This window comes from Tympanuchus pallidicinctus, unplaced genomic scaffold (assembly GCF_026119805.1).
Source record: "Tympanuchus pallidicinctus isolate F22 unplaced genomic scaffold, pur_lepc_1.0 scaffold1, whole genome shotgun sequence".
Lineage (NCBI taxonomy): Eukaryota > Metazoa > Chordata > Aves > Galliformes > Phasianidae > Tympanuchus > Tympanuchus pallidicinctus.
Genome location: NW_026294618.1, coordinates 70,098,933 through 70,171,021, shown reverse-complemented (window position 1 = coordinate 70,171,021; position 72,089 = coordinate 70,098,933). Strand labels below are relative to the sequence as shown.

At 44.4% G+C, this 72,089-nt stretch overlaps 1 long non-coding RNA gene across 1 annotated transcript; it reads left to right on the top strand.

Annotated features, from left to right (window-relative positions):
- Positions 1 to 19,144: 19,144 nt before the first annotated feature.
- LOC128081445 (uncharacterized) lies at positions 19,145 to 34,104 on the top strand. Its single transcript, XR_008207190.1, has 3 exons — positions 19,145 to 19,309; positions 33,204 to 33,417; positions 33,500 to 34,104. It is a non-coding gene; the product is annotated as an uncharacterized LOC128081445 (long non-coding RNA).
- The last annotated feature ends 37,985 nt before the right edge of the window (positions 34,105 to 72,089 follow it).

Below are 72,089 nucleotides of genomic sequence, written 5' to 3'. Positions count from 1 at the left end.
GGCTGCCTCTGCCCCAGGAGCCTCGTTATTCAAATATAAAACAAGAGGCAGCAGACGGTCAGAGACAGGTGGACACGAGCAAACACTGTCTCACACTCAGCACACCAGACCCACGGTCCTTCAGCCCACAGTCGTGCCACAGTGCTGTGCTTGAATTTAGCATAGAAATGACTCAGAAGGCTGTGCCACAACAACAGAAAGCAGTGGGGGAGCACACAGCAAGGATGAGTGTATCATCTCAACCTGGAAGAAAATAAACAGTCTCAGGGCAGTTTCACAGCTGTTGATGGATTCCAAAGTAACGAGAGGACCTCCGATCCCTGCCCCAAGCCCCAAGGAGGGATGTGCATCTGCAGGAGCTATGTGCTGCTGCCTGAAGGGCAGGGAGACTTCATGGAGAGATGGGGAAAAATGGGCAGAAAAGTCTGGGAAGAGGGGAGTCTTCGTTTGTAAGAGAGAGTGGCTACAGGTGCAGAGGAGCTGTGCACTTGTGACTGAAGAATCAGTGTCCATTATTATTATTTATGATTAAATGTCCATCTGTCAAATTAAAATGCCTTCTTTTGAAGTTATACATAGCAGAAGAATAACAGCAAAGCCACAGACACCCCTGTACAATGTTTTTTTGTCCATCACTCTCTGAAGCTTATTGAAGCAGAAAGCACATTTGCATTACAAAGGACACAGCGTCTTTGTTTCTTCTCAGACCTGAGCAACCTTCTTTTATAATGATGGGCAAGTAAAAATCCCATCCAAATTAATCTATGGTGCAACTTCTGTTAATTCAGAAGAGTTGCAGCCTGAACAAAGGCACCCCACTAATCTCTTCCTTATGAGTGCTGCCTGTTGCAAACAGTTAGATGCAGAGACACCCTGCCAGAATCCCCAAGGACCCGATTCTTCTCATTCTCCTTACAGTGTCAGTTGGGATGGGCACAAATCAGCTGATTAAGATCAGAGATGAGCAAAATCATGCAGTTTATGAACACTGAATCCACCACCAGGATGCTGAACTGGAGGTTGGAGTTGTGCTTGTGTGCTGTCCCAGCTTTCAAAAATCAAAGAAATGTGGTATCTTCAGCCATCGTCTTCTTTTTCCTAAAGAAAAAGTTTTCAACAGATGAGATGTTTTCCAAAACTCTGCATGACCCCTTCAAAGGCATGTCAGAGATTTGTAACACTGCTTTGGTTTTCTCACTTTTGCATTTGTCCTCAGAGGCCACACAGCATCTATAAGGCTGCTCTGCCCTGCTCTTGTTTTGCCAGTTGGGATCTTGCTGCTTTCCCATTAAGAAGTGCTCTCCTCTCCCCTGCCTCCTGCTGCACAGAGCCCAGTGAAAAGGCCTCCCTGCATAGGGAGCACAAAGCTACAAGCATCTGCATGGATGCCACTGAGTGAGCAAGCAATTAAAGTGCTCCTCGACAGAAAAGAGCTTCTGCAGACTATGCCTGACTGCAGACCTGGTTCTTGACAGCAGCAGCTGAAGAACAATGCCCCCATTCAGCCCCTGCAGGTCCACGGTGCTCACAGGACATGCCAGCCTTCGGCTTAATTCAGTGTGTAATGGAGAAATCACACAGAGACTTTGCTCCCTGCGCTCCCCAAACAGCACTGCACAAGGGAGAGTCTCGGCAGCCTGTGCCATCTTACTCCCCGAGGCTTTAGGGAGGCCATTTCCCCAGCCACTGCTGTGCAGTGCTTTCCTTGGTGTTTTGAGCCCTTTTTGCACTGGTTTGATCAGGTTTCCTTGTTTTCTGCTCTGTTTCTGAGTGCAAGTCTGAAGATGAAGGAAGGGATCCTGTTGAGCAAGCACCATTACCGTGCTCTCCCTCTCCCCCTTCTCTAGCATGGGACACGATCTGTTGTTGGTGAAATACTGACTGCCCCAACATCCTTGATGCCCGTGGGTATAGGGTCCTGGGGCACTGCTGGTGGGATGGTGCCTTTGGAGCTTCCTGCTCCAAGCTCTGGCTCAAGGCAGGGCCAAAGTGACCAGCATGCTTAGGGCTGTCCATGTGGGTTTTAGACACCTGCAAGGATGCAGATTGCTCATCCTCTCTGCAAACCTGCTCTCATGCTTAACCGCATGCATAGCGAAGAAATTTTTCCAAATTTCCTTTGGCTCATAGAATAATTTAGGTCATGATGACTAACATAATCTCTTGACAAGAGAGGCATCTTTTCTTTGATATGCATGCACTTGTACATGCAGCGATATCAGCTTAATGGCTTGCGCCTTCAGAGGAGAAAGAGGGGCTCTGGGTATGTGATACAGGCTGTCTGAAAAATGCCAGCAACAGTGGTAGTGTGAGGAATAAAAGCCATGCTCCAGAAGCTTGAGCTCGTTAAGTTTGAAACCTCATCAGTGAATGACGCTTCGTGTATGGTTTTAGATAGAAATCAAATAAAACTGCAGAATTCTGGCTAAGGAAAAAGCTGAGGATTAATGGCTTGTAGAATTTTAAAATAGCTATATCCTTTTAATTAGTTTGAGAGTCCTTTGGTGGTCCTGCATTCTAAAAGCTGCCAGGAACTGCTGCAAGTCTCTGGGACCTCTGAATATCTGTTTGGCAGAGGATTACCTCTCATCCAGCTGTGCTCTTGAGGTTTCTTCATACCCCCTCAGCTGATTAAGAGCAAGCATCTCCCCACCATCCAACCCTGAGCCAACTCTCCATCGGTGCTGTATGCCTTTTATTCAGCTGAGCCTTGATGGTACTGAGTGGCCAGGTCACCCTGGCTCTCTGCACCGCACCACTGCACAATTAATGTGTAAATATCAGGTTGGAACAGATCGTGGGCACAGCCCCTGCACTGGGGAAACGCAAGCAAGCAAGGGGCAGCACGGGCAGCAAACAATGCTGCTGCATATGGGACGGGTCAGTGGCCTTCCATATGCTGGCTCCCTCAGCGCTCCGCTGCTTAATCCCCACTTTTAATATTGTTATCAGTGCTGCTGCTCACCCCCTCTGCAAAAAGGTGGTGGATGTGCTGCCATTTGATGCCTTCTGATTTTTCAAGTCTGAGAGGACTTTTGCTTTGTTGTATCCTTATTAAGATCAGGGAGAGATTAACCGGGAAAGGTTAGCTCCCTGATGGCTCCACACATGAGTGCCCAGCCAGCCCAGGAAAAGCATGAAATTCATCTTTTCTTAGCTAAAGGCTCGTGAAGTTTCATTTGGTGCATTCACTCTGTGAAGCAGCGGGTCTATGGGGAATGAGCACAGAAAGGGCTTTGTTCATGCTTCCTTGGCTTGATTTATACGAGGAAGGCGTTCTCGCTCAGCATAATATTTCATCTCTGTTCGAGGTTATAGTACTGATGGAGCATGAAATTCCCCAGGGATCAGATATGAGTTCTCCACCCCACTCATGCTGGTGCCCCCCATAAGCACCCACTCCACACTGTGTGCTCCTTCAGCCTTGCAGGACATTGCACTTTGACAGCTGACCTGTAGATATATAGGGACAGGAAGCAGTGAGACAGTGCTGGCCAGGCTGGGGGTCACGCTGCACCAAGCATCGAGATCCAGCTCTTCAGGGCTTCGGTTTTGAAGAACATTTTGGGAATATGGCTGAGGTTGCTGGCTCATACACACTCACTGAAGACAGTTATGGGTCTCAAAAATGCTTTTTTTGGGTTAGATTGCTCCTTGGGGAGGTATAACACAAAGGCAGAAAAACTGTCCGCCTTTCTCTGGAAGTGAGAATCCAAGCAAGAGCGCTACGGTAGGTTAATTAGTAGGTGACGCCTGGGAATCTGATGAGCTGCTGCTTAAAATTACAGCCTGCCTCTCTGCCTGTGGGACAGCTGAGCAGTGCTTTACAAAACATGAATTCATTTGGGTATCTTAAATTATCAAATAGATTCTGTTAAAGAATGAGGTGCTGCTGTAACCCTGGACACGTATTTCAGTTCAGGCAGGACTGAACCACCCATAGAACTACAGATCCTCCCAGTTGTAGTGGGTACAGCCTGTGTACCGATACGGCAGCTGTCAAAACTCGAGGCAATCAGATCTGACCAGGGAAAGGGGGATTTGAACTACTCAAAATAGGTTTTGAGCAGAAATGTCGCTTTCATCCACCACTAATCCTTAGTAATCCTTAATATCTTTATTTCTCCCTGTGATGAATTGATGCCAGTGGCTAATGGAGAAAGGAACCTGGGAACAGGGAGCCTTTGTATGACGTATGTGCATGCCTAATATCATGTGGGCCTGACAGGGAAATTACATAAGCAAAGCTCAAATGGTTTGTGATGGTATCAGATGCCCTAGGACGACCTGACTCATCTGTTTTGTCATTTATTTGCTACAGATTTTGTAACACTAATGCTTTAACCACAAAAATTCTCTTCCATTTGCTTATTTGCCACCTATATCACAGTAGCTACTGCCACATCTGTCAGCTGAAGATGCTCCCATCACACAGAACTTGCCCAATAGGTAGGAGATAGCAGAAAACACTGAAACACTCATAACGCCTTTGTGGCAGGGTTCCTGCTACCTACCCACAGCTACAGTACACCCCAGTTTCTAAAACACTGCCACCTGACATCTCCATAACACCCCCCAAGCCTGGTGCCTCCCCCAGGGGACTGCTCTCAGAGAGTGACATCCCAACAGGACATTTTGTTACAAACTAAGATGCAGGAAAGGCACTCCTCAGCCAAGTGCTAGAGCAAATGGAAACGCTGCCACCACCACTTGTTCATTCCTGCACAAAATGCCACTGATAGTGATGGGCTGCACAAGGCTGGTGGCCTACAGGATTGCAGAACTCACATGAGCTGCATAGCTGTACTGAGCTGGAGCATTGCACCACTGTGGCAATAGCCTCTGTGATGAGATTTTTACTCGGATCGTTGAGATATTTCTCTGACGTTGGATTCCTGAGGTGCATATCTCATGTCTTTGATTGAAGCCTAGAGACAGAGTCTAATAAAATCCACTCCATCTCCTTCTCAGTTATCCGAGCGTGGAAAATCAGCATCTGTGTGCTGTGATGGCAAGGTCTAGCAGAGGTGCCATGGGGAGAAGATTACCACTTGTCATGAAAGGACCCATTACACTGTAAGTGCCAGTGGGTAGGTGGGGGTGGATGTTGCTGTAGGAACCCTCCTATCAGTGTATTAAGCTCATATGATAGGATCTCAGGCTTACCTAGGGATTAACATTGGGGGGTTGTTAAGCAGTCAGGGTTGTGTCACATATATTCCGGTGTTTATCTTCTGTTTTTGAAAGCTGTCATTAAAGAACTACGGAAAGCGAGTATAGTACTCAGCAGTCACAGCACAGGCATTGGAGCATCTGACTGAAATCTTACATGGCTGCTTATTCAGATCCATCTACTGGCTCTCATTTAGATCCACTTTTCCTTATGCTTGCTTGTGGTGTCCTGTGAGCAGCGTAGATAGGACAGCATAGAGGCCATGAAAGGTTACTGCTTGTTAGCTAATTAGCTAAGCTGGTCTTGCCTAGGTTTGAAGATCAGGTTCAGAAGTGGGAGAAGTACAGGGTCTTTGCTGCAGGTGTAGGGTCAGGTCAGTGTGTAGTGCCTGTGGGAGGTGGCAAGGGGATTTTGAGGAGGGATGGGAGTGGTTGGAGGTGGAGTCACATCTGCCTGGTATGGCTGGAGTTGGTGGTGGCCTCTGTGCAGCTAGCTTGGTCCTGGTGGTCTGGTCTAGTGCTCTGCTTTTGTGGATTTGCTGGTTCATTTGGTGTTTGAGATGTGAAATCATTCTGAGGGCTCTGCTTTGCTGGAGGCACTCGTAGATACAAGCCCTGTGTGGGAATATAGGTTATGATGAAGAGGGAGACTTATAGCACAGCTTAGAGTGCAAGCTTTTGCTCTGACTTTACAGACCTATTTCATGACTTCACTGAGTATATATTCTGTACTGTTTTGTATTGTTGTGAGTGTAAACTGAGCTCTACTGCAAACTGAGTTAATCCAGCTATCAAAGCCCTGCTGCTGTAGGGGATCTAGTGGGTAGGATGGGGAGAGAAGCCTAGAGTCCAGGCTAGTGCAGTATGAGGGGCTGCACTTGTGGATGCTTATGGAGACCTGAGATGTGCTCTGAGAAGTGGCAGAGTCACAGTCCCTGGAGGCGTTCAAGAACTGTGTAGGTGTGGCACTGAGAGACGTGGTTTTGTGGGCATGGTGGTGATGGGCCGGTGTTTGGGCTAGGTTACCTAAGAGGTCTTTTCCAGTCCTTATGATTCTAACGTGTAAAATTTTCAGTGTGGCTTTGTAACAGAACAAGACTAGGTTTTGTTTTTCTTGAGAACTTCCAAGCAAAAATCTATCGTTGTTTTTTGGTTTGAGTCTAAAAGTCCAAGTGACAAGTAAAAGCATTACTACCAATATGACACACTTTCAAGGTAAGGGAAATTTCCATGAGCAGCCCTAGAAATGAAGACAAGAAAGCCTTGTGGAGTCTTACAGAGTGAGAGTAAAATGGTGATGAGTTCACTTAATAGAATTCTTCCTCTGTTAATCTGTGACAGATAAGGTCTTTTTACCATTTCATGAGGTGGATGAAGTGTCCCAAAATGAAAGCAAATTAAAATATTCCCTCCACATAGAGGTTCACTGAATCATAGAATCATTAAGGTTGGAAACATCTTCTAATCCAACCATCAACCCATCACATTTCTTAGTGATTTAAATGAAAAAGTGAACCAGAAATAGGTTCCTAAGTTTAGGCCCTTCACCTCATGCCACATTTGTAGGAGTCTGCTGCAGCTGTGAAGGTGTGTGCTGCAAAGTGGGCTGGGACAGTGTTGTGCACTACTTTTGGGTTTTCTGAGGCTCCCAGATGTGTGGTGATTTTCAGCAATGTGGTGGGATTCCATGGTGAATTTTGGAGAAATGTTCATAGGGGCATGTGTTAAGTTATATATCTATTAACTTTTGCACTGAAGTCTCCTTTCTGTGTGTGGGAAAACCTGCTGTATTCATTCCTTTAAAATCTTTCTGAGTAGAAAAAGGGTGGGGAGTGGGATATGTGTATGTGTTCATAATTATTGGCTTCTTTATTTTGAATAAAATGCTTTAGCTTTCCATTTTTTTCCAAAAATAAATGGACATAGAAAAGCTATGCAGGTTCGTTTTTGATACTTGGTTTAAGTTCTTTTTTAAGTTGTATTTTTGGAAAGCATTTCCCTTCCTTGTGAAATTAATGTTTTTCTGTATTTATAAAACTACAATAAATAATCACAAATGAACAGAAAAGTAAGTCTTAATCAAGTTTCACTCAGGCAGAACTGAAGAAGTTTTGAGAAGAGGAGTGAGATGAGAAGGCTTTTTTCTTTTTTTTACATTTCCTTGTGTCTGCTCTGAGTTATTAGGGTTGAAGGATTTTCATACACTGTTGCTTGCATCTACCTTACACTAACATTGTATTTTACTCTTTTGGGCTCCAGTCCCACTAGCACCGAAGCAGATTCTTAATGTAACAGTGCAGTAATTTCTATGTTTTTTCACTGAATCCTCCTCAGTTTTTCAGCATCCTTCCTTGTTCATGGTCTGCAAGGACCTGATGTTTCCGCATAATAGTGACTGCGATTTCCTTTGCTTGGTTTCCCTGTCTGTATCCCAGGACAATGTGGCTTCTGCTGCAAGCTCTGGATCACCTGCCAGTGGTGTTTCTTCCAGCTCATTCATAGAGAAATATAATAAATGAAATAAAAATGAAATAAATAAAACTCCTGTCACTCTTTGCGAGGACAATTGCCAGAAATGAATTACTTGATAATGCTGTGCACACTTGCACTTTCTAATCTACCATTTAATTCTGAGACCTCTCATTTAGTCTGCTTCCAAGTCAATCAGCAAATGTCACAGTGATTTTCTTCACTACTCACAGTTCTTAACCAAAATGTTGTATAGCATCTACTGGGAAGTTGCACTGGTGCCAAAGAGCACAGTAGAAAATTGAGATGCTGCCTCTACCATTCACACCAGCAATCCCAATTTAAAAAAAAAACAAAACAACAAAGATGATTAGTTTTATAAAACCTTGCTTTGTAAAAAATTGTAGAAAATGTTAGCTGATGATCATCTAGTCCAGGCTACTTCTTGAAGAAGGACTTCACCAAGGCCAGGTCAGTTGGGCATGGCTTTGTCAGCCAAGGCTTGAAGACCTCCAAGGACAGGGATCCAGCAGCCTCCCAGGACCTTCTTTCAGGATTGCCTCAGCTCTCCTATGAAGACTTTTGTCGTGATTTCCATCCCTAAGCCCGCAAGCCATTCAAGTCACACTTTACATCCATTGAGTTTTACTTGGCTGAAGATCTGTTAAAACTAAACTTCAAAACCCAGGGTGGCAACCTGCTGTGCAAGGTGAGGCTCTACAGTCACCTGGCTTGAGGACAGTTAATGAGTCCTGCTATCCTGTGAGTTCTGGCCTGTTGCATCTAAAATCTTGGCATTAGAATTTAAGCACTGTAAGCAGGGCAGGGGGAGGGTCTGCAACAGTGATATGACTCAGTAACAGTAAGAGTGCAGAGTCAGCAGCAAAGCATGGGAATTGGGGTCCAACAGCATTGTTCTTTTGAGCCATGGCAAGCAGAGTGAAGGGTTCAAAATCATAACTTGCAGCTATGAGCCTGCAATACCTCATTGTTCTTTCCTGAAGAAGGAGGAGTTACCATGATATTTCTTGTTTGTTGTGATGGGCTCAGTGTGTTACCTGCCTATTATTTCTTTCCTACTGGAAGAAGATTCATTCTGTATCATTCTTGTTGTCTTTGAAATATAAAGTGAGGAGCGTCCAACAGAGCTGAGCACTTAACATTAGGTTAAGTGCTTCGTTTGCTACCCAGTCTGATGAATCCCCAGAGAAGGCCTTTAAAGGCTACTGCCCAAAAGAAAACAATTTTAATGACATAGTAAGTAAGTACACTCACAACACAAGGAAATGGCACTGCTCTTGGGAAGGTGACATCCACAAGGAGTTCACCAGCTGGGTGATTTCCAGGGGTGACCTCTTGAGGCTTCTACTGATTTCTGTTGGCTTAAAAACATTTCAGGTACTAAGTGTTTTCTTTTTAATTGCTTTCCTTTCACTTCAAGGATGTAGAAAAAGCAAAGACAAGAAGGAAAGGAGGGGAAAGAAAGAGGGGACAGAAAAGACAATAGCAACAACTTTTAATGTAGACAAGGTTAACTTCAATCAAGTCCAAATCTGTAGAAAAGCAATGCCTGAAAATATGAAGTCTGCCAGCAATATGGGGGTCCACTAACATGGGTGGCCAACACCGTTTGGTGGCAATCCTTTCTCTCTGCCAGCCTGACTGACCAAAGTCATACAGGGCTTTCTAATCTTGGTAGTAGGACAGCTGAAGACTGTAGAGGACTTCACTGGTTATTACAGATTGTGATCTTTTGTCTTCCCCTCAATTCTGTCTCAAATATTTAAAGGAAAATATAATTTCTTCCCCTTGTTGCTGTGAACTGCAGAAAGGGATGTGCATGCCCTTGACTGTAGGAGCCAGCACTTAAGCATATGAACTGACAACCTGTTGTTCTCAGGTGCTAGGTATCAAACAAGTCACCTTAATAACATGGCTGTACCCAGAGACAACTTCTCTCAAGTTTTCAAATAAAGTTAAATTCAGCACATTTATTTACAGTACTTTCATAGCGTCAGCTAAGAACTGAAGCAGAAGAACCACAACCACCACAGTGAGGTACAAGCATAGTTGCCTAGATTTTGGATCTAAGATGTGAGGATGCCTGCATGTCTTCTGTAAATGGGACAAAGGGCCTCAGGTAGAGTGCCTCAGCGCATTTTTTCCTGGAAGTGAGGGTGCCAGAGGGATACAGCTGTCTGTCCATACTGCTGCTGGCAGCCCAGCTACCCTCATGTTAAAGCACAGATAAAATCCAAATAGCCTCAAAGAAGCATTCTGTACAGCCACTTCAGAAGTACGCCAATTCATGCAAATGTATAAAAATACCCTGGAGGACATTTTTGTATCATGCTTTGACTTTATTAGATAGCAGCTGCTCCTTTTTATTATTTATAGGGACAAGCTCTATTCTTGAGTGTTGATTTTGCCTCTTACTAGCTGTGCCAAATGTTTCCCATTCCAAGAGCTTGATTTGAGGTATTTATTAGTGCGCCAGCACTTCACCTTGCGGGCTGAAAGTTTACATTCCTGGGGGTTGCCCCAGCCTGCATTTTTGGTGAATCAGGTTAGCCACATCTGAGGAGACTGGAGACGAATGGCTGTGTTGACAAAATTTGATGGCATCTTCTTGTAGAAATCCAAGTGCTCTTGTGGTTTGGAGCAAGGACTTGAAAGTACTCAAAAAATGAGGAAGCAAAGCAGTGACTGTCTGCAGAACTTGTGGCTGAAGTGACTTGTTTTAACATCTCTGAGGTGCTGAGCAGCAAAGCCTAAATTATCCTAGGCAGCACTCAGCCACCGAGTTCCACAACTTCTTTTCTCATCCCAAAATTTCCTCCAGACTCAGTCCTTGCTTGACATATTAAGTGTCATGGGGAAAAAAAATGCCAATGAAGGATTGTGAAGGCTAAAACAGCCTCTGGGTGCATGTCTCCACTTGCATTGGTTTGAAGAGCATTTTGCTGAGAGCAAAGCCAACGTAAACCCTTCTTCCCTATGCTTCACTCTCATTCCTGCCCTTTTATCACTCCTTGTTCTGCACAGCCATGCCAGGAAGTGATCTGAGCTAGGAGTAACCATTAGCTGCCACTGTAATACAATGGAGCAGGGGTATTGCAAGTGGTCCTGGTTATTTGCCAGGATGTCTAAATCCTCTGTGCTGAATGAGGCAATTTTACAGGAAGAAAAAGAAAATCCATATGATTATAGAATCATAGAGTGTTTTGTGTTGGAAGGGACATTTAAAGTCATCTTGTTCCAGCCCCCCTGCTATAGGCAGGGACACCTCCCTCTAGACCAGGTTGATCAAAACCCCATCCAGCTTGGCCTTGAACACCTCCAGGGAATAGAATATTAATTCCATTTCTACTTTTGAGTACTTGGCTTTTCAACCTTAACATTGTACATAAGTATAATTGTAATCTGGATAGTGATCCTGTGGGGGTCCCACCCTAGCCACTGCTTAGGCATATTGAGATTGTTTAAAGAGGTTCCAACCCCTACAGTTCAGTGATTCTGCTAGAGGGTACACTGAGAACACAGACAGAAAATTCTGTAAAGCACAGAATACGTGTGGCAGACCACAGAGTACATCTGCTTGCATCTACATACCCAGGACCTCTGTCTGCTGGGTTCAAGCTGTTTCACTAAGACCAGCCTCAGTCGTGTCTAGCAATTCGGCTGAAGCCAAGTAGAGTGGCACAGGAGAGCTGCTGCAGGAAAGTTTGTCTTATAGACAGGATCAGATCAAAAGACACACAGACTGCTTCATCCATTTAGAAAATTATCCACTGGTTCAAATAATTCATTGAATGAGGCCATTGCTTGGTGTTCACTATCAATGAAATTGAGCTTTGCTGGCTTCTCTGTGCTGCAAAGCTTTGAGGAAGTCTGAGATCAGTGCCCCTGTTGTTACTGGCTTTTCACAGCTAAGTATGTTCTCAAAGGCTTGTTAGCACAAGCTTCTTCCATCCTAGTTTTCTTATGGGAGAAGCATATTGGCGTGGTTGTTTTGAGAAGGGACACAAAGCTAACAAACTGGGTAGGTAGGGTGAGATGAAAGACTGCTGCCCACAAAGGTTCCCAGGACTTTGGCCCAGAAACAAAGCCAGCACGTCACTGTTCCGGATCACTGCTCCAGTGAGGACAAAGGCCTTAAAGTGAAGAGCTCTGAGAGCCTGGGGCACCAGCTACTGTACCTGTTATTGAATTAAGAAAACCAGCGTTGCAGGAGGCTGCACGTTCAGCTCAAGGAGCTCAGCATGTCCCTGGGCATCAAAGGAGCACAGGGGCCTTCTGATGGCCTGTCTTACATTGTCAGAGGTCATTCTGCAAGGGGCTACCTCCATCAGGTACAAGCAGTGGTGATTTGTTCCCACCAGACCTCCTTCCACTCAGCTGCTTCCTTCCACTGCTCACAGGCTTTTATGGCCATTATAGAGTGCTGCTGTCTCAGTGGGTGTCAGTCAGGAGTGCTTGAGTGAACCGCAGACATTTTAGATGGTTTGACTGGAGATGGTCCTCTAGGGGCAGTAGTTTTGCAACACTATCTGTAGGCACTCAACTCTAGCTCGATAATACATAGTACATGCTGGCATGCACATGTACAAGAAACAGTTTTATTGATGGATGGAGTGATGTTCAGAACATGCATCCTTGCTTCCTTGCTTTCTTTTTATTCTTCGCTGCTGTTTGTTCTGTTTTTGTTTGTTTGGTTGGTTGGTTGGTTTGGTCTGGTTTTTTTTGTTGTGTGTGTGTGGATTTTTTTGTTGTTTTGTTCTGTTTTTCTGGGAAGCAGCTTACAATTCATCATGAAGAATGTAGCTTACCCCTGCTACTGCATGGCTGAGTCAAAAGGCTGCCCTGTCTCTGGTGTGAATTTTGAATTTACAGTCACTTTAACTGGAAAATAAAATGGTGTTTTACAACAGAAGGATGTTAAGATTACAAAAAACTGAACATATGCAGCCCAGTATGCTGTTTCTGCAGGTACTTAGAAAAATACTAAAATTAAAAAAAAAAAAAAATCAAGACTATGGAAAATCAGGACTCCTCTCAGCCTGAATTTCTGGCTTCAGACCTGAATCCACAGAATTGAGAAAGTTTGGTTTGGATTCCTGCCTTGAGGATAATCTAGTCTATTCAGAGCAGGGCCTAGATGAGGCTATTCAGGTGCCAATCAAATCCAGTCATAGTTATTTCCAGCAATGGAGAGCCATCCCTTTTTTTTGCATTCTTAGTGCCATCCTTTCTCAGAAACCTTTCACAGTGTTGAGGACTCTTCATACATTAACTCTTCCTTCTGGCCATCTCAGCATTGTCCTCTTTAACCACTGGTAACAGACTAGTCTTTCCTGAGTTCATCAGATCTCTATTTCTGAATCTGCTTAAATATTTGGCTTGATAGCTTCCTCTAGCAGTGGGACATCATTTAAACTAAGTGTTGGGCACAAGAAATACCTCCTTTCATTCAGACCCCAGTGCTCAGTCATTTCAGTGGAGACCCTAATCCCTCCTTATTGTGAGAAGCAGTGAATAATTGGAGGAGCACTTCCACGTGCCAGGTTTTAAAAAGACTTCTAATACCAGCACAGAATCCAGTATAAAGATTTATCGCTTGAAAGCAAATTACAGACCATAGGTTGAACATCACTATAACTCAGCAAGCCATCTCCGTGAGCATGAAGTCTGCAAGGAGACCTCTGTATTTTCTCTCATGAAACTCACATCTCACACTCAGTCCATCTGAGATCTCATGTTTGCTGCCAGAATTCTGGTTTACAAGCAATTAGAGGAGCGCAAACTAATGCAAGAAAAAGCAAGCAGGATTAAGATGGATGAGGGAAGGGAGATATGCAGTCCAAACCCAACATGTCCTGTTAGGCATAAGAAACATCCTCAACCTCACAAGCTCCTCAAAACAGGGAGCAGAGAGAGCTGATCCAACAAGTTTTATATGGAAGCAGATGAGATTATAGAAGCTAGGATCCTATTTCTAGCAGTGCCTCCCAGTTTGGCTGCTGGGGTTTGGTTTGATTTTAATTATGCTTTTCCAGAGGTTGCTTAATGACAGGGGAATAGCAAGAGGATAGCAAGTAAAACCAAAGCAAAGAATTCACAAAGAGCCTATTGAATTATCAACTCTTGGCTGGTTTTGCCAAGCCAGCGGCACTTGTTCACCAGTTCTTTCATCTGCTTTTCCTCCTTGACCTATGCACCCTCAGGGAAATCATCAGGTAGCTCATTACCAACCACGTGTCTATCAGCTAAAGGGGCCCCTGCCCTCTTCCTCCTCCCCAGCAGGTAAGAAAAGCCTAGTCCACAGCAACGCTTCAGGCAGGACCCTACTTGCACTGTCTGAAACTTGTTGCAGTGCTCTCTTTCCAGGTAAGAGCAAACTGTGAGATTAGTGTCTTTGAAGGTGGCACAGCTATGTGCTGCAATTTTTCTTCACACTATCTCCAGTTTATATGTCCATCCCTCTGTCACCTCCATCCAGACCTATGGTTACCTTATTAAATTGGAAAACTGTCTGCAGTGCCTCTGGGATGGGAGGAGAAGAAGGAAAGCATTAACAATATTTGTAGAGGGGATGCAAGAGAATTTAATTGCTTTAATTGGTGGTCTGTGTCTGTTAGGAAGTTTTTCTTCATTCTCAATCCTTTCCCTGCATTCAACTCACCAGTGAGCACCAGCCCAGCCATGCAGTATTCTGGTCTTTCTGTGCAATCTTCTCTAGGCTGAATGTTTCTGGATCTGCTGGCAGAACTCCACACTACCTCCTGATGTCAGATCATTTTCCACTGCATTATTGGCTGAATTTATTTCTTAAACTTTTTTGAGTGCTTAGTAAATTTGGGGTTTATTAGCAGTGCTCTGTATTTTAGTGTGGGGCATTCCTGGGAGAAATATAGCTTTGAAGAGTGAAAAGCAGTGTTTGGAAAAGCTGATGTAAGTTATGCACTGAAGTCAATAGGACAAGGATTTCATCTTAAGGCTTTTTTCATGGGCATGGATACAGCATCTTCCATCACTGCAGTGCTGGAGTAGGCAGGGGACTTGCAATTTTGAAGATCCACAAATGCTCTCAGAGTTTCATAGCTGCCAAACAACTGTGCTATAAACAGTACCAATCTCAGACGTGAGATTCATAAGGTTTCATCTAGACAAGAGCAGCAGAGCATCCCATGTGACCTCCTGCATATTACAGGCTATTGAGTTTCCTGCAGCTACCCCAGGGCAGCACCCAGCACACAGAGGTTCATTACCCCATCCCAGTGCAACAGCTGGTCCCAGGGCTTCGACGGGAACACCCTGCTCCTCAGCCTTCCAGCTTCCAGCAATGCAACACAAGTTCACTCCCAACATCACACAGATGTGCTCCAGATGAACAAGCATAACAGTGCAATTGTGAGGGGAATGCTGACAGCCCTGAGAGTGCCTTGCATTTGTGCCAAGAAGCATGGCTGGGGAAGGAAAGGTTAAATGAGACATTTGGAGGCAAAGGAAGCCACACAAGCAGGGCAGGGTCCTGCTGCAGAAAGGAACAGGTCACCCAAGGAGAGCGTAGAGGCTCCATTGCTTGAGTTCACTGGGAGGAAATTAGATGAGACATATTGAAAAATAAATCTGCAGGACTCCTGCCTAATAGCAAAGCAGCTGAAGTAGATGATCCATTTTTTGCTCATAGGTTGTTTGGAGTTTTGCTGCTGCTGTAGTTAAGTGGGTGAACATCTGCCATCCACCTGATACAGCATGAAACTGCAACTGTCAGGAGCAGGACATGCTGTACTGTGATGAAGAGAAGTTTGTGTACAGTGAAGTTTGAAGGCTTCTACTTGTGTTTCTCCATTGTGCTAACAAACAGTTGAGCATGCATTAAGAACGGACTCACCCAAACCAAGTTGCACACAAGTGCCTGGCAAGACAGCTGGCTTCTATTCTTGGATGTATATGGGATGAATTATACTTTCTGTTATTCTTAAGTAACTGTGTTGACTTCTCACTTAGTGGAATGGCTATGACACAGCTTTTGGAGGATTTGTATCTTAGTTCTAGCAACTGCTGCTGATCTGCTGTGTAACTTTGGGCAGGGCATATAGTTTCATCGTGCTTCAGCTTTTTCACCCCTTTAATGGCAACAGCAGCATTCCTCTTCTTTGTACAAAGCTCAGAGCACCACAGGGAAAAAGTAATCCACTACTGTAACTAAAGAACACTAATGCAGAGTAGCAAGGCATGTTTCAGCTCTCCTCTGGCTGAGTAGTAGACATTAGTTGGGAGCTTCTCTACAGGAAACATGACATCTCTTAAAGGTGTAAGCAATTAAGAAATCAGGATCTAACAGTGGTTGCTGCAGCACAAGCTAGAGGAACAGTTCAAGGCTGGCTTGCCTTTGACAGGAAGCAGTAAGTAAATGGCTGCAAGTGATAATAAAAGAGGTTGTGTGAACTCTGTAGTGATGCTCACAGTGCAAAGAACATGGCTCTGACTGTGTTATTATCATGTAATATTTATGTTGCAATGATGCCAAAGAGTCTCAACCTAGCTAGGGCTTGTTGTGCTGGGCTGTGCACCAGCATGCAGCAAATGGCCATCCCATTTCCCAAAATAGCATCCCAGTGCAATTGGTGGAGGAAACAAATGTGCAGAATGGGAGGAGAGAATGCAGTGTGTATAGAGTGTGCACAGTTCCTGCATGCCCAAAAGGAGACAGGGCCTAAGGAGAGGCCAGGGAGACTATGTCACTGCCAGATGAGCTGATTGCAGCTTCAGAGATGCAAGGACTTAGACTCAGGATGCTGGATTCCTGAGAACCAAAGCACAAAATGGAAAATAGAATTCCCTCACTGCTTACAATTAGCAAGGAGCTTCAGCTGATTTCCCGAAAACAGCTGTATTTAGTTAAAAGCATAAATCCTTGCACATGAAGCAATCTTGCCTCTGGCAGGATGCCATCTAACAAGGACTGCCTCTACAGCTCCCTGAGGTGTTTGTGGGCTCCAGCTGCCCAATACCCACCCACCCATCAGACCTTTCTGCAGTTTTTCTAGTCGTGGCTCTCTGCCTCCCAGAAAATACCCACGGCTCACCTGTTTTCACACTTTCTGGATCCTAGAAACCTTGCAGGACTTTGAAGGCAGCCCCACAGGGTCCCAGTAGCCCACAGACTTGCTGCAAAGGGAGGGCAGCTACAAGCAGACTGATTTCCTTCTCAGAGGCTCATCACCCCCTACTAAAGCACTGTGGTCACAAAAAATGAATATGGACAAGATGCCGCAGAGGGTGAGAGACTCCCAGGAAGACTCCAGCATGGTATTCTGTGGGCTGCTGGTTCCCTCTTCCCTGGGGTGGCTCCCAGCTGAGCCCTGCTCTGAGCTGTCCCTATTCCCCTGTGGTTTTCAAGCAGATGCCAAAAGCTGAGGCAAAAGCTCATAACATGCCAATTACCCTGGCCTCAAAACCACAAATGATTGTATACAGCTGTTGGCAAATGAAACTGTGTTCCAAACATTTAATTCTTAATTGAATAAACTTGTGGAACTAGTTTGTATGCTTGCCTGCTTCTCTGCCCTCGTGCCTTCTTTCCATCCCTCTTCCAGATCTTGTGTGTTTCGGCAGGAGAACAAGGAGGCTTTCCTTATGGTTTTCAGTCATTCATAAAGGGGAAAAAAAGAAGCCTGCTGCGGCATACATTTCAGATCTATCAATTTTCCATCAGAGCGCTAAGAGGGTTAATTATAAAGCCCATTTCCTCTGTTTTCACTGCACCAGATTTGTGCTAATGGACAAATAAACTGATTCATAACGGCTTTTGGTTCTCCAGTAAGGATGCAACAAGCGCTTCATTTAGATGTGGTGAATGGTAATTATGTTTGATGGGAGAAGTGGGCAATTTTTCCTTTCTTTGTCAAATGCCTTGGATAAATTGTTTTTGTGACCTTATCTAAAACACAGAGGTCTAGTCACCACTTAAGATTATAAGGCGATTCATGAAATATGCTCCTGGATCAGACAAAGAGACAAAAAGTGACTTTGCCAACAACAACTTTCACCACAGAGAAGGTCATAAAAGGTTGGCATTGTCTTTTTTATAATAACAATAGCCTAAATTAAATGTACCGTGTTTAATTTTAAAAATCCAGAGATTATATGGTTTACTTCTAAAGAAACAGCACCATTCTGAAACATGTGTAATGTTTCAAAGGTTATGAGAAACAGATGCTGCTACCCCATCCTTTGTGAATGACATCTGAAGCTGCATGTAATTTTCTCCAAATTGCTTTTTAACATGTGATTGCCTCAAAACCAACTCACTGAGATGTGCTCTGCAATATGCAAATGAGAAGTTACTGCTGCAATCAACATCTCCTGGGGAGGGAAGTGCTTCTGATCCAGCAAATCATTTTGATCCATCAGTCATGCACCACTCTGCAAGGAGATGTTTCTCTTTTATTCTAAATCTGTGCAAGTGAACTATTTTAGTCTTTTTCTGTGCTTTAGGTTGATAGTATTACTAAAAATGATTTTAAAGCTATTTCTGGCTTAGGGGAGAAAAAGGGGTTGTGTTACATCTCCCAAAGAGAATTTGCTTTTTGCCTCATCACTCTGCTGCAGTGAGTCAGTATTCTGACAGAAAGTAGTAGAGATTATAACCCAAATAATAGATCCCAGAAGAAACTTCCACTTTTTAGCAAAGATACCAAGAGAGAAAAAAAAAAACTCTGTATTTTTATCTCCATCTGGACATAGTTTCTGCTTCTCGAATGGAACTGCTGCCTAACAGACAGCTCTGTTGACACTCTAGATAACACTCTTTTGGAAGGACATATAAGATTGTACTCAGCAAAAAAGTGTACAACTCAAATAGCAACAACTATTCCTAGTTTAATTTAATTCTTTTATCCACAAGAATTAAAAAGAAAAAAAAAAAAAGAAGCAGTGTAGTTCTGTGGTTCCACAGGGTTCTGCAATATCTTGGGTCTCACCCGGGTTCGCTAGGACTGTGTCTAGTGGGCTTCTGCTCTAAGTTCAATGCAATGCAAGGAATTTGTCCCAACACCCTCTCAGCAGGACCCATGGAGGCTCAATGCCAAGTATCAACCCCCTGGACCCACTGAATTTCTCTTCAAACTGTGGCTCATTTGTTCCCAGGGCAGTCACAGGGCCATAGCTGTGTGGGGCTCCCTTGGGGGGGTAGCGCCATGCCATGGCAACTCCCCACTCTGAGTACATGGTCTCTTGAAGGGGACCTTTGTCAGTGCAGGTTAGGGTTAGGGTACAAAAAGCCCCTCACATGGGTGGCTCTGGATGGAGACAGGCCCTAGAGTGGCAGGTGATCTCAGCCTACTGTTCCTGGGTTGGCTTGTGCTGCCAAGGCCTGGTGTCGGGTGAGGAGGAGGAAGGTCCCTGTGGATGTCTGCTGGGATCCTCTAATAGGAGCCTGAGTGTGTGCAGAAGAGGAGATGAGCCTGGGTGGAGCAGCTGGGGCCTGCCATTCTGAGTATTTTGGGGATGAAAAGGTGAGCAAGATCCTCTGCTGGGAAAGCACATAAAGCTGTGTTTTTTAATGCTCCAGCTCTTCCACCAATCTGAGTATCTGTGCTCATATGATGAAGAAATGCAGGGCTAGTCAGAATTAAGGATCTGGCCTTGAACCAAAGGAAAGGTAAGGGGCAATGAGGAGCTCTCATGTTTTTCTAACTGCACAGGCAAAATTTTAATGGTGAACTTTGGAAAGAGAAATAGGAACAGTCTGGGAAGGGCTCTTCAACCTGGAGGAGTAAAATGAAGGAGATGTGCAAACACAGAGGAGGGGGATGCAGAGTAGAGGGAGGAGAGGAAGCAAATAGTGCATGACCATGGAAATGGTGAGTGAAAAGAGGACTGGATGCATTTGAAAGGGAAAGCTGGAGAAATGCTCTGCGGTTGTTCCCTCTGAGGGTTACAGTCTGTGATGTGGGTTTTTATAAGCCTCTGCTAGGATAGCTCTTTTTCTCCTCTTGTTTATTCTTCCTTTTAAGATCTATGCAATGTTTTCACTCCCCCTCCTTCCCTTACATCCCCCCTTTGCCATGGCTGTTCAAATCTAATTACCAGAGACTCACTATATTCATTAGTTTAGTTCCCTCAAAACTCTGGGCTGCATGTCATCTGGATCTGATTAAGTATGGTGCATTTCATTTTCCTAGTTATTCCCCTACCTGCTTTTAATCAGCATGAGATTTTTCATTTAAATGTCATTAGACTTTTGAATAAATACCTAAAGAACCTTACAAATAAATACAAAAGCTCTGTGCGAATCAGGCACAGGAAAAGCTATGCCTGAGACCACCCATTGCAGCATCCTTCTCTGAGGAGTTTATACCAGATATGCCCAAAGGCACTAACACAGGACTTCTAACAGTCCCTTGTACAGTCCTCTGAGGCTGTACTTGAGATACACATGAAGACTAACACTCAGCAGCATGTTTGTGCCTTTCATTTCTATGCAAGTCAAGTACCACTTCCACCATGGATTTTCTACAAGCCTTTCAAGGTGGCTAACCAGCCATGGTCACCTGACTGCATCTGCCAGCTCATGGCCTTCAGCACCATTCCACACAAATGAGGATTTGTTATGCATGCAGAGGGGATCCAATTAACAGAAATAATAGAGCCATAGTCTTTGTAGCAAAGTTAAATGTTGTTACATGCCTAATTCTCTTCAATTACTTGCTTGGCTCTGCTTGACTCAGTAAGGTTAACTATTAGCCCTGTCCTCTATAGAGTGAAGTCTCTCTGGCAGGAGTCTAACGGATCAGAAATAGAAATAAAATGCAGATTTTATGGGACATTCAGAAGAGAAGGATTCAACTTCTCTAAGAGGGACCCTGTCAGACAGGTTTCACAGTCTTTGTAGCTGCATTTCCAGATCTTTCAAGAAGAAGTTCTTTGTTTCAATATTTCAGTTCTTGTAGAACTGTCTCCTTCATCTGCTTCTTCTAATCATTTGGTTTCCACTGTACCTGTGAAGCCTGGTCTTATTTTTAGTAACTCTTTGTAATGTCTTTTTGTTCTACCTGTCTCTGGCTTTTTGTTTGCAGAGTGCCTGATAGCTTCAGTTGCTCCACTGAGCAATTTCAGCACACAGTTCCTTTACTATTAGACCCTAGTTTGATGCTAGTACTTTTAGCTTAATTTGAACTTCTGCTCTGTTTGACCTCAAAGTTGACTTTCCTTCTCTCTTTTCACCAAGTAGAGTACTTAGCCTTTCCTGCCTAAAGTCCACAGGGAGGAACTCGCCCATCCTCTGGTTTGGCTACTTCACTTTGTACTATAATCATCAACTGAGCTGAGTGAGCGTTTAAGCAAGCTTGCCTAGTTATTGTGTTGACACACACAACAGCATGCTTGGCAATTCCCTGGAAATACTCTGAGTACCAGACAGAGCTCATAACTCTCTCTCATGTGGCACTGAGACTAAGCCTATACTTACAAGTAGATCCAAGTTTAGAGCTCATTTAGGGTTCTGTGTAAATATTCTGAAAAATAATCTAATTAATGGCAGCAAAAATAAACAGCTAAAGAGTGTATTTCAAGCAACTCTTAGAGGGTATTTTCAAAACGACAACAACAAATACCACAAAACACTTACTAGATTAAGAAATACACTATTTGGGCTATGTATCCAGTGGCATTGCTTTTAGTAGCAGTTTATTTCAGTGATTTATTTTTGAGTAACAGTTTGGTTTAGGCAGTCAAAACTTTTAGCAGGTGGTCTCGGGTAGTTTGGATAGGCCAGATTCAAAAACGCTGTAGTCAGTACTACAAACTCCCCTGTTGTCCTCACACTCTTAGTTCTTTTGATCCAAAATAGCTCCCGTTTTTCTGATTTATTATCTATCCTTTCCACGTCATAATGTGATCTTTATAGTGGTTTATCTTAGGTTTTAGGAACATCACAACCAGCAGATGTCAAGGCAATTAAAGTCCCCATGAGCACAGTATACTGAGCTCACGAGCTCCTGTGTAAATGGTTCAGGAATGCATCCTTCTTCCTCCTTTTGAGATCAGTAACATATGCCTTCAGCAGTGATCCTTTCAATTTGCATGCAATGGCTCCTTATTCAAAGCATCTGTTTGCTGGACTCCTCACAGTCAAACTCATTCTCTGTTGGCAGCTGTATTTCCCAGGTAGGAAGCTTTGTTGAGAAATGCATTGCCATTATCCACTGACTTTTGTGGATGGACAGATTCCTCAGGACAAAGTTGAGCGAAATTAACTCCCTGTCAAGGTTATATTTATTCCTGGCTGGCAAATAGGTTGAAATAAGTTGCGTATCTCTTGAAATATCTCTCTCTCCTTTTTAGTTGTTGGTGGTGGTGGTTGAGGTGTGAGCAGTGCTGGATTCTGCTTTAAAAAATTCAATCCAGGATGTGCTTGAGATTTTTGCAGACAGTTTTCAAAACCCTGTATGAGGCTTGTATGCAAAGAGAACAGACTACTCAAGTACCTGTGCTTGCTGCTTCTTTGTAAATCTGAGACGAATTTGGTAGGAAGGAAACAATTGTGAGTCTTTAGTCGATGAAATGCCCTCTAGCATTTCAGCAGTTTCATATCATCACGAGGCCCATGTGTTTTAATGTAGAATTGCTTCAGTTAAATGCTTTCTGTACTTTTCATAACCGATTTGCGTCCACATTTCCTAATTTTCTCCTTGTAACTGCTCTGCCATAGTAGAACTTCACCTGGGTCTGCATCCTGACTTTTTGGTAGAAAATTCAGATTCAGATCTAAATCGAGACCCAAATTTGGATAGCCTGTGTACATCATCAGTGCTTGACATCAAAGCAGAAAGATGATGATAGTCCTGACCCTGCCACGACCCATTGCAGAGCGGTAGTGACAACAATCACTGGCCATCCAGATCTGCTTTTAATCTCTGTTACACTGGCATAAATTGGAACAAGTCCATGAACTCAGTGAAAACCAGGTCCGCATTATTTAGAGAAAAATCTTTGATTTTCCTACAAGTAAATGAGTGATGAGACAATGTTGTCCACTATTTTCAAGGAGTTAAGCGATATTGGAGAAAGTGTTGTCCTTCTTGTTAAGCTGACTGTGTCTGGGCTACGTCCTCATCTCATTACTCTGGTAAAGATGGGATTGAGGCCTTTGAGGAAAGAAGAAAGCACAAAATGAAAGTACTCACCTCCATAGAAAATAATGAAAGATAGAGAAGCAAAAAAAAAGTTGTTTTACCGTTCTGTAGGTTGGTGTAGCAGAATAGAAGTGGAGGGGAGAAAGTTACTGGCTAAAATTTAAGTATAGAGGTCTTTACATAAACCTGGGGAGTCAACCTGGGCATTAGATCTAGAGGTGAGAGTTTGGACCCAGTTTCCTTAAACTGTCACTTTGGGTTGCATGTGTGTACTCAGTGAATTTGCAGAACAGCTATTGTGAAAGAAAGGCAGCAAAAAGTTCTCTAGGAAAGATGAAACTGATTCTAAAGCCTCTTCCCTGTAATGAGAAGCTATAATTCAAAGCAAGGTTTCTGAGGCACTGATATGTGCATTTTACACGTTTCAGTAAAGAGGAAAATGGGAACACAACAGAATGCTTTTTCTTGCTTTAGTGAAGCTAATGGCCCTTTTCTCTCCATGGGGTACTGAAGGATGGCTATTAACTTATTATTTGCAATTTGTATGCACCTTGCTGCACTTGCTGTTTTTATGCTATCAATATATTGCAATATCTAGGATGGGAGAGAAAGCAGCACACAGAGAGATAGTCCCCATGGTGAGCAGTGATGAATTGTCTGGCCTTTCTGCCAAGCCATCCCCTGACAAGCTGAAGAGGTTGTGTGCCATGGTAGGTAGCTCAGCACAGGTTGAGTGCTAGCAGTGGCAGCTTTTAGTGTGAGAGGTGAACAGTCAGTCCCTTCTAGAAATGCCCCTGCAGCCCCAGATTGGGCAGTTTTCCTCAGTGATAGTGTTTCTTTTAGAGAAGCTGTAGCAGATGGCATGTAAAGGAAGAAAAACAAGGTTTAGGAGAGAAGGAGACAGCACACTCTGTTGCTCATAAGGCCTTCCTCCAAGGAAGGAAAACCATAAAAGCAGAAAAAATATATATTGGGTTTCTGTGTGTCCAAAAAATACATGGTTTTGGTTTATATAACAAAGGCTTTGTAATGAATGACAAGATGTTATTGTTAAGGTACCCATGTATATATATATATATGTGTGTGTGTGGGATGGGAGAGAGGGGGGAATGAAAGTGTGACTGTCTCTTTAGGCACTAGCAGGTTTTCTTTTCTTTTTGCTAGCAGTAAATCTCAACACAAAGGCCACACTTCTGAGTGATCCAGTTTTAGAAGTCAGCAACAGCTGTAGGATAGCTTAACTGAGGACTGGGGGGTCGTGCAATGAGAAGAGCTCCCTGTTGTTTTTGTAAGAAAGGAAAATCTCTTCCAAGTTGTGGCAGTCTAGAGCTGAGTGGGGGATTCCATCCCTTAATAAAGTCAGCCATGGGGGGCTCACAATTTGCCTTATACCTCTTGTTCGTAGGGTTGTTGATGATGGTAATAGCTGGAAAATCAATTACAGCCAATATAGCATCAGGAAACACGGAGGAACAGCTTTGAATGGGGTTGCAAAAGCAGTCCTTGGGTTCAAAGTGCCTTTCATAGCCACAGGGCAGGAAGGATGAGCCCACCGGTGAGACATGGGGGTGGGAGACCTGAGTCCTCCTCCCAGCTGCACCACAAGTTCCCAGTGGGAGCTTGTCTGCCAGCAGGCACAGGTTTCCTTCTATGTGACCCCAGGCAGATCACACCTGCCTCCCTGGCAGGGCTCCTTCACTGGGGCTGCTAGATACCCACAGATTCTTAGTTAGACAAACATTGTCATTCAGGCCCAGATATTTGCTGACTTTTCTCAGCCAAAGTGAAAATCATAACAAAATTTCCCAGATAAATTATTTTTCTTTGACGGATCAAATATATATACATATTTGTTTTGTTTTGGTTTGGTTTGGTTTTTTTGCTGGAATAAAATATTTATTTTTAGGGCTCAGTCCTTAAATGATCAAGAAAACAAAAGGCCCTCTTGAATCTAGAGCCTGACCTATGGACAGGGTGAGGACTTATCAGTGCAGCTTGTTCATGGACATCTGAAAGTATGATAGAGATGGGGATATAGTGAAAACTTCCTAGATATGAGGTCTCTCTGCAGAAAGACTTGCCTGAAAGCATTTCTTCATTTTCCAATGGTCTTCTCTTGGAGTCTTAAGCATCTCCTCCTGTGAGCAAGAGATTATGGCATGGCAGCAGACAGGGAGGAGAATATAGCTAAGGCTACAGAATCACTGACAGTCATCACTAAACAAATGTCCTGCAGATTTTGTATGGATGTAGTGAGTATATGCAAAAAAAATAAATTTTGTATAATCCATCTCAACATTTTCCTCCCTAAAATAGCTTCATCAATTTTTTATGCTAAATGAATAAATAATAATGAGACACTTAAAGTGTTAATGGAGCATTAATTATTGCTGAGGTTTCTGTGGAATGTGACATCCACAGAAATACTGAACAACTTTATGACTAGCATAATTACAGAGAATATTAAATGAGGCAAAAAGTGATGGGGCTCTTAGCAGCTGTTAGCAATTGTTCATACAGGACATGATTTCCGATATTGTATTTACCCAAATTGGCTAGAAAAAGCACATGAGGCAAGTAAAGCACAATGAATCACTCTAGTTTACATCTCTACTTTGAGAAACTGCTTCCTCATTGCCCACAGGAGAATAATAAGCGTGACCATTTGGGTCTGGTTTAAACCTGAGACTGTGGCAATATGTGTCAGAAAAACTGAGGGCTGTTTTCTATTCGTGTTTGGAAAGGTGTTATTTTTTTTCTTATCTGGAGTAGCAGCAAACATGAGTCAAAGTGAGGAGGAGATCTTAAACTCAACCATTCGTACACTGCTGGGAAATCAGAGTTTAGCAGCCAGGAAAGGCTGTGGGAGAACAGATTATAGGTTTTGGGTCACTATGGGTACGGAGACATGGAGTGAGGCTTCCCACGCATTCCCTCCTTGCCAAAGCAGGGCTGGCAGTGCTGGAGCACAAGAGTTCTGGGCTGGTAGAGCCCATGCCTGCGGTAGGGCTGCAGATTTAGGGCCTTGAATTGTACACGGGTGTGAGACTGAAGGGAAACAGGGGCTCCTGCAGCCATGGTGAGGTTCTGGGGTCTTTTCCAGAGCATGTCCTTTTGTCCTACAGACCCTCAGCCCCACAGAGGATTTAATTATCCGAGGCGAAGAATTGACCTGGGAGCATGAAAGCAGAATAAAGAGGCTTACCGCTACCTGTGAGAAAATATCCTCACTTGTGAACTTTGAATTCACTTGAAACTGAAACTTGAGCCTGGATTTCAGCATCGGAATTGACTGCCGAGCGTTCCCGTTGAACAGCCTTTGATGAGCTGCTGGGCAGAGCAGGCTGGCTTTTCTGCATGGCTGAGCTCCTGGCTCACACGGCCCCACTTCAGTGCATGACTGACGGCCTCAGAAAGCGGCCTCCCTCTGCCCAGAGCGACTTGAGCTAACTTGCCAACACAGTTTAACTTTTGGATTAAACAAGTTTGAGATGTGCCTGAAATGTTCCCGCATGTAGAAATCCCTCTGTGAAAGGGCATGTGAAAGGTGAGCGAGATGTGGGGGAAACTTGTGTTTCATTCATACTTACTTCTCTAATTAGAAACGTGAGTTGGTAGTTGTGTCCCTTCATTCTATTTCTATAGGCTCTTTTGAACCCCTATTGTACTTGAGAGCTTGTTAATTTCCTCAGCAGACTAATTCAACTTGCTCTGCTGACATGTACTTAATTATGTTTCAGTTAACTCATTTTCCAGGATGATGCTCAACTGCTGTCTGTAAATGAAATCACTGTCTAGCTAATCAAAAGTTTCTGAGTGTGATCTCTTCTGTGTGTGCATGCACAGGCAGTTCTGGCTTTCTGATTGTAACCCTGGCTGGAGCTCTGGAAGATGAACGTGTGCAAGTAAAACATAAGGACAAAAGTAAATGAACTCTGAACCTTCTGAAACTCCAAAATCTTTCTGCAATTAAACTAATTAAGTTTCTATGCCTGAGAGCATTTGATTAGAAAAGCTTAGCAGCTAAATGGGCTCTTCAGGGAGACAGAGAGACCTTTGCACAAGATACCATCAGCAAGTATGTCCTTCCTACAGCGGCCCATGTAGGTAAAGCAGGCCCAAATGAGTGTATGCATATCACAGAAATATCCCCATTTCCCCTGATTGGATCTGGTCAAATTTTTTGGGATGCTAAGTGTTCTGGATGACCTTTCACACTGACTAGGTTTGAGGTAGGTTGTTGATGTCACAGCTGCCTCTTCTCCAGCAGTGCAGAGAATGAGCTCTTCCCAAGTGAGGCCACAGCAGAACCCAACCCTGCTTAATTAACTGTGAACTCATGTGGAAAGAAAGTTTAGAATTAGCAGAACTTTGGGAAATGAACTTTAACTGGATGTGTTCATGGAAACACAGTGCTAGATTTTGACTTGTAGTAACTTGGTTGGTAAATATGGAGCTATAGCCACACTAAAACTGCTGTGAGTGTTATAATGTGCCTGCAGTTCCTCCTTGTACTAGGTGACATGGGATGCCCCAAATGACATTTTGGAGCTCTATATCCAAGCCTACAGAAGTGTAATAATCCTCCAGGGAATGTGCTCCTGCTATTATGAAATGAATTTAATGAATAAAACTAAGGCAAGCACTGTGAGCCATGCATGCCAGGAACATCTGAGGTGAGGGCTCTGAGAGGCACACAGTCTACGTAAAGAAGCACAGCTAACAAAAACAAACTTTCTTGCATTCGGAATTCCAAAGTTATTTCACAATATTCCGTATATCCCCTTCATTTTCTCATCTGGGACTCGTATAAAGCAGACATGGAAATCTTCTGTTTCAGGAAGCTTGGGACTTTGTTTTTAATTATCGACTTTAATGGGGGAACTTAAGTAGACACCTGATTCCTCCTAGAAGTCTCTGGTAACTGGCATTTAGATCTGATTCCTTTATATTCCTTTTTGGTAACTAATCTATACCTCAGGTTTCAGAAAGGACATAATTCTGAGACTTTTTCTTTTTTCTTTTTTTTTTGTTCCTCCTGCTCACAAACACTTAACTTTCCTAGTCAAGTCTAGCATGAAAAGTCAGTTCCATCTAAAGCTAATCTTAACTGGCTAAGAATCTAAACTGAAGTGGAAATAGTGCATTTCTCAAGCTTTGTAAAACGATTCTTCTCTTAAAAAGATTATTCCTCTTAAAGAGAGGGAAAATAAAATCATTAACTAATGAAGAGCTGGATTTCTTCAACACTGAAAAGAGTTTATTTCCCTGTTGAATATGTTTGAGTGGGTGGGCTGGGTTGTCAGAAATCTCAGAATCAAGAGCACAACCTGGCTAATTTGCAGTTAGCTGGTGAAATATCTAGCAAAAGCTTGCTGCACTGGTGATGCATGAAAAATGTAATTACAGGCAGAAATAGTGCAAGAAAGATGCACAAAGCAGAGGGTGAAAACAATTGTTCAATCTGCAGTACTGCACACAGTGTTTTACAGGCTGCTCAGATATTTCATAGTACTTCTTGGGGTCTTATGTCTGGAGGATGTCTTCATAAAGATAATATGAGGACAGAAGACACAGATCCCCTTAAAATATGTCAGGACCTTATCCGTAAGTACTAATATCTCAGTAGGATTGATTTAGGCTTGCTAGTCAACATATTCAGTTCACCATCACATGTTTTGATAGAGTTTTGTCCCAAGACCTTATGCTATTTAGAGATTCTTTTGTCTCTGGATTTCAGACATCAGTTGTGGATTTTTTATTGTCCAGTTTTTTTTGTGTTTTTGTTTGTTTGTTTGTTTTTGTTTTAAATGGCTGCACTCCTAAATGCACCACTAGTATCTTCTAAGGTAATCTTTGTGAAAGAGGCTGCATGGCCTTTTCTCATATTGGAAGCTCAATTCTGAAATATGCTCCGTTGGTGTTGGTTTCTTTTGCCAAAGATATGTAAGTGCCTCTGGTTTCACTTATCCCTCACTGATCCCCAGCAAGCTCTTTGGTCCTGGCAGTGCTCATGCATGGAGCATGATTAGAAGTGCAGTTGTTGCTCAAACTCCTACAGCTTGCAAGGACTAAGAACAGGTCAGAATGAACTGCTGGCATTATGTTGAAAACAGTAGCAAATATCCCACTGAACACAGTGAGGGCCAGTGGATTTTGCTTTCAAGAAGTCAACATATCATCAGTGTAGCAGTTCCAAAGCTAGAGTTTTTAAGAGAAGAATAATTGAGTTGAGAGATATAAATAGAAAGAAAATACAAAATAAGCTATGCACAAACCACTTCTTTACACAGAAGTGTAGCAGAATGACTTTCAGTAAATGAATGCATTAGTTCACGCTCTGCAGGATCTGTGCAAGCGAAGTCCTGCTGTATGTAAATTGAAAGCCTAAGAACTTGTGTGGCTAGGCAAACAAACCAAACGAGTGCTTACCTTGTGAATCTGTAATTAATTCATGCTCCTGGGTAAAACTGAGTCCTTTACAAAATTAAGCACCTGTCTCTGTCCTGAAAAATATTGACAGTGGAATAATTCAGGCATTGTAATTTCTAAATGTAATTAATATCTAATGAAATTCAATGTACAAGTTGTAGTCAAGAAATTAGGTAGTAATTGACACTCACTGACTGGCATCTGAAAACTGGAGGGAGGTAAATGTGATCGTAATCACATGTTAAAAGGATGGGGATTGGGAAGCGAGTGAAATCTAGGAACTGACATTTGTGCCAGGCAAATTAGATCAGGCTACAAGATGGGATAGTGTTACTGGGCACCTGGGTGAAAACAGGCAAGCAGTGAAGAGTCACCCTGGGTTCTGTGAGGGGACTTCTGCCTAACAAATCTCAAGGGGCACTTTGGTGAGGCCAGCTGATGTGTGATGCTAGGACGCAGCCTCCTCAGTTTTTATGAGAAGAGGACGCAGCCTCTTCTCATGAAAGTATTCATGGAAACTAAGTGATAAAGTGTCAAGAAGTAAGCTCCTAACCCATGCAAGTAATTGCCTAAATAATAGAAAAGTATGGGTGGAAGTAAGGAGTAATTTTCCTCAGTGGAGGGAAGTCACCAAAGGTATTGTGCAGGTCCCTTGTCTGTGCTAATCATCTGTGTCAAGAATGCGTTGTTTAACGTATTCTTCAGTGAGATAAAAAGGGAAAGGAGTCATGAGTTCACCTGTTCTAGTAATATGTTGAAGTCATCCAACGTATTGAAATGAACAATTATAGGGATTGCAAGGGGACCTGATGAGAAAGGCTTGTAATAAAAAATCAAATCAAATTATTGTAGATAAATGATCTAGACTGTGAAGCAAAAGGTTTACATCATAGTGTTAAGTGGTGCATGTGACGGGAGAACGCCCATTTTGTGTGTATGGGATGGACTCTGAGCAGATAAACTCATGAAAACACTAGGTCTGTTCTCAGCAGCAGTCAAAAACCAATTAAATATTGGAAATTATCAGGAAATAGAGTGAGGATGAAAGAGGACAGCTAATGCTGCTGCCAGGACAGGGATACCTGTGTAGCTCTGAGTACAAGAACAATAATAAGAACAACTGAATGTAAAGGACAGCTTCCTAAAAGGACTGTAAGAGGATACAAAAGAGTCCAAATGTTGTGAGCATCCTGGGAAAGATGGCTGGGAATCAACAGCTCATGCTGCAAGTCCTGGGGTCATGCACCACAGTGGAGTGGAGCCAGTGAGACAAAGGCAACACAGCTGACCGCGTCTCTTTGTTACTGCTGATTCACATGCAAATATATTAGCTGTCAGTTGTACGGGGGAACTCTGTCACGTTTAACCCATCTGGGTTAAAATGCAGCTGCAGGGGCTGCCCTGGGCTTGCCTGCGGCGTGGGCAGCAGCCTAGCAGGGCTGCTGGGGCCCTCCTCGCCAGCTCCATCCTTCCTGCGGGGTGGGAAGGGCGGTGCTTTGTGGGAGCAGCCTGCTGAAAATCACTGCCCAGCGGCGACTAAAGGACCAGACTCACAAGTCAGCTGCTCAGACCCCATTTGTTCCTGTCACAGTGATGCCGAAAGAGGAAAAGTGGAAGGAAGGAATGCATTTTTCCACGCCAATTGAACTATCTTCAACAACTATTAAAACGCTTTAATCACTTAATTACTGAAGTCTTTCACCACAGAGCAGAATTAACAATGCTTTGCATGGCAGAGCTGTATTTTCTAGTCACAGTTCTGAGTTTTACAAATGGAAAATAGCTCCTTCTTAAGTGTTCAGAGCTAAACAGGTGATTTTACTCAGTGAATTTATGCCTAAATAGCAGGTATGCCAACCCCAGGAGTGAATTTAATGGAATTTTCTTGCTGGTGAGGAAAGGCAGCTGTACAGGTTTTGGCACCTTGCCGTGTAACCTAGTTAAGCAAGTGAGAGAGACGTCCCAGCGCCAGTGGGTCTGTTCACTGTGGTGACTGCTGAGCTTGCATGTGATACTGGGATGACAGCCCTCCTGTTTAAAGAAGGAAAGTGTCTAATGAACAGAGAGCTATGGCTTGCAGACTCTCGCACAGCATCCATGAAGAGCTGGGGCCCAGTTCTGCCTGGGCAGAGACCTGGCCTAGCTGCCTCGCAGCCTTGCTCGTGCATCTGAGGGGATGGGTGGCAGCTTGGGCTGGAGACATTGCAGCTCAGCTGCCAAAAACTGTCTTCTGACAAGGCTACCAGCAATGCTCAGATGCTTGTGAGCATCCCCTCTGCTGAATTTGGGGGGGTTGCCTTCATGCCTCCCTCACTGCTGCTACAGCCCCGGTGATGTTTGTCTTCTGATGGTTGCTCGTGCCAGAACTGCCACTTGCCTGGGTGTTCCACGGCTTCATTTTTTCTCTTTTTCTTCCTTTTTTTCCCCCTGTGTGCATAAATCTTGTCAGTTTCAACCTAATTACATTCTTTCCTCACAGACTGTCTCAGGAGCAATGCAAATGAGCTTTGACACATGGAGATCTGGTTTATATTTGTCAGCTAATTGCCTGAGTGGCACAGACATCTAGACCTGGCACCTGCCTCTTTGCGTTAAGATTCACCTTTGATTTCAGATCTGATGCTGTTCCTAGAAGACGATTTCCTGACAGAGAGCAAGGATGCTGTCTTTGGGCAGTGTTCTGCTCTTGATGACAGAGGCCTGAATTCCTCAGGCTGGATCCCTTTTACACTTTCAGCACTGAGCACTGAAGTTGTGTCCGGATGCAAAGCAGCATGGATCTATTTCCCTCCTGGAATGCTGGCCCAGCCTCCGCCTTCTCCACGGTCTCTGTCTATGCTGTGTGGCTGCGTGCATCTGCAGTGCATGTGCATGCTGACTAGGCTGCTCTCTGAGATGTGATCCTGGGGTGTTTATGGTCATAAAGGGGATAGAGAGAAAAATCTCTTTCCCTTGTAATTTGTCTTACTTAGCATGCAGATGCTGGAAATACCAGAACTTTCAGTCCTTTTTGACTTCTTTAGTCTGAAAAATTCCATGACAGTTGAATATCATGTCCTGAAATGCAACCTATATTTCTTTTGTGCTTTCTTTCTTTTCCATGTAGAAAACATTCACTTTAATCCATGCTTTACCCAAAGGCCATGAAGAACACAGATGAAATTAGTCAAGTAGAGAGCTGGCTCTCATAGCAAATGTCTGAAATCAGGCCCATTTTCTTTCCCACACACTTCTGCCTTTTTTTTTTTTTTTTTTTTTTCTCTCTCTGTATTTTTTTTTTTTTTTCTTCAAACAAGAAGACATCAGATAAACAGCAACATATGTATTTTAGTGTTTTTGAGAAGCTCTGAAGTAGACCATCAAAACTAACATCAGCCTACTGGGCTGTGTGAGATCTGGCTGTTCTTCAGATAATGCTTCCAGCTTCTTCTGCCTCATTGCCAGGGACAACTACAGCAGCAGCTCGCATTAACTATACAGATTCCCTGCAAAATGCCGTGCTACAAGCTGTGTGCTTACAGCTCCACAGCAGCCCTAGCTCTTGTTGATGTTTGCTAGCTTATCCCAATCCAAGAAAAGTCATGTTGGAAAGCTTTGACAGCTTCCACTGATTCAGATATCACAGTATCTCCATGCTGCATGACAGGTACATTAGAAATGCACAGATTAGTTTATCTGTGCTATTGTAGGAATCTGGGTGGGTGGTTCAAGACTGGAAGTGTTTGCCAGCATAGCTCTGCAAAGCATAAACTTATTGAGCTCCCTGGTTAACTTGGCCAAACACAGAGACACTGCAAAGATGTACTGATTCAGTGTGGCTCTGAGGCCTTGTCCTTGGTGATTCTCTTGGAGTCAGCAGGCAAGGATTTTTAGGATGGATCAAGAAAGAGCCAGCAATCAAATGCACGTATGTGTGTGAGGTCAAGAGCTTAGATCTCTGTGTGACCGGAAGAAGGGATAAAACTGGCATCTTGTATCTGTTGATAGGAAGCTGGGACCATCAAGAAGAAGCAGTGACAGTCTGCACAAGAAGACACCAGGAGTGATGGGCTTTCAAGAAGAATTTGCTTTTCCTGTAGATATCAGAGGACTTTGTGAGGGGAAAAAATATTCACTGAAGACTACGCAAGGCAAAAAACAATTCTTATATGGAGAAACTGAACCACGAAGGAGCTAGAAGGAGGGAAGAGTGTATTAAGAAGTATCACCATATTTTCCTTGTTCTCATACTCTTCTCTGGGCTCCTGTAGTTGGTCACTGAAGTCCTTACTCTTGTTTTCCAGGTGATGAACTGTGCCCAGCTGGTGTTAATGGTAAGGAACTCAAGATCTACTGAGCCAGAGTCCAGTGAAACCACCTCGTCGCTGGATTGGGTCAGCCAGCAGTGGGAAACACCTAGCACTTTTGCATGGAGTAAACAAGGAGAATTAGTGACTTACGCACCACAGCTTGAGTTAAACCAACAACTGGTAGTGGTATGTACTCTCTTCTGCCAGCAGTGGGACACTGAGCTCTGCTCTTATCAAGCAGATACCTTTTGTGCTGGTCTGTTTATCATTATGAGACAAACTTGTCCATGCTGTTTCTCCACCAGTGAGAGCTGAACAATACCAGGGATGAATTTGGGTCTTGCAGATCATTAGACTGCTGCCTTTGGCAGTACTGCAGTACACAGTAGGGCTGAGATTCAATGTTGACATTTCTTCATACTTGTGCTTCCTCTTGAGAATAAATACACATTGTAGAGTTCTTTTTTTTTTTTTTTTTTTTTCTTTCTTTCTTTTTTTTTTTCCTATATCAAGAGGACAAGGTGGTATTTTTGCATAGCATGTAATTAACAAAACACTCTGATTAATCTGAGGGGGTGATTTTTTTTTTTTTTTTTTTTCTTTTTAAATCAGCCTTCTAATCTGCATTTCTACTGCTTTTTAACAAGTCAGTACATACTGCCTCAGGGTGTTTTGTACAGACTAATAACCAGATGAGTTATTATGCTTCATGCTGTTAACCTGAGCTGATTACTAAATCCTTGGAAAAGGTTTACATACATAGCCCTTTAACACTGCCAAAAATTTGCACAGAATGTCTTTCTACATCCCTTCGACCACTTTTGCAGAAGAACAAGACTGAGCAGCTTCACTTGATAATGAAACTATTTTAAAACATTGTATATGTCTAAAGTCCACAAACACTTTGGACTCTATTTCTGCTTCCTAAATTGAGACATTCATGGTCTTATTTCTATTGATGCTGATCATTTGCTCTGTTCAATACTGAACTGGGGCTAAGCAGACCCAGCACAAATGTATCAAAAGAATTTCCTAGAGTTACAATTTACCTCAAAATTTAGGATACTTTATTGCCACTAATCCTTCCTGACGACCTCACCCTCTCTCTCTCTCTCTCTCTCTCTCTCTTTCTCTCTCTCTCTCTCCTCTTCCTTCCTCCCTTCCTCCTTTCCTCCCTCCCTTCCTCCCTTCCAGACCAGTTAAGAAAACCACCACGGGAGATGGGTGTCAGTGGCACCCAGCATGCTGTTTTTGCTGAGTGCAGTAGTCCTTGGGCGTGCAGTAATCAGGTGCTTCTCCAGGCTTCTTCCTCCAGCTGAAACAGCAAGGAGCTTTGTTGTACACCTGGGATCAGTTCTTAGGAAACTACCCTCATAAATTTGTGTTGATTTTCCTTATAACATGAAGCAACACCTACTTCCTTGCAATTCCTGCTACACTGCCATGTCATGCTGACTCTACAACATTCAGAAACATCCAAGTGTGGCTGTGACTCTAGTAATCTTTGTGTCAGTTTTATTTGTTGCACAGAAGAGAGGCTATAATAAACATTAAACAAAGACATGAGGAAATCTTCATTACAGAGTGTTTTTCCTAGTATCTTGTACTAATAAACACAGTTGTCTATTTGGAAAGATGCCTTCAATCTGTTGATTTATTAGATATCAGCCATGCTGCGAACACTGGCTTTCTCTGCTTTTGTAAAACAAGCAATGGAAAGAAAGCTGCCTCACAGGAGAGCTATGTAATGTTGGCCTGTCTCCTTTCATAAACACTGCCTTATGCCAGTCAAGGGGGAGATTATTCTGAGAAATCAAGGGAGCTCATTGTCTCAGGCTTTTTGCTTGCATCCTGCAGCCCTGGTCCTGTTTGAACTGATGGGGATCTTCTTGCTGACTTCAGTAGCACTAGCACATGGCCAAAAGCCTTCTGGCGATTAGTTGTGATGGGTTACTGACAGCTTGTGACCTCAAGGTCACAGTGGAAAAACCTGTCCATAAATCTAGGCTGGCTGCAGCAATGTCTAGGCAACTTTCAGGAAAGGTCCACAGCCTGCGTCCGTCCTGCCAGGCAGAGAGGCAAAATCCAACCATCTGCAGTGGTGATCTCCACACAGTCATTTCAAACCAAAGGGCTTGCTCAACTGTATGTGGAAAATTTGAATGTTTTCAATTTTGCTGATTGGTTTTCAAGTCTAATTTGATTTTTCTCTTGAAATGAGATAATGAGGCAGCTCTGGTAGCTGCTCCCTGCCTAGATGATCACCAGTGTGTGAGGTACAGGGCAGGGCTGCTAGCTGAGGGAGCTCATGCTCTTCACCAAGCTGCCTGAGCAGCACTCTTTCACAGCTTTTGCCAGCTTCCTTAGGCTGTTGCCTGCCTGCTTCTATACCTCTCTGCTTCAGTGGGCATGAGAGCAAGTGTATGCTGATGTATGTGGGGTGTAAGAAGCCTGGGAAATGCAATCACTCAGTGAGGGCAGAGACTGCTCGAGGTGAAGCTCTAAGACTGCTTGAGGTGACGCTTTAAGCCCATATTGGGAAGAATCACACATTTTTACTTTTCTTATATAATTCTACTCTGAGTCTGAGAGAAGCTGCTGTTTCTTCCATAAGACCTAGCTGTAGGTATTACGTTACCACTTCACTGTGTTTATAGTCTTAGTTCATAGTTGCATAGAAAAGTAAAGACACAAGTGTCTCTTGAAATCTCAGAAGCCACTCAGTAGTGAAGAAACGTGTTAAACGTGTTTGCATGAACAAACATGGACAAGTGTGTATTTGGGAGATCCTTGCTAGGCCTCAACAAAGTCATTTATTCTCCTTTGTGGAGGATCATATTAAGTTACACTGATCTGTGGGAGCTGAAGTTCTTCCTGAGACAGACATCAGCTCAGCTGCTGTGTTCCCATCAGTTGTTGAAACAAAACTCAGCTTGTCTCCCTGGCTCTGGGTGACTACAAAAAAAAAAAAAAACCACAGTAAAACATTGCAACCTCCACACATGGGGTTTTTAATCTCCTATTTCTCATCTTACAGAGGATTCAAGACCTGGGTGTCATTTGCAGCTAATAATACTGTGTGTGGGGTTGACTTGTTGCCTCTCACAGTGGTGGCTACCATGTCAATGGCCTGTGACAGCACTTCAGACTGAGACCTGTGCTGACTGGGCAAGCTCAAGGGAAAGTGCTTGTCTGGTCCATAGCATGTCTTGGCCACAACAAGCACAAAGGGACTTGTTCTGCAGGTGCGGGTGAGTCACTTCAGGCCTCCTTTGGGTGATGCCTATAATTGTGCTGCTCTAACGATGCCATCATAGTTGCACACCGAGACTGTACAGTAAGCAGTAACTTTGCAGGTGGGAGGTCCAACTGGATGTAGGGTGCCCCATCTCTAACACTGACACATCAGGTTTTTTGTACAAAGCAGAAGCAGAAATATTTCCTGTTGCTTTTTCTGTTATTCAGATCTGGCAAATACTGCTCATACCTGAAATCAGAGAGATTCAGCTTAAACTGTTGTCCAGGTCTGTTTAAGCTATTGGCCACTGTGTGCATGTGGAAGAGCAGACAAAGACTGGAGCCAGTGGTTATAGCTCAATATATCTCTATTTATTTATTTATTGTCCTACGTTTCTATTAAAACAACAACACTAAAGACATGCAAAGGGCCAGAGGTATCCCAGCACAGTGATGCCTGACATCAATTATTCCATCTGAAGATTGCATAATGATTCCTCGGATGCCACCAACACACTTGAACACACCAAAACAACAGACTCTCCCCCTCCACCACACATGGAGGAGGTTCACTTCACCATGTCCAGGCCCTACAGATAAGTCTGTTCCAAGTACCATACTCTGAGGGAGACCGAATTTCTATTCATTGCTTTCTCCACTGCAACACCTGTTCTTACAGTAATACAGCTCTTTGTAATCCTTTACCCCAGTTGTATTTTTGTAGCTGGATTTCGTTATGCTTAGTTCTTCTCTCTTTCATGAATCTTAATTGAAGCTAGTTCTCCTTTCACAACCATAAGTATCCAGTGGTAGATTATAAAACTTGACCTTTCTAAAGTTTTTTCATGTTCAGCTATTTCCAGTATTATATGTATTTTCTACAGCGAGAAATTTTCAGTAAAATTACAGCTTCAAACCCTTCTTATTTCAAATTGAAGTATGAATGCTTTTTTGCCCAAAGACAGAATGAAAATCCTGCATACCTAACAGCAGAGATCAGGCCTTCCTGTTGCACATACAGTGCAAAGACCCTGGGAAGGTCAGCTGGGTCTGCAAAACTACAGTGCAGCAGGTGGAAACCTGCAAGGAGGTGAGGGGATGTGCTGTGTTCATGTGTGAGAGAGATGTTGTGAATTTGGAGTGCCTGCATACAGCTGATGTTTTTGAGGTGATCCCATTGAATCCTTGCCTGTTCTGTTGTTCCTCCGTGAGATGTGATGTAGCTGCATGCCAGCTCCTGTGTCTGCAAACCAAAACAGCTCTACCCAAGGCCCTTCTTCTGCCAATATCACAGTTAACTATGGTTATCAGAGTTAACCTTCATTTTAACTTTATTGCAGCCTGAAGGGTTTCTGAGATAGGAAGCACAGAGTGGTGGGTGGGGGTGTTTAAAGGCATGTTTAAATACATCTTTTCATACCTAGGCAATCCCAGAAAGCCATATAGCAGGTGATAAACTCAGATACCAAACATTCTGTTCAGCTGATTAAAGCTCCCGGTGCATCAGAGTGCTGCACTCGTTCCTGTCCTCCCTGACAGCTAATCTGCAAAGAAACTGGGGCAGGGAGGAGCTCAGCCTGAGCCATTTCCTTGAGCTGCAGTTGTTGTTTACCCAGTACCTAGGTACTTGAGGTGCTGTTGCATGAAGAGTGGATGATACCTTAGTGTTTCTTTGAGACAGTTCCCTTCACTTAGGAGAAACATGGGCTCTCCCACTGGGTGCTGTCGGAGCAGACCAGTTCACACCCTAGCCCTCTAACCAGTGCTCCTCCAACAAGCATCCACCAGGACAATGTGTCTCTTGCCACGTGGACCTCCTGATGCTTTCACCTGAATACTGTAATCACTTTACACAGCTCAAAGACACATGATATGACCTTGCACAAACTCACACATAGTAGATGAGGCAATGTGGCCCTAAGGAGTTGCTGCTCCAAATCTCTGGGATGGATGACAAGATATCTGGATTTGGTTTCCAAGCCTGTCATTGCATGGCAGGCAACTTTAGGCAAACCACATCAGTATCTTTCTTGGCATGACCCCAACAAAAGAACTAAGCAGTGATATCACATTTTGTAGGGATCTGCCAACAGAAGAAAACATTGATTCTCTTTTTTTCATGCCTGGAGGCACACAAGGCCAGGTTGGATGTGGCTCTGGACAGCCTGGTCTAAGCTGCACATAGCAGGGGTTTGAAACTAGGTGATCATGGTCCTTTTCAACCCAGGCCATTCTATGATTCTATGACTGTAAGAGCTCAAGGATATCACTGGATAAGGCACATCTCCAATATTAGCTGTGCCATAAGGGAATCACATGTAATGTTCATCAAGTAAGAGAAAGGTTTTTAAAAGTCAGGCTATGAGATATGAGAAGTTATTTAAAGTTAACCACCAAGTACATCTGTTTCCCTCCAAATATTATCTTAAACTTTAGCGCTGGGTTCATTGGCAGAGAAATTAAACTTCAGGTGGACTTTGAACACTGAAGTATTATTTCCCTTTTGTTTGCTGATCACAACCTTTTCTAATGGTAGACTCAAGGATTTTGAGAAGCCAAATCTTCCTCTGTTACATCAAAGGAACGCTGTCAGTGGTCAGGCAAACTTAACATTATTTGTTACATGATCTGCTTACCCATTTGCAGTAGGCTGCTTGAGTGTTCTGTTTGTCACTGCCAGTAACATAACTACAGACATGGTCTTCCTGGCCCTGCAACTCACAATCATGCAAACAGCTGGAACAAGTTGAACCCAACTAGGAGACAGTATTGTTACCATATGTGCTTCTTATCTTGATTTATTTCCATTAAGTTTTTTAAGGAGATTTTAAGAACTCAAGAGCCATCAAGGACTCCAGCTACTTCCAGAAAAAACAAAGGCTACAGGTAGGAAGTTGCATTTTAAAACAACATTTCAAAATCTGTTTGTTTTCCCAACCAGCATTCAAACATGATATATTTTTTCCTGTCTTACCCCCCAAAAAGCCAGGATTGAGGGCTAGAGATAAGAAAGAGAATTCAGGCAAAATCATCTGCAAGCTTTTCTGTTTTGTAGACTGCTTCCTTTAGGACTGAGAGAGAATGAAAACTTGTGGGAAGATGTTCATAAAGTGAGTTAAGGCTAATGTGTCTTTGTCTAATAATTAATTAATTAAGCTTGAGTGCAAATACAGGGGTGCTTGGTGAGGACAAGTTGAACTTCTTTAGGATCTTATGCAAGTGTATGATATGCTTAGATCTGTGGATTTGAGCAGCAAATTGTCTGGCAGAGCAGAGGAGCATTAGGCTATATGAGAGAAACTTCTACCAGAGAGGTAAAGGCACACAGCTTCAGAGCCCATAGTAAGACATGAAAAACATGATAGACCCCTGTGTCCTTCTGGTGAACTGGCATGACTCCAGTTTTGAACTCCTGGGATTCTACTATCATGATAGGCATTCTGGGCTGTATTTTGGGACCCACAGGATCAATCCATAAGCTCTGTTTGTTTCTACTCTCATGCAAGAAGGGAAAGTGCAAGCCTCTGGTGTGGGAGTGGAATAAGCCTGATGGAGCAGGAGCAGAGGTAGATGTCCATGCACAGGCAGGACAGGAGACTAGAGGCTCCTGGTGTGGTTGCAGGCTGTTGTTCTGGCTTGAGAATAGCTTTCTCCAGCCCTGAGTGGAAAGTAGGTATTGATGCCAATGGTTTTTAGATGTAGAATGTCTGTCACAGTAAATTACCAGAACTGATTAAAAGTGTCTACTGGTCTTTTGAGTCCTGCAGTCCCAGGGGTCTCTCCTAATCTCCCTGGCATTGATCCTTGGGACAGGCACTGCCACTTGGGCCAGAGTATTCCCAAGAGCCAGTGCTACGAAGACATGCTTTTGGCACAACTAATAGAAGCACAGAATGGCCAGGGTTGGAAGGGACCTCAAGGATCACAAATCTCCAATCCCCCTGCCACATGCAGGGCCACCAACCTCCCCATTTAATACTAGACCAGGCTGCCCAGGGCCCCATCCAGTCTGGCCTTGAACACCTCCAAGGACGAGGCATCCACAACCTCTCTGGGCAGCCTGTTCCAGCACCTCACCACTCTCTCTGTAAAGAATTTGCCCCTGACATCCAACTTAAATCTCCCCTCCCTCAACTTAAAACCACTTCCCCTTGTCCTGCAGTTATCTACCCTTTCAAAGAGTTGATTCCCCTCCTGTTTGTAGGCTCCCTTTAGGTACTGAAAGGCTGCAATGAGGTCACTCCACAGCCTTCTTTTCTCCAGGCTGAACAAGCCCAGTTCCCTCAGCCTGTCTTTGTAGGGGAGGTGCTCCAGTCCCCTGATCATCTTCGTGGCTCTCCTCTGGACCCTCTCCAACAGCTCCCTGTCCCTCCTGTACTGGGGGCTCCAGAGCTGGACACAGTACTCCAGATGGGGCCTCACTGAGCAGCAGAGAGCAGAGTAGAGGGGGCAATCACCTCCCTGTCCCTGTTGTCCTCCATTTTTCTGATGGAGCCTAGGATACCATTTGCTTTTTGAGCTGCAAGAGCACATTGCTGGCTCATGTTAAGCTTTTTATGTATCAAGACCCCCAGGTCCTTCTCTGCAGGGCTGCTCTCAAGGACTGCTCCTTCCAGTCTGTATGGATGCCTGGGATTCCTCCAACCCAAGTGCAAAACTTTGCAGTTTGCTGTGTTGAACCTCAAGGGCCCACCTTTCAAGCCTGGTGAGGTCCCTCTGAATGGTATTCCTTTCTTCCACCCTGTCAACCGCACCACTCAGCTTGGTAAATATAATTATATAATAATATAATAATGCAGGGGGTTGGATGGGAGTGCTCCTGTCCGACAGCTATAGGCTGTGGCATGTGCTATGATGTGTGCTACCCCAGCATGAGATAATCAGAAATTCATTCTTGAGTGTGGGGACCTCAGGAAAATCCACCAGCATTTCCTGCCCCTGTGTGCCTGCATGAGGAAGGTGAACTGCCATCCCATTTATCAGCTGTTTTGAATTAAGAGGTACATAGACTGAAGCAGGACACCTCCTATTTTCATTGTCTTTCTGCAAATCTGATATTAGTGGCAAGATACCACTGGCTTCCACATTATAGGATATGGTACATCATAAATGGGAGTGGTGTCAGTTTTAGAAACAGTCAGAAATGCTTCCTTCAATCTTTTGCCAAGCTTTGTCTCCTATTTTTAAGCAATTTTTCCATCCCAGTCTCTGTTTTATCTTCTCTTTAAAGTCTTTGTGCAAAAGCCATTAATCTCATGTATGGAAAACTGTCAAATGCTTCTGGAAAATCAAAATATTCTGCTACCCACTAAATTGCCCTTATCTGTCATGGCAGTGGTATCTTCAAAGAATTCCAGAAGGGTAGTTAAGCATGACAAGATCCTCCTGTGCCGGCTTCCTCTAATCAAGCTGGGGCTTGGTCACTGTTCTCCTACCACATCCCTTGAAAAGGCTCCCAAGATTTCTTCCCAGAACAGATGTCCGACTCGCTGGCTGTATCGTTTCCCAGATAATCTCATTACTCTGTTTTATTGTATTTTCTTAAACAATAGTCATCTTTGCCAATTTGCAGTTCTTGCATAGCTTTTCTCCTTCCTGATTTTTTTTACAAATGTTACTGCTTCCCTGATTACCGAGCACACCCCCTCATATACCACAAGGTGTGTAATTGGGGATCACGGTGAATTTCTGCCTCTTAGTAAGCCCTGGGGGCACTCTGGACATAGCTGCCTCTATTACACCTGGTCTTCTGATCTCATACCTGAGCAAGCTTTTTTTCAACAGAGCATTTTCCTAACATCATTTATCTGTTCTCATAATCACTTCATAAATAGGTAATAATTGTTTTGTTTTATTTTTTTTTTTTTAAGAACACAATATAACCATGGAAACTAAAGCCAATTTAAACCACCTCTCTTGAACATAATTTCAACACTTCCACCTCCAAACACAGGGTTGTCTGGGGGACAGGGACAGGGAGTGGTAATTGCCAGCCCATCCCTGAACTGCTGCAGGGATCTGAAGGCTGTAAGAAACTCCCAGCCAGAGACACTTCTGCAGATAGCTCTGCCTTGTTGCAAGAGGCCTTGCTGGCTTCTGGATGCCCGAGGTCAGGCTGTGTTCAATGACTGCTCTGTGTCAGGAAGTCCATCAGGGCATACCGAAAGGGGAAAGGCATCCACGGAGAACACGAAGGTGGTTTGCTCTTGTTAAAAGTGAAGTTGCTGCAGATGATTAGCTCCAGGCTCCAAACGCTGCTCAGTGCTGACATGAGTCAGGTGTGATCTTCCCCTCCCACACACACATATTGCTAACATCTGTTAGCATTCTGCTGGTTCAGTTTCTCAACCCAGGAAGAGCTAACCTTGACACACATATTTAATTTCAAGTGCAGCAAGATTGTTGATGGTAAAGCACTTACTGAGCCTGGCTGGATGAATACAAAAGTTAATAGCTTTTTGTTGGACTCTTGTATATGCATTATGTTAATGACAGCTTTTACATGAATTCCTGTAGGGAAGCAGTGTGCAATCTATATTCATAACTCACCTCCATTTGAGTCTGCAAGCTCACATTTTAATTGATTAACAGCAGTCAGGAGGATTGAACAACAAGAAGATCAGTCTGGCTTTGGTAGGGCTGGCCTGCACATACATGGCTCAGTGTGTCTCTGTCTGCAGTGGACCCCCTCTTGACCTTACTGAAAGTAATGGTACTTTCATGCTTTTTTTTTAATCAGGAACTATGAGAGGTCTAATAGCTGTACCTCAGCAACAGAAACTCTAAAAAATGTGAATACCACAATTCCTCCCTTCCTAATTAGAAGTATAGACGTCTGCATCTAGAAGCATTTGACCAAAGCCTGTTCAGAATTATTGAACTTCCATTTGCAGGAAGTTGTAGTCACACATGAAAAAAAAAAAAAAAGCCCAGGAGCTAAAAGCAAGAGTGGGACTCCCCTCTTTTTAAAGCAGCTTGTACCCTCCCCACACTTTTAGCAGAATACTTCTGAACACAGAATTCCCTTCTTGACAGTTAACCAGATATATAAGCATGTTTAGATCTATTTTAGTACAGAAACCTTTGCAGAATATGTATATATGCATATGCATATCAGTGCACATGCGTGTTTTTGTGTGTATACACATCTATGCTCAAATACACACACATACACAAAATCTTGTCCGAACGCCTGTAACCAACAAATTGCTCTGTGTCCACTGCATTAACTTTCCAACTCATTACAAATCTGGAAACTGGTGCGAAGGTTTGGGGCCAAGACATAGGGCCAGAAGGAGGGAAAGTGATTGATGCCTTGTATTGCTCACGCTGAGGCAGGCAGAGCAGAGGTCTTTGGCAGGGTCATTTTGACAGGAGCAAGTCCTCAGCTCATCCTTGGCACTGCTATCTCCCAGGGTGCAGTTCTCCTGGTTAAAATGAGTCAGACGTGGGTGAGGACACTGCAGGTATGTCCAGGGAGGTCCTGGACCAGCCCAGACTTGCTATCTCAGAGGGCTGGAGATAAGGAGCAAGAAGACTGTGGAGCTCAATAGCATCCTGACACTCCCTCACTGCCTTTTTTCCCAACCCCAGTGAAGTGGCGTGGCTCCCAGAGTGTTTCTCTTATCTCTGAGAGTTGTCTTGTGCAGAAGGAGTTCCATTCTGGTTTGTCAGGCTGAATGAGGACCATCCTCATCAGCAAACACAAGGACAAACCCTTGCATATGGGTGGATCTTGCGTGGTGATGTCCATGGAACTGTGGGCCACTTGTCCTGTTATTGCACCTTCTGCACGGACGAAGAAGTACATCTTCCTCCTCCAGTGGCATGTGTCCACTGAAGGCTGTCAGCAGCAGGAGAAGGAACCTCTCCTGCCACTGTTCAGCATGTCTGTAGTGGTCTTTTGACAGGGAGGTAAAATAATGGGGTTGGAAGCTTACCAACTGAGCCAACCTCTCACTCTCCTACCACTGAAACCACTTCTCAGAAGGTTCTCCCAACATCTCACAAACAGGGATTGTCTTCTAGAAGAAAGGTTGTGAATATAAGGATTGTGTTGTAATCATCATTTTTCATTACCTGTCTAATAAGTATGAATAAATGTCACACAGACTTGTTCTGAAAGGTTTTAAAGTGGTCTGTAGACTATTAATGGGCTGTGCAGCGCTTGAGATTGGGGTTTTTAATGAGATGCTGTGCTTGTTTCAACAACTGTATCAGGCTGAAGATGTAAAATACTCTCTTCTGAGGTTGGTGAGTTGTTGGTGAACACATAAGCCAACTCTTTCTTAAATACATAAATCCATCTACGTAGTCTAGACATTTCTCCAGTCTTTTCAATTATTCCATTTACTCCTTGCTCACAAACTTTGCAGTTAGTGTTGGGCCAGTTTAGCACTTGGCAAAACTCTTTCAACAGATGGTTGTCAGTAAAGTGTGAGCATGGGGCTGGCAGGATCACATAGTGGTTAAACACTGGGCTGTCACTGAGGTGGGCAGGGAGAGATGGTTGCTCTGCTGCCTAATTCCCCTTTGGCCTGGCTCAATCACTCACAGCCCAACCATACTTGCAATTTTGTACAGATTAAGACAGGCAGATTTAAAATGCAGTTATTTTCCTGAAGGACCTCATTTGTGACCATCCCAGTGGCAGATGAGGAGCCTGTGTTCAGAGAGACAGAAAGCCCTCAGACTGGAAAAAAGTAAAAAAATAAGAAAGGAGAGACACACAAAGTATATCGGGAACACCTCTAAGGTCCTTCAGCTTCTTTGGCCAGTAAGTAGGACAACGAGCCATTTTTCTCTCATTCTTCTTGTCTGTACATCCTACAATTTTTTTCCTTCATTCTTTTCTTTTTCTTTCTCATTTTTTATGGCCAAGCACTGAGACTTAGCAACAAGGCAGAGGAAGCAGTGTCATGTTGATCCTTTACATGTGGGCACCATTCTGTGGAGAGGAGCGAGTGGATGGATCCCACAGTCAGAGTTGTTCCACCCAGTTTCTGAATTGCTTGGTTTGTTTACATGGAACAAAGAAGGAAATGGAGGCTCCTTTGCCATAGTACCCAACAAGGAAAGAAGAAAGGAAAGGAAACACAAAATGCTAATTAATATAGCTCTTTCCAGGCTTTGCTTTAAGGAGATAGCCCCTGATAGAGAACACACACACCACCACTTCCTCTATCTTGGAAGATGACAGGAAGGATGAGACCGTTTTGCTTTGAGGATGAGCTAAGTTAAGCCCTTGAAATGAAACAAAGGCAATTTGTAAAGCTCTGATAAAAATCCCTGCGTATGGTGTAGAAACTTTCCACTGCAGACCAGTGGCTTTGTCATAATCTTATCGCCTGCCACTGACTTATCCAAACAACTGCCTCCTACCTACTTATCTCTGTAGAGGGGTGGGGAAAATCACAGTATATAACAAAGAGCTGTGGACCACACACGCACGCACGTGGAAAATCCTATGTATCCAGGACTTGGAATCTCCGAGGCAGAACATCTCTGATATGAAACATGGGATTTATCCTCAGCTTGTTCCTGCTTATGCTGATGATGGCAGGTATGCAATAACCACGTTTACTCTCCATTAATATTTTATCTCAGCAAAGGAATAAGTCTTCATCCAACTTCTCATGGCACAACTCCCACTCTTCTAGCTTTCTAGGAGCCTGCTCCATGTTAAGATCTTCCCAGTGGAAGCATTTTTGTAGTGGTTCTTCTAGAAAGCCCATCTCCTAGCTATGCTGCTGTCCAGAAATCCCTCCCAGCAGGGATGCTTTAGGATGAAGAGGTGTCCAATGAGTTACCACTTCAGCCTTGCTTGGAGTAAGTGCTGATATCTCATGCAGATTGATTCTCCAAAATCAAAGCGAGCCTTGAGAGTATGGCAGGCAGGATGCCTATGTCACTGATTTGACAGGATGCCCAGAGAGGCTGTGGAGTCTCCAACACCAGAGATCTTCAAAAACCAATTGGACATGGTCCTGGACACCCTGCTCTGAGTGTCCCTGTTTGAGGGCTTGGAGCAGATGGACCCAACAAACCCCCAGTGCTTCTAAGGTTTGCAAATTTTTCAATGCAGTGCATAGTCTCTTCAAGTTGATGTTGTGGCTGTAGATGATGCAAGAGTGACATACAGATAATGGAAGCTGGTATCCACAGAAAGCTAGAATGGACACCAGCAGCAGTGAGAGTGTGTTGGTGGGGTTCTCCATTAAGTACCATCATTGTGCCCACTCTGACTCCAACACACTCTTTGCAACTTGCATCTTGCTTGGCTTGATAAGAAAAGTTTACCAAATATCTTAACAGAAATATCCTCAGTCTATAGCTTTTTCTTGGACTTCCAGCTCCGGACATTAGGAACTCCTATTCCCTGTCCATTCCATGTGGCAGTGGTGTATTTTTATCACATATGATCTATCAAGCCCAGGCCTGATACTTTGCCTTCTTTGTCTTCTTTCCCAGCCCTTACTCCTGGGGTTCCTCTGGCAAACAGATTTGACTCCACTACCCTAACACACAGAGTAAAATGGTTCCCATATTTGACACTTTATATTTTAAATCCACAGATCAGTTTCCAAACTTAGCATAAGTCTGTAAGTGCAGTGTGATTTCCCTTGCCCCTCAGGACCTGCACGCATGTGGAGTGGTGACCATAAAGGGGCCCAAAGGACCCACTCATTGAAAGGAAGACTGTCAGGAATGCACATATGGTCCAGCACGGCCCAGTGCTCCCCAAGATGCCGCTCTCAGTCCTGGGGGTCCAGTCCCCATGCAGCCTCCACAAGGTGCATCCATGTCTCTGAAAGATGAAGTTGGCGCAGAGCATTGGCTTTGTTGGAACAGCTGTACATAACTGAGAAGTTTTCAGCTCATTATTCCCTTAAACTTCCAAAGTGAATTTTGCCTGGGCCAAAGGAACTTCCCGGCTCAGGATCTGAGCATCGCATTACTTCTTCCTGAGCAAGGCACTTCACAGTCCTCCTTTATTTAGCCCTTTCCTCTAAATATTCAATCTATTTGTCAATAAGGAGAATATTGGCTTTTTTTTTTTTTTCCAGCCATTTGCATCAGCACAGTTTGCTTTATGAGAGATACAAATCTCTACAAAATGCTACATAATTTTCAGCCTTCACTGCATGTCTGTGCTGTTAAAAAAGGACTGAAGTCCCATGCTTTTGGTTTTGCTAATTTGGGTTCCAGGTTCAGCTTAGTCTAATAGTCATCCTAAACTCATTTAGAGCCCGGTACTAGATAACTCCTTCCAGCAGCAAGGCAGAGGCATATCTCACCTGGAAACAACTTCTGCCTTTTTCCTGCTCTCACATTTAGGGAGGAATACAGAGGAATTTTGAAGATGAAGACACTGCTTGAAATCTTTTGCAAGCATTGCAGTGAGATGTTTGTTAAGAACCCTCCGTGCCTATAAACTGAGATTAAAGAAAAAGGGGGGCGGGGGTGAATGATCAAATAGATAAGCAGCACTGTACAGTTTTAATATTAAGAGGTTTGAAATTCCTTTGAAAATCTGCAAAATATGATGGGAAAGGAGGATGTCCCCAGCAGGTGCTAGAGTTATGTCAGACAGCTCTGGGAAATGGAGGCAGCTCCTGGCAGTGCTGCGCAAGAAGCAGTTTTCAAGAATAACTGTTTTTCACTCACTACAATAGGGCTGCTCTAAAGGTCAGCCGTGCTCCATGTCAATGCTCTCAAGCCGACAACTTTTTTCTTAACCAAACCCAGGGATCGCTGACCGCCGCCTTTTTAGCCGAGCTCTACAAAGGGTTCGCAATGAAACACAAATCCTTCTGAAGCCCGCCTGGTTTCAGATTTCCTTATGAGCTCGAAACTCAACCCAGGTTCGTCCAAAGGTTCAGTAAGGGTTCGTGAACTCTCCTAGCCAAACTGGATTGATTTATGATTTTGTGTCACAACTACACAAATCACGTGGCTTCAGCACACAGCAAAACTCACAGTGAGCCCAAGCACCGAGCCAAGCAAATCAGAGCAGCAGCCTCTCCCCTTCCACCCACTCCTCTTCCCATAAAGGGCGGATGCTGACTGTACAGCCCTGGTCGCTTTATGAGCCATCATCTAATAAAAGAATCGACCCTTAAAAAGTTTGAAGGCATCTTAGTTGTGCTGATCTGTCAGGAACTTCATCCAATCTCACACAGATTTGTCCAAAATTTAAAAAATAACAAAGGGAAAAACAGATGCTCACATTCAAGTATCTCAATTCTTATCCTGTTGACCAAATAGCCGGGCTGAGTTCTGCATGCAGCTGAGCATTTGGAAGCTAATGGCTTTCATCTGAGCTATTTGTGAGGTAACCAAGCACGAAAGGAACTGCAGGACACATGGGCAGCTCAGGCAGTCACAGAGCTGCGCTTTGGTATCTCCCCCACTTCCACCCACCCCGCCTGACAGCCCCAGGTACCGAATCTCTTGGTCCCAGCTGATGCAGAGCCCTTCACTGCCCCTTATGTTGCTCTGCAGTGTGCTCAGTGTCTCGGCAGCACGCAGGCTGTGTCTGTTGGATTGAATGCTCTCACTGCCACACTCCAGCCACAAACCTGTGGTTTTAGTTTTCCTGGTCTGAGAGGCAGGCACGGGAATTTCATCCCAACTGCCAAACATGCTGCTCGGATGTGGTGGCAGTCTATCATCCTGCTACATGACACCATGCCACGTGAAGCAGTGACATGACAACATTCCCAGGCATCAGCAGCCCCATTGCTATTCATTGCTATTTATGCAGCTTTAAATGTGGATACAGCAAATGGTGATCTCTACAATAAAAGTTGATATGTAGAATGCTGGTAAACTCTTAGGGTCAAGCAATCTGGGGCTTTCTTGTAGTGGGAAGCTCATGTCCCTGCCTCAGAATTACTGGGCTAATGCTGTTCTTGTGGTGCTGTGGTTCGTGTGGGATGCAGCCACTTGTCATGTTGCTGCCAGCTGGTACAGCCCCACATGGGGTGGGTGGAAGCCAAGACAAACATGTGTCATGAGTTCATTATGTCTTAGCTCACTCCAGATCTTGTGAGCTATCTCGTCACTGCTGTGGGGGCCTTGAAATCAGTTCAGCTGGGCTTTCCAGTGGGGATTTTGGATTGTTGTGATGTTTCCTGAAAAAAAAAAAAAAAAAAAAGCAGAAAATATTGATTCAGTTGAAAACGTTGACACAAACCATGCTGAGGTCAGAGTATGATAAAAGCTTTGTGCACAGAACTCTCTTTATCTGCAAAGTCAAGATTTTTATGCAAGACCCAGGGAATGAAATAAGAAAGGATTTCCAGCACTGCTACACCAAGAAATGCAGCTTGCACTGCCAAACACAAAATGCCTGAGATTTTCTGTGTGCCAGTGAGTGCCAGGGCACCCTCCTGATCACCTGCCCAGTTCTAGTGAGGACCCTGACACCCCCACCTGCCACAGCTGGTGAGATGGTCGCATGGGAAACGAGTGGAGGCTTGGGCTGATTTCCTATGCCAGAAGAAAGGTCACTGGAGGCCAATGCTGTGGCCAGAGCAATACTGGGGTGATGGATAAGCCACAGTGCCCAGTGAAATCAGCAGTAAAATGTCTAAAGACCCTCAGTCAGAACTTGGGCACAAAGAAATAAGCATGAATGGAGCTTGGGTGCTCCTTCAGAGATGTATAGAGATGTATTGAGCAGGCTCCCTACAGAGACCTTGTGTTCTCAAGGACTACTTTAGCATCCAGAAGGCTTCCTGGTCACATCAAAGAGTAGAACAAATCCTCCCCTGGCACTTCTGACCAGAGCAAGAAGACAAACAGGAGGCAGAGTGGGGAAGGTTGGGTAGGGCTGTGCTCCCCATGACTACTCAGTGAGTGAGCAGAGGGCTCAGCCAGCTCGGCCAAAGCTTTTCCCTCCAATGGGAGCTTTGAATCCCCTCTCACAGTAGATTAACAGCTAGAAAGGAATTTTTAAAGTATGTCCCTAGCCCAGTTCTGGTTTATCCTCTGGGTATCCTCTGCTGTGATGGTACCAAAATGCAGCATCAGCCATGCTGCCAGAGGTGAAGGGTAGTGGGCTCCAGCATGCACAGACACAGACCGTGTCTTTGGCAGCTGCTGGAGCCACTGTCTCAGGTTTCCTTTCATTTTAATGGCTCACATACCTCTCCCAAAGTCTGCGTCTGATTTTCAGGGCACGACCTTGATTTTACATCAAAGATTCCCTATGTCTCTGCTCATCCCACTGCTGTCTGCCTAGATTACTAATGCTAGAACTGATCTTTCTATTAAAATATTTGGGTTTTATTATTTTTCTAACCCAAAGCCCATCTCAAATGCACAGACTTGTTCATCCTCTCCTCAAGGGCTCCTACACTTTGATTCCTCCTCCTTACCATTGCTGCCAGACAGATGTGAAGTATGGTGCATGTGTAGCTCAAGGCAGATGCTGTCTACTGCTTACTTACCTGTGCCATAGGTAGTTGCTGTGATCCTCTTCTTCATAGAACAGCTTATGAACACCCAACCTCTGTACTACATGCTACGTCATTGGTTGCTGTTGCAAAATGAATGCTGCTGTTAGAGAAGTCCCACTGACAGCACAGGTGTGTCCTTACACATGGGCATGGAGGGCTTCCTGACAGCAGAAATGAGGAGCTGTTGGCTGTGCTGAGCCAGGGGTTTTGCAACTAAGTGTTTGGTGCCTAACAAGGATGGGGATTAGATAATTGTGATGCAGTGGGTAAGTTTGGGTTGGTCAGTTCCTCACATAGTGAAGGATGTGGTGGGATGCCATGCCTAGCACCACATCATCCTTCAAAGGACAGTAAAGATCTGTGACTTTTCCTATTTGCTAGCTTGATTGGCCCAAGGATGGCCCACAGAAACATTGGAAAAGAGCACTACCTCAGATCTCTGAACTCCTTACCCTCAGACCACCTTCCCCCTCAGAGCTAAGTTTGGACTCTTCTTACACTGAAATGACATCTGACACTAAGAACCAAGATTTTTGGAACAGGCTGCCCAGGGAGGGGTGGAGGCACCATCCCCGGAGGTGTTCAAGAACTGTGTAGATGTGGCACTGAGGGACATGGTTAGTGGGCATGGTGGTGATGGGTTGATGGTTGGACTAGATGGTCTAGTAGTCTTTTTCAATCTTAATAATTGCGTGATTCTATGATTTAGAGAAAACTATACCTAGGGTCAAACTTCAGGGCTGTTCCCCTAGCAGCACTGGGAGCTAGGATAGAGCTTGGACTTGGGGCCTACAGGGATTCTGAACAGGAACCAGCTTGCTTTTGAGATCTGCTACAAGAGGTGGGATGTGCTACAGAAGCTGAAACCTTCCCAGATGACATGGAGCATGGCTGGGAGAAGTCAAGCTGAAAACGTGGTGAGAAAACGTCACAAAACAGCAACAAGCAAAAAGAAGTTTCAAAAAGCCAAGAATAAACACATATGCACATTTCCACTTTGTGACTTCATACCCCGCTTGGTTAGAGGTACTGCCATGAACCCGATTCAGCTCATGCTGCCATACAGTCTTTTTCGCTGCCCATGTGAGCACTGCCTGAAGAAGCCTCCCCCAAGACAGCCTGACTGTGAACTCCCTGCACTTTAGCCCATGAGGTGACCCCAGCGGAGTTCAGCCTTGTGCAGGCAGGATGTGCGGGGAAGATCCCCTCCCTGCCCCTCAGGGCTCCACGTGCTGTCACAGGCCCTTACTAATTGGACACATCTGACCCACCGGTGTCTTTGAAAGTCCTCCAAGGAGCTGTTTTAAGAAACACATTTGGTTTCACACTGAATTTGTGGAGTGAAAGTTTTACCAGCTGGAGTGGTCTGAATTAAAGCTGATCTTTCCATAACGAATAAATCCCATATTGAATCCAGACACCTCCTGGTCTCAGTTTTCCTCTCCACTTACTCTGCTCATTCTTTATGGGGAGAAAAGAATGGAAACTGTAAAGGTCTGAAACCCACTGTCCAGGGAGGGATTTTGTTGAAAGATGAACAAGCAATGAATTCTGTTTTCTTGCCCCAAAGTGCCTGTTACATCTTGGGCAGCCTTTCAACAAATCTCAAGCCAAAAGAAAACTGCAGTTAGATGAGCTACCGCAAGTGTGAAGGCAAGGTGGCATGAAGGAAAAGGCCTCCACTCACCAAGCACACACTGTCCCAGATCATTTTTATTTTCCTAAGGAGACTCCCCTACAGCCTCTTGGCAGCAGGAGATCTCCCTTTGCAGGAGTCCCAAATGCTGACGAGAGGAAGGGAAGCAATGTCACATCCTGCCTACCATGCTGGGTTGTTGAGCTACAGGCAGCTTATGACTTCCCAGGAACTGAGGGACTCTCAGAAATAGAGTTAGCGATGAAATCTCTGCCTCTTGGGCCTGAGGATAATCCCTTACCTCTTGGAACAAGCTACATCCCCAGTCTGTAGGCAGCCTTGTTGTGTGGGCATGAATATTTTCTATCTCAATTAACTTAGACTTAGTAAAAATGAGAAAAGTGGTGTCTCTTGTGCTTTAGGCCTCACCAGGGTGGGATTAATGGCACTGGCAAGATAACTCTATTTGAATTTCATTTCTGCTACTGAGCAGCATCCTGAACACTTTGCATTTTTGCAAATTATGTACCTAAGTGATGCATCTAAAACTCAACACTGATAGCATATATTGAAACATCAGGAAACATACTGGTAGTTCTTATACTGATAAATAAATTCCACAGGTCTCAGAATGGACAATACAAAAATACATTATGAAACGAAAACAAACAAACAAACAAAAAAAAACTTATAACAATATTCTCTGGTTTCTAGAAGAAACACTAATGATGATGCTGAAGGTTGAATTCATATTTTTGTGCCATGTTTGAGAAGAAAAAGATGGTATACTGCGATCATTAAGGATAATAAAAGTGCTCTCCAGTGGATCTTTGGGAAGAACGATAGACAGCAGCTGTTAGGGATACATAGTTTTCAATTGCAAAGCCCTGATAGTTTCTACTTTGCAGTCCTTACAGGGCTGGCTGGGAGATCTTTGACCACTGACATTATTTTTAATAACGCCAAAGGTGCCAGCATAGCTCCAGGGACTGGAAAAGCTCTGAGTGTGTGTCAGGGTTTAAAAATAGATGGGTTGCATGACATCAGTGCTAGACCAAACAACAGAGGATATGATACGGGATTCAACTAGGACAAAAATAAGAGAGAGAAGTAGTGCCAGTCAGCAGAGATTCATGGAAAACTCTTAATTTTGGTATAACACTAGCTGCCTGAATTTGATGTTGAAAAAGGTATTTTCCAGCAGCTCCAGACAAGACATGAGAAGGCTGAGGGGCTGGCTGCCTGACTGGCTGCAATGGTGTGATCCCGCAAGATAAAGACACCAGAAGAGGACTCATGCTGACAGTGGCAAGAGTGCTGAGGGTGGGATCTGGCAGTGGCTCCCCTCCAAAAAGGAGGCTGCTGCACAGGAAGAACTGTAGAGCTGGAATCCAGGCAGCATGACTCCCTAACACCAGTGCAAGGCTGCACAGGAAGCAGAAGAAGCTGTTGAGCCTGATGAGATGTCTGGAGAACTGGGGACAGCCTAAGAGGCCTGGTACTGGTGCAGGCAGGTTGTGGAGACTACTCCGCAGATATTCAGAAGCCATCTGGATGCATTCCTATGTAACCTACTGTAGGGAAACTGCTTTAGAAGGAGGGTTGGACTAGATGATCTTCAGAGGACCCTTCCAAACCCTGCGATTCTGTGATTCTCTGGTCTACTAGGACTACTTTTGGCCCCCATGCAGCTTTAAGCAATCCCAACAAATCCTATGCAAAGAGGTGCTGCTGGTAGGCATGGGATGCATCACCTCCAGTCTGAGATTAACATCTTCCTTCATTAAAAAACAAACAAACAAACAAAAAAGAGGACAGTGGCTTAAGGAAGAGGAGCAGCAGTGATACCAGCGCACAGCAGTGCTGCACTGCAAGGATGCCTGGGTTTGAGCAAGGCCTCTGTGTTTGAGCCAGGGTTTGTTCTCCCTGAGATCATAGGCTGTGAACAGCCCTGGTCTGAGAGCACACACACAGGAGTTGCGCAGCACTGCCAAGGCTCAGCACCCAGCATCTGGGGGAGCTTGGATGGAGACACTGCCTCCTGCTCCAAGCCCTGAGTGTGGCTGATGGGGCATCCAGTAGGCAGCCCAGCAGGACTCAGTGGGCCAAGCAGCAGGTGATGAAGAGGCTGTTACCTCTTTCATCAAGTTATGATGCCATGGACTGCTGAATGGAGAAGAGGAAGAGGGCTTGTCTAGCTGGATCAAATACTCTGCTTTTGCAAAATGAGCATTCACCCACAGTTACTTCTGAAAACGTTTCTCTGCAGCACTGGTCACACAGGTGTTGCACAGTGCTGTGCCACTGCATGGAGGGCTGAGGGAAAAAAAAAGAAATGGTCCAAATGGATCCTGTTTCACAGAGGGGAAAAGGCTGGGTTAGACCAGACTGCTCAACTTTCTAAGGCCTGAAAATCACCTGCTCCTTCCTCCCCACAGAAGAGCTCTCCCTTTGGTGACAGCATGCGCTGATGTCTTGCTGCTTACCCTGACCTGATTTTGCTGAGCAAAGCCTGTGGACCCACCTGTGGTTGCAGTCTGTCAGTGTGAACAAGATCTCTTGTGATGCAGCTTAGTTAATGACAAGAGCTTAAATTTTGGAAGAAAAAAATCCTTTCATATCATTTATGAATGTATCTTGACAGCATTCTTGGGAGCAAAGGGAAGATATTGTCTGAAGAACTATTTAAGCACTGTCATGTTTATTAATATTTCCAAATTGGCCTAAACCCCCTGCACATCATTACGTGGGCAAACAATAAACAACCTCCATTTAGCAAATTCGACACCTACAGCGTAGAGCTGGTTATTGTGCTGCAGGATTAGCTCCACATGCCGCCTCTTGCTGAAATCCCAGCTCAGCAATATCAAGCCCTTACAAAGGCCCCGGAGACTCCCTGGGCTCCATCTTCTTTACGCTGTCTAGAAGATAAACGTGTGCAGGGGAAACTGGTGTAGAGCATTATGCGTACATGAAAGGAAGGGAAAGGAGCCTCTTGGCATACCCTGGGATAGCAAGGGCTGAGAAATCAGAGCGTCCCACCTGCCCCACACTACTCATTAGGATGCACAGCCAGGCACAGCACCAAGCTGCTGGGCATGGGTACCCCGCTCTGGGGGCGGGCAGCTCTAAGCAAACACCTGCTTCCCTCTGGGACAGGATCCAGCCAGAGCCTGCCACTGCCAGGACAGAAAAGCCCTTTCATAACACCAAATGATGTCATCTGCTAGAGAAGAAGGGAGCGTTTAAACACAGAGCTCTGTATCAGCAGCAAACCTATTAAAAAATCTGTCCAGAGAAAAGCCCTAGATTTCAGTGTGCCATCCCTACTTTCTTACGGCCTCTGAACTGCCCTCAATTTCCAGGCGATCACTGAAGACCAAAACAAATTGCCACCCTTGACCAAGGTGGTCCTGCCTCTGCTTGTACACTGTGATGTAACTGAGAAATTCCCAATCCACTGGTTACCCCAAGTTTAAACCCACGGCAAGCGGATCAACCCCACTGCCATGATCGTTCATGAATGGTGCCACAACCCAAACACCAATCTCCAAGACAAAAGCTCTTATAGATGACATCTTCATGTGCTTCAACCCACATCGCTCAGCAAGCCTGCAGCACCATGGGTCATTTTGGGGAGCAATTTGTTATCTGTCACTCTGCTGGCACAAGGCATAGAGGTGCTGGCAGATCTGCCCAGTGCCATCATCTCTAGAGTACTCATTTCTGTGTCTAAATGCTGCTCCACCAGTCATATAGTAAAAATTCTTCTACCAAAGGGGAAATAGGCACACGAGCAGTACATTTTATTTGGAATCAAGCAGCTGAAGCAGAGCCTTGGAAACACCTCGTCGGAGTCAGTCTCTTTTCCTCTCTTTAAGAACTGAGTATGGAGTTATTACTGCTCAGCACCTCCAGCAAAGGCCAGCCCAATTTTTTTCCAATGTGCATACACACTCCTTCACATTTCCCAGTAAGATCACAGAATCATAGTATGTCTTGGGTTGAAAGGGACTGCAAGGATCATCAAGCTCCAATCCCCTGCCACAGGCAGAACCACCAAACTCCATATCCAATACTAGACCAGACTGCCCAGGGCCCCATCCAAGATGTGTAGTCTGCTCAACAAAGCATCGACTTTTCTTTGCCTCTGGCCTCCTGGGGCTCTGCAGAGGAAAGGCAGACAACCAAGTCAGCAGAAAACAGTTTGTGTGTGAGTCTTGAAAACCAATGTATTCCTGCTTAACCGGGAGTTTGTTATGGATTTTCAGCACGTAGCAAGCATCGTACCCCAGTTCCACTAACTTTGGGGCTGTAGTAGATTGTTCTCAGGTTGTGGTTGAGAGGGAGATTGTGCACAGCCAGAGACACACACGGGGGGAGCTGAGGGAACCTGGCACCTCTCGGATCCCAGCCCTGCCCTCCTAACATCGGAACTGTGGAGCCATGAAGCTGCACCACCTGCCACCTCAGAATGAGCAAGTACCTCGTGAGCTCTCCAGGAGAGCCCTTAAAAGCTTCAAGGGGCGTTTGAGAGGAGCACAGGACATCGGGTACTGTTTCCAACCCTTCTGCCGTTTCCCTGCACGACCTCCAGCAAGCAATTTGCTCCTTTCTTTCCCACAACCAAGTGCAATGAGAGCATTTGTTGCACTCCCCCCGGAGGCTGTGAGTCTTTATCCAACAGAGGCTGTAATTTGCAGTTTCCCTTTCTGTGGGCAAACAGCACTTACCTGCACAGGAAGGGGTGGAAGGAACGATCCATGGTGAGCGAAATGCTTTGCCATAGTGTTTCACAAATGCTTGGAGTTGGCCGAGGGTATGCAAATGACCGTCAGCCGTTAATCCTTGTTTGTGCTCTTGCAGTACTCTTGAAGGGAAATCATTTGCATGAAAATCAGATTGTTGCTCCGGCCTTGTTTGCTCATTTGGGGACTTGTTTCCAAGAGAAGGACTCCTATCTGCTCCATCAACGCTCTTTGTTAAACAGGTCTTTTTATAAAAATTTCCTCCCCTCCTTTTGCCCGAACAAGGCTTTTGATTGTCCCCAGCTCAGCACCAATTAACACGCTATCCGAGTTAGCGCTGGCTCAGCCCCGTTGTGGCAGCCCCCAGCAGCATCACTGCTCCTCGCCAACCCCATTCCCCCCACCACCACCAGAGGTGGGAGTACTCCGAGGTGGCACCTTCCCAGCTCCAGGGGACCTCCGAGGGCATGTGCACGGCCTGTGATGCTGCCATGATGCTGTCAGAGGACACCAGACCCCTGGGAGATCAGGGTGGCATTGTCATTTTTGGTGACAAATCCATCGCAGCCATGTGGCATGAAGTGCAGGCCTAGGCGAGCTGGATTGAAGTTACCTAAAGTCACTGATATACCTGCTGCTGGATTATCTTTGCCCTCATAGGCTTTCTGCATGCCCTGGTAACCCCTAGACAAAAACAACAATGCCAACAAACAACATCAAGTGAAAAGGTGTTTGACCTGCCTGTAGTGGTACGCTCTCACTGGGCTGAGAAAAAGTCTGAGCTGCCCAGTGAGCCCTGTTGGAGATGGCAGGGCTGTGGTGGTAGAAAAGGCATCGTGGTGTTTAGAGCTACTGGACACAGTCTGCGGTTGCATTTAGTCTAGCAGCAAGGCTGGCATAATGCTCTATTCCTTTCCTAATCAACTCTTAGAGGCCCATCCCTGGGGAGTAGACAGTTGATGAGGAAGCTGATGGCCAGAGGCTGGACCTGACAGTGCATTAACTCACATAAAGTCATATTTATGAAGTTTTCCTTGCTTACTCACCTCCTGACTCTGCAAACTCATCACTGCTGACATCAAGGCAGCTGTGAGTAGAAAGGTGCAATTCTCATACAGAAACTGTATTTGCAGAATATCCAAACTCTTGAAAGTTGCAAACCCTGGACATCCAAGCAGAAAGCCCTTTCACATGATGAAAAGCCACATTTCTTGACCAAGAGTTTTGAACATCTCCAAATAAACACCTAAAGCAATGTTGTGGCCCCACTGCCTCAGCCTTGAAGCAGTGAGGGCTTTTACTCCCAAACCTTTTGCACTCACTGCTGGTGTGAACTCCTGAACTCCTTGTTGCACGGATGCCGTGGTAAAACCACCAGCACAGCTGAGGATGAGACAGCACCTGCTGCATTGTCCAGCTGCTCAGCTCACAGCTAACTGGAAGGCCAGGGACTTCCTCTATCTTTCCATTTTTAAGGTTGGGCAGTGTAATCACTGTACACAAACAGGATGGGATTTATTTAAGGCTGCCATTGTGTGTATGAAAATAAATTAACATCATGACAACATAACCCATTCTTACTGTTCTAGAAGTCTTGCAGCATTAAACCTAAAATTTCCACTGAGACTCCATGGCCACGCTATTGCAAAGGAGAAAAACTTTCCCATAGTGGGACAGCACTGGTTCATGCCTTGCTGCCTGTTCAAAGCTAGCAGTGCTCGGGTATTGCTGAGCTCCCAGAGCACTGGCATATCCCTCTGGCCCCAAATCTTGCCTGGAGTGTCTGGCAAGTGTATGGCCAACTCCACAGCCTGGAGTGTCTACCTGTCCAGTGTACCTGGTTCTGGTTGCAAGGTGAGACTGGGTTTCAAGGCTTTATTAATATCATTGCGTTAGCACACCAGCAGTTAGCAGCCCTTAAAATACTAAGAATTGCTTGTTCCTGTTCCATCCTCCTCAGTTTTCCTATTCCCATTTCAGAAATCCCAAATCCTGAGCACACATGACTGTTAAAACTCCCTTCCACACATGAGCAGCCTTTGCAGATAGGATGGTGCGGAAGGACAGTGAAAACGCACCTGTATTTTCAGACACATCCCTTGCAAAACTTTTGTAAATGCACTTTGGAGCACCTGAACAGCTTTCTGCTCATGTCAGTGTTGTGGCATCAGCCCTGTATCCAACCTCTGCCACTTTCTGGTAGTGTTACAGCAGCTTCCTTCCTCCAGGATCAGGTTTCCACTGTGCAGACACAGGTCTGTCTCTGACTTCAGGTCATTCACCAAAAGGACTTAAAACTTGTCTCTCCTGATTGTGATGAGGATGGTGGTCACAAGCAAAATTAGTAGCTGAGCCAGGAACTGATCTAAGATCTTCAAAAGTTTTTTCCAGATCATTCTTCTTTTCCACACCTGCCTTCTTTCCTCCCAACCTTGACCTGTCTTCCAGCTTTGAAGGGCAATAGTTTCACCCAGCTTTTGTATAGAAATTATTCTCTCTGGATGCCAGAGGACTTTGATTCTCTTTGTTTTACTAGGCTCTGTTGTTGCAACTGAAATAACAGATTCTCAGAAAAATACTCTTGTTGTTTTAAGAAAACTCGGGCCAGATTTTGTGTAACAGGCTCCAGTGAGGAATAAATGCTTGCAGCAGTTGTAAAACCAGCCTGTTTTCAAAACAGCTCTCATCATACAGCTGTAACTAAAGCAGTCTGAAGGCTGCTGCTGCCAGGAGCGCTGAAACTTCATTACCTTCCCTGCTTGTCGAGTGATGTTTCAGCGCTCTGCCTGGCTGAGCAGCTCTGTGTACCCCAAGACTGCTTTTTACACCAACTCCAAACCACTGTGACAGAATCATGCTTGGTTTGCCACCTTTTCATGTTCTGCTTAAGAAAGTAAATTGAATTAGAAACTCTTGTGAGAGGTTCATTTCCAAGGGCAAGGAAGGTAAGGTAATAAAGATTTCTGTAAAAGCTCATATCCATCATACTATGAAAGTTCTGGTGCCTATGGCAGCAGCGCCCTTTGCTCTGACAGTGTTAAGGCAGAATACTCATTCATCACTTGCTGAGAGCAATTCCATTCTGGGAAATATCCAGGGGAGTGGTGAATCAGCCAGAACACCAAAGTGTCACTCTGCAAAGAAGGGGAAAAAGAGCAGATTAAAACAGTGAGGGAGGTTCTGTACGTTACAGGCTTATGATCATCCAAAGACTACCAGTAAAGATCAGGAATAAACTCACTTGACCCACATTTCCAGATTGACAATGTTCCACCTGAGCTTGGCCTTAGGGATCTCCTTGGAGTGAAGAGAGAGAAAGAGGCACCAGCATAATGCTGTTCATCTGCCTGATGTTAGAGGTATATTCTGGTGAGGTGACCTGTGCACAAGTTTCCTCCCATGACTGCAGCTCAGTAGTAGACATCTATATTAGTGCATGTGAAGGCCAACATGTAAGCCTCACCAGAGATGTATTTCTGAAGGAGAGCAGCTACCAAGTCACACCAGCTTAGAGCAGGCATTGCTTGGTGGCCTCCTGGGGCACATGTGGAAAGACATGGTGCCATACCCTCCCTTAACATATGGGAAAACAGTGTATACTTATAAATGTGTAGTGGCAAGATTAAAATATATATATTCAATTTGGTAGTGATCATACTTGCTTTGCCTGCCTCCCATGAGCCTATCAGAAGCTGCTTTCTACTGAGTCCTGCTGAAAGCACATCACTGCACTGCTGACACCTGCTTGCCATTGTGTGCCTTCCCTAGCCTTGGCAGGGCTCCCCCAGCACAGCAATGGGATTTTTTTGTCCCCAGCTTGAGCTCGATGGATCTCCTGCCCCAAGCAACATGTGTTATTGCGAGTGCTGGCTGGATTTATTTATGCCTATGGCATAAATAGTCCTTCCCCTCTGCAGGACACGTAACGCTGCTGGAATCCAGCATGAGGAGGCACGTGCACGGGTGGCAGTCTCCAGCATGGAGCATGCAGGTACATGTGTGCATGGCTGGCCCTGCACAGCTCTGCTGAGGGCAGTTCTCCTCTGTGAGCAGGATCTGTCATTCCCTGTTCCTTCCAGCTGCTGCCTTGCCTGCTGCAAGGCACTCCGGGGACCCTGTCCCTTTCAACAAAAATGAAGGGATTTGGTCAGAAAGCAAAAAGAATTGTGCAGACAGCCAGTGTGCAGACCCTGCCTGTTATCAACACATTAGAAAGCGAGTTTTCATTCCACAAGGAGAAAGAGACATCTAGAAGAGGGCTGTCATGAAGAAATCGGAAGCCCTGTTGCTTAAAGTGCAGTTCAGTTAAATAGAGAGCTTGTGTATCATGGCTGTGCTTCACACAGAAGGACCTGGCCCACACTTCCCCTGAATGTGTGGGAAGCAGAGCATCAAAAATAAAGCCATGGGAGCAAAAATTGATGCCAAAAGCATAAGAAGAAACAGTGCACCATGGTTCTAAAAACAAATAAATATCATTTATGCAGAGGGATGATGGAAGGGCTGTGTTGCTGCCAGAGTGTCTCGAAGTGGCACAGGGTTTCCTTGCAGCGCTCCTGCTTGGCATATCCCACCCTGCTGAGATGGAACACCTCACTTTGCTCAGGTTCAGCACCTAACACCAAGGAGCCACAGCTCTTCCTTTGGAGAGGCATTTCAACACAAATAACTGCCTAGAGCATGGTGCCTTGGTACCTATAATTAACTGAGGCTACAGAACCACATATACTTATTTTAAAACAAGGTGATTTTAACTATCAGGACCAAAGGCAGTTTTTTGCAGACAGCTCTCCGCCCAAGCTAGCCTATCGCTGCAGAGAAGGGAACAAAGCAGAGGTGCAGCAGGAGCAGCTCTGCCAGGTGCCAGCACTAAGCTGTGCCATGCCAGGATCTGGTCCTGCTTTCCAGGAAGGCAGCGGCCCCAAGCTGCCTCCATCTCATCTCATGTCCACCAGGAAAGCTCAGCCTCTTGGCAAGCCATCTTGTTCTCTTAGCTGGGAATAGCACTATTTTTGCCAAAATATACACTCAGGTCTTGGATTCAGCAATGCTGCATCAGCAGCTCGTAATCAAATCAACACGAGGCTGATTGTTTATTGGAAAGAAAGAGGAGGGGAAATAGTGATTTGATGGGATTCAATACAAAGCAAACAAAGCAGAGGAGGGGGGCCAGTCTTCACACAGGACAGGAAATCTTTTCAGGGGACTTGTAAGCTTTCAGACCTTGACCCACTCCCTTTCCGTACAGCCAGAGCTTGGGGTGGGTGTGAGCTGGGGGTCCGAGCAGGATGTGAGGGACGAGTGGAGTGCTTGTTTGTGCAGGGCAGGATGTGTGTGAGAGCTGTCAGCACAGCAATGGGGAGAGAGAAAATACAGAGGGAGGAGAGGAGGAATGCTATAAAATGTAATATGCAAGCTGCCAATCATATCTGTGATGGTTTGTGCTTGGGATACACAGCTTTCATCTTCTCTCTTTGTTTTATATGCGTTTCTTCCCTTTCTGGCTCAAGCAGAGCTGATTCCCCAAGGGCAGAAAATGCTGGCTTTCTAGCCTCTTCTGTTTACTGTCCTGGATTCTTGGCTGAAGCAATGCTTTTTTATTTGCTTGTTTTCTTTTGGTTCAATTCCTGGGGTTTTGGACTGCTGCCACCTGAGATGCTGGAGACATTGCTTCCCTTTCATCATTGCATCTCCGTAAGGTCCCTTCTGCACCCAGGGATGGCTGCATGAAGCACCTGAGTGGAGGTGCTGAGCTTTCAGTCCTCTTTAGTCCTTAAGGAGCACTAAAAAGACCCACATAGCCTGGCACATCTGCAAGGGCTACAAAGAGAAGCGGTCACAGTGCCCTGAGGTCTTCCTCACTCCAAGACGCTCCTCTTCTGGACACAGCAAACATCTAAGGGTGGATGGGATTTCCCAAACAGTATGGGCACTTATGCTGGTGGATAAAAAATGGACCTGGAAACCACCAGGGGAGGGGATGGAAGAGGGTAGTCATGTGCAGAGTGTGGCTCTATCCAGGATCAAGTGCAATCAAGATGGACTTCAGGGCAGGACTGGGGCATTCACACTCTTCCCCACAGCAAGCATAGGTTAGTCAAGGGCTGCAGCATCCTCTGCTTGCTTTGGGGTTGTTTTTTTTGTGTGCTTTCTGTTGTTGTCTGCTCTCAGCGTATACACCAACAGAGAGATTGCAGTCCCCTGCCTGGCTCTGCAGGTACTGATGGAGCCCTTGGGTAGCTGTAGTTTATCACACTGTCCCCCCGGAAGCACGAAGCTCCACGATAACAAGGTGAAGGTGGTCGAGTCCTTTCCATTTACCACTGTGAATGCATTTTTCTGGTTATCAGATCACCCCAGGGGACTCCTCCACTACTCTGCAATCATCTTAATGCCACTCTGCCAGCAGCCTGCAGCTCAAAGTGCCTTCTCCACGAGGTCACCCTCCACAGGGCTAGCTGCAGGCAAGGATGGACATCACCTGCTGCCAGCATGATCACCTTCAGCTACCAGCACTCACTCAGAGGTTATCCTGTACATCCCACATACCCCTGCTACCATTCCAGTAAAAATTAAGCCAGTAGGTGTTCCTGGGTGCAGAATCCATATGGATCAAAGCCTATTCCTTTTGCTGCCATAGCAGTACAATTTCAGGCATATGAGGAAGAGATAAGACAGCTTTCAAACCTACTTATCAGGTACCACTGAGCTGCGGCAACCAGTCAAGCATGGACTAAGCTCTTCATGGCAGTGGAGTGGTGTGTCTCCCTTCACTACCAGTGCAAGGAGCTGTGGTTCACCACCCTTGGGCTGAGATTTTCCTTACTTATGGATATTCAGGAGACTGAGCAGCCATCCTAGGGAGATGGTAAATTGTTTGCAAGGAGACAACACTTGAAGCAAATTTCAGGTTTGCAGACCTGAAGTTCATCTTTGTGTTTATCAGCTAAATAGTTGGAAAAGCTGAAAATAGAACTCCTAACAGGTTTTGGAGGCAGCACAGCACTGGTGCTGAGCTTCTGAAAGGGATTTTTTACTTTCTTTTTTAATACAGTCCCTCCCCATAAAATTGATGGAAAGTCTCATTGAAAATGAAATGGCTTCATTTTCATCACATAATTTTGTGGCAGAAAATAACCTCTTAGATGTTGATGACACTCAATGCTATTTGTTCTGCACAGCCATCAAAACATTGCAAAATGATGGGTATCAGCTGACACACAAGCCTTCAAGACCTTCTCAGTTCTCCAATTGGACTGCCTTGTGCCTTTTTGGTAATCTGCCATTGTTCATCACATTCAGATAAAACCCTCAGGATACAAAGGAGATGAAGCTTCATGTTAAACCTTCTGGGTTTAATAACCTCTGGGTTATTTTCTCCAAGACCTACTGTCTTCTGCCAGCAAGGAACAAACCTGCCTCAAGTAGGACCAACTCAACAAAGCAGGCTGGCAGCACAGAGAAATCCCATAAGAGGATTTCTCTTTTCTTCTATAAAAGAGGATCAGATATTTTAAGATGTGATACCTACCAGAAGAACCAATTTTTTGGAAGAGTTAATAATTCAAAAGCCAAGTTAAACAGGACACGATCAGGGCTGTCATGGCTCTCCAAGAACAGGGCTTATGAATGACACTGGAGGTGGGGTTTGCTGAGTCACCAGCTGGTCTTGTTTAATTTGGCCACATCTATGGATAACCCCTTGTAACTTGGCCTTCTTTGGTAATTTCACACCTTTTAACATCAGTCTTTCTTTTGCTAACTAGTCCCCTCAGCTTCATGTCAGATCAAATGATTTTGAACTGCTCTTTCCTTTTCTTTCAGTTTTTGGCAAACCAGTAAAGGGACGAGTCTTTAATTACCTGCTTTCTACCTGGTGATGATGAAAGCTAGTAAGGACTCCTGGCACAATGAAAGTAGGAAAAACATTTGCACTAATAGTGAACACCTCGTCCTCTATTGCACTTCTGATTCATAGCACGCACACCAGAACTTGCAGACATCTGGAAACGTGCATTTTCCCAAATCATTTGCCAATAACCCTGACACAACACACATCACAGGCATATGTGCACCCTCCACTTGACATGACAGAGCACACAATTCTCATTCTCTTTCATGTCTCCCTTTTAGCACAGAGATAGCTTAGGCAACCTGGCATCACCGCTGCAGCCCTGGAGCAGAAGGAAAAGTCTTAGGGCTCCATTCTGGATATGGACCTATAAATGTCATTGTGGTTGTGTCATCTATGCCTGATGAGGTATAAGTTAATTTCCACTGGGAAATTTAAATTGCTGGCTCCCAAGATTAGCGTGGCCAGGGAGATGCCATGGATGCTAGGGGATAGCAAACCTTGGTATTTCAGATGGGTTCCAGATTCCTTTATGAAATTGGTTTCTGTGCTTTGCAACAGTAACAGAAAGGAAAATTAAAAATATATAAAAATAAAGACACAAAACTTTCATTAGCAATGTGATATCAACATTTTGTTAGCAAGTTTCCCCTTTAATCGTACAGCACAGTGTACTATGCTATATGATAAAGTACACTACACTGTAATGTTCTGTGTTGGAGCTGGCACTGGTTAGGGTTGTTTGTATGTACTTACTCCATAATGGACACAAAAGTTACGGTCAAATCTGAGGGGTTTTGTCTCGAAGGTCTCTCCCTCAGTGGTGCTGTGCTGGATATGAAAGCTGGCCTAATCAAGATCAGACTTCAGTCAGAAGTATAAGAGGCAGAGTTGTCACAGGACATTTCTAGAATACCAGATCTCCAGCGGTACCCGGAAAGTATTCTCCTTTTGTCTGCCAGTCCTGGCTATGCAGCTATACAGACAGACAGATCAACCTGAACACCACTAAGCACACGTTCTTAGCTGAAACATATGCCTTAGGTAGCTGTTGCATGTTGTGTCCACATCCCAGCCCAGATGTTGGAGGGACTACATACCTGCAGAATCCTGTGGGGTGCTTGTACTACAGCATTTGGGCGAACTGTTTCATGAAAGCAAAGAGAAATGTCAAAGCTGTAAGCAAGGGCCAAGATCACATGATACACATGAATAGCGAAACAGCAATTTCCATTTTGCTCTTTTGCAGGAAGAGAATTAAAGCAGCCCTTCCACAGTAATTTTCCTGACACGCTTGAAATGCAGATCTACTGACTTCTCTTTGCAACTAGCTTAGGAAATACCGCCTGTGTCTCTATTTTGATGATAATTTTGTCCATTTGTCCCTTTATTTATTTGTCAAAATAGAAAGGTTAAGAAGCACAATTCCCTTATTCTTTATGTCTGACTACAGTAAGATAAAAAGTTGCACAAAGAAAAATATTTTAAAATGATTGAAGTCTATGCAGGGAAACTTGAATTACACAATTAAATAGATTAATTAAGCAAAAAAGTATATGCTGTGCTTCTTTTGCATTTTACAAGAAAAGCAACCTAGCATTTACAACAGACATGCTGTGAGAACATGATCTCAGTGATCCTTTTTTTTTTTTTTTTTCTTGCATGTCTGAAGTCCCTGTATTTTTTTTTAAGCAGTGAATTGATTGGTACATTTGCAGCCAAAAATACCTTCCCAGACATGCTTTGGAAAGAGAAAAGGATGGGATGGCCTTTTTGTACAACTTGATAGATCTCCTTGGCATTTCAGACTGAATAGCAAACACTATAAATCATGTCAGCAGCACAGCCAGCTTCCAGACCCCAAATGAGCTGCAGTCCTAGGTCCAAATACTAACCACCACTCAGCAGGGTTTCTCTAAGCCTTTTTTTACCATTAAGGATGGTGGATGAGAAGAAGCAATGATTAGTAGGCTTGGCCTGAAACACTGCAAGGAGCAAAGCATCCTGATACTCACTGGCAAAGGCCAAGAAAGTAGGCTGCTTTCTGAAAACTGTTCTTGCAATTAATGGCAAATTTCATCGTTTTCATTCTCTGTCTGTCTTTCTGTCTGCAAACCTTGAGCCCATTTACTCACTTGAGTCCAACTTGACCTCTATCTCAGACAGTTTACGTTCCTGTGGGTTTTGTGGACATGAGTGGCTGAAGAGAAAGGCGTGAAAGTGCTCCTGAGCTGAAGGAGAAGGACGCAGTATGAGATGGGCAGCTATTTGCTGTTCACTGTTTGCAGATAAAAGATTCAAATGGACATGCCTTACCCTTGAGAAGAGGAACTAAATGGAGACAGTGGAATGTGTTAAATCAATTGATTATTTTTTAAGTCCCTATCATATAGAAGATGCAGAAGGACAACATACTTTCATGCACTACAAACATGGAGTCTCCAGTATTAAGTTATCATAATATTTTTGTTTTAAATTACTGCTGTCAAGTGTAACAGCCCAGTATCCATGTGTTGAGAACAGATTTGCTGAATAGTCATTGATATGATTTTACAGAAGCTGCTGTTCTGCTGCACCAAGCTATACACTCTGTAGGACATACTAACACCTCCTAGTCCCACCTCAGATGAATGCTCTCACATCTCAGAGCACAGGGGTCATCCCTGCAGGATTTTAGACTCACAATTTACATTTTCGTTTGCTAAATACTAGAAGAAATAGTTTGAAAAAGCACTGAGTGGCCTAATGAAGCAGAGGCCTGAGTTTTCATGAAGTTACCACACTTACCACAACTTTGATTGTAATTGCATTAATAACAATTGGACTGTTTAATCTGCTATAATTCACTAATTGCAAACCTCTTTCCTGCATAAAATTTGAGGGGGAGTTAAAGACTTCCTAAAAGGCTGTCAGCTCAGCTAAACATCTGCTTTTCTTTCTTTAATTCCAAGAGTCAATTTGGCTTTATTCATATCTCAGCTGAGGCAACGGGCTGTTGGCTCCATGCGGGGGAATGTGGGTTGCTTGAATCCCAGGGAGGGGCAGAATGTGTTGTGATGTTGGATTTTCCTTCATCTTCTTCTTCCTTCTTTTTTCTTACTTGCTTGATCCATGGCTGTGACTCCCTCTGTATGCATATACAAATATTTTTGTATCTGTGTGAGCACTCCTCTTTTTGTGATGACCTGCTGCCATGGTAGCTGTGATCCCAGCCCTGATTCACCACAGCCCCCTGCAGTGCTGGGAAGCCTCTTTATCTTGAATTGAATTGAAGTTCATTGAAAGCAATGGAAATTACACCAGAAAAAAACAGATTTGTGACCACAGTGTTGTACCTCCCTACCACCCTTCCTCTATGATATGTCAATACCACTTCCCCCATGCCATTCCCCCCCAAATCCACCTGTAGTGGTGTATTGGAGTGTGGTGATGAGATTTCCTTCAGCCTGGGCCATCACCCCTTGTGACTCCCCTCACCTCTATGAGGGTCCCAAGCCATGAACATCCAAGGCAACTAGTTTTGGTAGATTCGTCCTTTCATAAGTGATGCAGATAAGTGGAAATAGTGGTGTGATACCGGTCATTCATATTGAAGACAGATCCAGTCATCATATTCTTTAATGCATTTTGACATTATTTATTTTGACAGGACACAGCCTGTCAAGAGAATATATTTTCAGTGAGATGAGATATGTGTTACCTCCAGAGGACTTTGCACCTCCCTAGAATTTCATGCTCCAAAGACCACTACACAGAACAATACCTGAGAAAGTAAGAATTCTTTTTTTAAAGTATAACTGATTAAATACAGGCAATATATTTGAAATAGTTTAATATTTTCCTATACATTTTCCAATAATATTATTTGATAATGTGAATGAGACTGCTTTTGGTGAGGCTGTTGTCTTTGTCTAAGATTGCCATACTGCAGTGTAACTCTAAAGATTTCTTAGTAAGAAGAGAAGCAAAGAGTTTGATTGTTAGGGAATTATTTGCTTCATTCAAAAGGTATGAGCTGGATGTGGGTCTCGCTGGTTCATGTCAGAGCACTGCTTCTCACCAGCTGATCTCACCACAACCTGCACTGGAGGATCAGTTCTACTGGCTAACTTTATTACCTCCTTTATTTTTGTTCAGCTACGAAGTTGGACAAAATAACTTCTCTATGCCGTTTTCTAAGGCCTATTCTGATTTTTTTTTTCTTTAAGGCTTTTTTGTTGTTGTTTCTCTTTGAGAGGGAAGGAATTAAAAAGGGGAGTGGGAACAAAAAGCTGGAGGAACGCAGACATCTATTAACACAACCACTTCCTAGGAGTGGCTTTTTGTTTGATCCCTCCAAACAAGCAGCCCATCTCTGCTCCAGCAGGGGTGAATGGCTGAGTATCACCCATATTTGGGAGCACACAGGAAGCCTGTGATGCACAGCCTGCTCCCCTGCTTGGCACAGGAGAAACAAGAGGCTGGCGGGCAGGTGCTACCAGGCCACTGCTCTGTCCTCTGCAGCCACACCACCACAAAGGCCAGGGATGCACATACAGGGTTTTGCTTTATGAATATCTGGCCTAGAGGCAGAGTGTGCTGCCTGATGAGCCGCTCCAACCACCAGAAGATTATTTTTTTTAATAAAGACACCCGTTACATTTCTGCTTACTTGCGATCTGATCTCACACTGTGCAGTCTTTGAATTAAGCATCTCTCTGAGAGGCAACTGTCCTATTAGCATAATGTGTAACATTAAAACATGGGGCTCTTCCCATGGAATGCTTTATTGTGTGCATGCCTCGTCTTTAATATTCATGGCCATCTCTTTTTAGAACATCCTTCTGACAGAGGAGAGGCGCCAAGATAAGCCGTTGGGATGGTGGTTGTCCTGGAAACAGCAAGATCCACTTATTTTTAGAGCAGAATTCATCCGGTTAAACAAACTACATTAAAGGAGCTTTGTGATTATGACACAACAATAAAAAGAAGCGTGGCATATTTACAGTCCTGGAGAGGGTGCAGTGTTCTCGTCATGTGGCCCACCTCCAGTGCCAGTGGCCTTGCCCCTGTGCTGCAGAAAAAAGCATGCCTCTGCTGCTGGATGACAGCAGAATCCAGCATGGCCGAAGTGGGGCTGTGGGGAGCTGAGCATGCACCTGCCCTCTGACAAGAGGCTCCCCTGATGAGGAGGGTCCTCCTCTGCTCAGACTGCAGCACAAAACAAGCAGAGGCAGGCTTTTTCAGTGAGGTATGCTACAAGAAATGTTTAGATCAGGAGTAAGGTCATGAAGAACAAGCAGAAAAAGGGGGGCTTAGATGATCCCTTCACTCTCACTCCTTAGCATCCCATTTCACTGGATGCAGGACCTTGGTGGTCTCCAAGAGTCTGGAATCTCCCCCCAGAGGAGTGCCACACACCCAAATCCAAACTGTAGTGCAAGAACTGCACCAACAAAGTTTCTCCATGGGAAGGGTTCCTCCTGCACTGGGGCAGGCCTGAACCGCATCCAGCAGCGCACTGTTGCTAATACTGTGATCCTTATCCTTCAGAATGCACAGCAAAGCCACAGGTGTATGGAACCAGAAAAAAGCAATGAGAGTTAACAGCAGCTTTTCCAGAGCTATAAGTCCTTGGGCCAGCATAAAGCTTCAGTAACAGCTTAAAAGTGGTTCTTGCATTGTCTGAGACAGTTTGCCTGTTCTCAGTTCTTTAAGTGTGTGACCAGATGTCCTGACATAAAAAAAAAAAAAAAGACTTCCTAGGTTCAGCAAAACCCGTGCATTTTTTACCACTGTAAAGGTCCACTTGTCCCTTTTTGTAAAACATTGCATTCAAGGAGCACTGTTGAAGAGGAAAGCATAAACACACTTTAACACACCACCTTTAAAATGTAAGGGAATGTTCTATACTCCATTTGATTCTGGTAAAAGTTAGCAGAGTCCAATGGGTATAGCAGGCACAGCCTCCTCCATAGCCACTGGGTGATGGTAGTTCACCCCAGACAACGCCTGTCAAATCAAGTGTTGTTTATCTTCCTGAAGGAGGAAGAAGAGAGGAATGACAAAGAGGAATAAAAATAAGAAAGCATCAAAAAAGGGACGAGGTAGAGGAAATTGGCATGCACATTGGGAAGACTTTGATATGGAGATAAGGATAACTTTTAACTGGAGAAAGGCAAAGAGCTAGAGGAAGAAACGGAGCTATATAGAGCCCATATATGTGTATATGGGAGAAATTATAGGTAGAAAGAATGGCTGCAAGTAGCCTTTGGTAATTGCAGCAAGCTTCTCCAGTACTGGCAGTGCTAGGAGAGATTAAATTTCATATTCATCATAGTGCTAATACTGTAGAAAATGAGACTAAAAATGCTTTAATTTATTTTGCTCTATCTTCTTGAGGACACATGTGGTACAGTAATAACTGTCCATTGAGCACTCCTGCTATCAGCAGGGTGTTGAGCTGAGGGCTTGGTTACAGGACGTGACAGCTAGATGTAGTGGTAGCTCTCCCCTGGCTGAAGGAGGTTATCTATCATCCATCAGAAGGATGTCACCAAAACCTCTCCATAGGCACATAGCACCACTTTCGTGCTCCCTCCCAGGAGAAGGGTCAGTGCCCTGCCCCATCATTCACCTGCAAAAGCTGCCTGAAAATCAGTGCTCA